Here is a 72,089-nt window from a genome sequence, read left to right as displayed (position 1 = left end):
TTGTTTTCTGGCCGATTTACCACATTAAAAGTGATCAGTAACTGTTTTCCAACAGGTTTGGAGGTGGATCAGGCAAAAAAGAGGCAGTTTTGTGTCGGCTCCCAAAACGGGAATTTCCTTGACCCCGCGGTCATCGTTTTTGTCCAATCCCCCCTCCTCCACTGTTTTGGCTGCCAGTTGTTTTCTGGCCGATTTACCACATTAAAAGTGATCAGTAACTGCTTTCCAACAGGTTTGGAGGTGGATCAGGCAAAAAAGAGGCAGTTTTGTGTCGGCTCCCAAAACGGGAATTTTCTGGACCCCGCGGTCATCGTTTTTGTCCAATCCCACTGTTTTGGCTGCCAGTTGTTTTCTGGCCGATTTACCACATTAAAAGTGATCAGTAACTGTTTTCCAACAGGTTTGGAGGTGGATCAGGCAAAAAAGAGGCAGTTTTGTGTCGGCTCCCAAAACGGGAATTTCCTTGACCCCGCGGTCATCGTTTTTGTCCAATCCCCCCTCCTCCACTGTTTTGGCTGCCAGTTGTTTTCTGGTCGATTTACCACATTAAAAGTGATCAGTAAGTGTTTTCCAACAGGTTTGGAGGTGGATCAGGCAAAAAAGAGGCAGTTTTGTGTCGGCTCCCAAAACGGGAATTTTCTTGACCCCGCGGTCATCGTTTTTGTCCAATCCCACTGTTTTGGCTGCCAGTTGTTTTCTGGCCGATTTACCACATTAAAAGTGATCAGTAACTGCTTTCCAACAGGTTTGGAGGTGGATCAGGCAAAAAAGAGGCAGTTTTGTGTCGGCTCCCAAAACGGGAATTTCCTTGACCGGGGTCATCGTTTTTGTCCAATCCCCCCTCCTCCACTGTTTTGGCTGCCAGTTGTTTTCTGGCCGATTTACCACATTAAAAGTGATCAGTAACTGTTTTCCAACAGGTTTGGAGGTGGATCAGGCAAAAAAGAGGCAGTTTTGTGTCGGCTCCCAAAACGGGAATTTCCTTGACCCCGCGGTCATCGTTTTTGTCCAATCCCCCCTCCTCCACTGTTTTGGCTGCCAGTTGTTTTCTGGCCGATTTACCACATTAAAAGTGATCAGTAACTGTTTTCCAACAGGTTTGGAGGTGGATCAGGCAAAAAAGAGGCAGTTTTGTGTCGGCTCCCAAAACGGGAATTTTCTTGACCCCGCGGTCATCGTTTTTGTCCAATCCCACTGTTTTGGCTGCCAGTTGTTTTCTGGCCGATTTACCACATTAAAAGTGATCAGTAACTGCTTTCCAACAGGTTTGGAGGTGGATCAGGCAAAAAAGAGGCAGTTTTGTGTCGGCTCCCAAAACGGGAATTTCCTTGACCGGGGTCATCGTTTTTGTCCAATCCCCCCTCCTCCACTGTTTTGGCTGCCAGTTGTTTTCTGGCCGATTTACCACATTAAAAGTGATCAGTAACTGTTTTCCAACAGGTTTGGAGGTGGATCAGGCAAAAAAGAGGCAGTTTTGTGTCGGCTCCCAAAACGGGAATTTCCTTGACCCCGCGGTCATCGTTTTTGTCCAATCCCCCCTCCTCCACTGTTTTGGCTGCCAGTTGTTTTCTGGCCGATTTACCACATTAAAAGTGATCAGTAACTGTTTTCCAACAGGTTTGGAGGTGGATCAGGCAAAAAAGAGGCAGTTTTGTGTCGGCTCCCAAAACGGGAATTTTCTTGACCCCGCGGTCATCGTTTTTGTCCAATCCCACTGTTTTGGCTGCCAGTTGTTTTCTGGCCGATTTACCACATTAAAAGTGATCAGTAACTGCTTTCCAACAGGTTTGGAGGTGGATCAGGCAAAAAAGAGGCAGTTTTGTGTCGGCTCCCAAAACGGGAATTTCCTTGACCCCGCGGTCATCGTTTTTGTCCAATCCCCCGTCCTCCACTGTTTTGGCTGCCAGTTGTTTTCTGGCCGATTTACCACATTAAAAGTGATCAGTAACTGTTTTCCAACAGATTTGGAGGTGGATCAGGCAAAAAAGAGGCAGTTTTGTGTCGGCTCCCAAAACGGGAATTTCCTTGACCCCGCGGTCATCGTTTTTGTCCAATCCCCCCTCCTCCACTGTTTTGGCTGCCAGTTGTTTTCTGGCGGATTTACCACATTAAAAGTGATCAGTAACTGTTTTCCAACAGGTTTGGAGGTGGATCAGGCAAAAAAGAGGCAGTTTTGTGTCGGCTCCCAAAACGGGAATTTTCTTGACCCCGCGGTCATCGTTTTTGTCCAATCCCACTGTTTTGGCTGCCAGTTGTTTTCTGGCCGATTTACCACATTAAAAGTGATCAGTAACTGCTTTCCAACAGGTTTGGAGGTGGATCAGGCAAAAAAGAGGCAGTTTTGTGTTGGCTCCCAAAACGGGAATTTCCTTGACCCCGCGGTCATCGTTTTTGTCCAATCCCCCCTCCTCCACTGTTTTGGCTGCCAGTTGTTTTCTGGCCGATTTACCACATTAAAAGTGATCAGTAACTGTTTTCCAACAGGTTTGGAGGTGGATCAGGCAAAAAAGAGGCAGTTTTGTGTCGGCTCCCAAAACGGGAATTTCCTTGACCCCGCGGTCATCGTTTTTGTCCAATCCCCCCTCCTCCACTGTTTTGGCTGCCAGTTGTTTTCTGGCCGATTTACCACATTAAAAGTGATCAGTAACTGTTTTCCAACAGGTTTGGAGGTGGATCAGGCAAAAAAGAGGCAGTTTTGTGTCGGCTCCCAAAACGGGAATTTCCTTGACCCCGCGGTCATCGTTTTTGTCCAATCCCCCCTCCTCCACTGTTTTGGCTGCCAGTTGTTTTCTGGCCAATTTACCACATTAAAAGTGATCAGTAACTGCTTTCCAACAGGTTTGGAGGTGGATCAGGCAAAAAAGAGGCAGTTTTGTGTCGGCTCCCAAAACGGGAATTTCCTTGACCCCGCGGTCATCGTTTTTGTCCAATCCTACTGTTTTGGCTGCCAGTTGTTTTCTGGCCGATTTACCACATTAAAAGTGATCAGAAACTGTTTTCCAACAGGTTTGGAGGTGGATCAGGCAAAAAAGAGGCAGTTTTGTGTCGGCTCCCAAAACGGGAATTTTTTTGACCCCGCGGTCATCGTTTTTGTCCAATTCCCCCTCCTCCACTGTTTTGGCTGCCAGTTGTTTTCTGGCCGATTTACCACATTAAAAGTGATCAGTAACTGTTTTCCAACAGGTTTGGAGGTGGATCAGGCAAAAAAGAGGCAGTTTTGTGTCGGCTCCCAAAACGGGAATTTGACATCGTTTTTGTCCAATCCCCCCTCCTCCACTGTTTTGGCTGCCAGTTGTTTTCTGGCCGATTTACCACATTAAAAGTGATCAGTAACTGCTTTCCAACAGGTTTGGAGGTGGATCAGGCAAAAAAGAGGCAGTTTTGTGTCGGCTCCCAAAACGGGAATTTCCTTGACCCCGCGGTCATCGTTTTTGTCCAATCCTACTGTTTTGGCTGCCAGTTGTTTTCTGGCCGATTTACCACATTAAAAGTGATCAGTAACTGTTTTCCAACAGGTTTGGAGGTGGATCAGGCAAAAAAGAGGCAGTTTTGTGTCGGCTCCCAAAACGGGAATTTTTTTGACCCCGCGGTCATCGTTTTTGTCCAATTCCCCCTCCTCCACTGTTTTGGCTGCCAGTTGTTTTCTGGCCGATTTACCACATTAAAAGTGATCAGTAACTGTTTTCCAACAGGTTTGGAGGTGGATCAGGCAAAAAAGAGGCAGTTTTGTGTCGGCTCCCAAAACGGGAATTTGACATCGTTTTTGTCCAATCCCCCCTCCTCCACTGTTTTGGCTGCCAGTTGTTTTCTGGCCGATTTACCACATTAAAAGTGATCAGTAACTGCTTTCCAACAGGTTTGGAGGTGGATCAGGCAAAAAAGAGGCAGTTTTGTGTCGGCTCCCAAAACGGGAATTTCCTTGACCCCGCGGTCATCGTTTTTGTCCAATCCCCCCTCCTCCACTGTTTTGGCTGCCAGTTGTTTTCTGGCCGATTTACCACATTAAAAGTGATCAGTAACTGTTTTCCAACAGGTTTGGAGGTGGATCAGGCAAAAAAGAGGCAGTTTTGTGTCGGCTCCCAAAACGGGAATTTCCTTGACCCCGCGGTCATCGTTTTTGTCCAATCCCACTGTTTTGGCTGCCAGTTGTTTTCTGGCCGATTTACCACATTAAAAGTGATCAGTAACTGTTTTCCAACAGGTTTGGAGGTGGATCAGGCAAAAAAGAGGCAGTTTTGTGTCGGCTCCCAAAACGGGAATTTCCTTGACCCCGCGGTCATCGTTTTTGTCCAATCCCCCCTCCTCCACTGTTTTGGCTGCCAGTTGTTTTCTGGCCGATTTACCACATTAAAAGTGATCAGTAACTGTTTTCCAACAGGTTTGGAGGTGGATCAGGCAAAAAAGAGGCAGTTTTGTGTCGGCTCCCAAAACGGGAATTTCCTTGACCCCGCGGTCATCGTTTTTGTCCAATCCCCCCTCCTCCACTGTTTTGGCTGCCAGTTGTTTTCTGGCCGATTTACCACATTAAAAGTGATCAGTAACTGTTTTCCAACAGGTTTGGAGGTGGATCAGGCAAAAAAGAGGCAGTTTTGTGTCGGCTCCCAAAACGGGAATTTCCTTGACCCCGCGGTCATCGTTTTTGTCCAATCCCCCCTCCTCCACTGTTTTGGCTGCCAGTTGTTTTCTGGCCGATTTACCACATTAAAAGTGATCAGTAACTGTTTTCCAACAGGTTTGGAGGTGGATCAGGCAAAAAAGAGGCAGTTTTGTGTCGGCTCCCAAAACGGGAATTTCCTTGACCCCGCGGTCATCGTTTTTGTCCAATCCCCCCTCCTCCACTGTTTTGGCTGCCAGTTGTTTTCTGGCCGATTTACCACATTAAAAGTGATCAGTAACTGTTTTCCAACAGGTTTGGAGGTGGATCAGGCAAAAAAGAGGCAGTTTTGTGTCGGCTCCCAAAACGGGAATTTCCTTGACCCCGCGGTCATCGTTTTTGTCCAATCCCCCCTCCTCCACTGTTTTGGCTGCCAGTTGTTTTCTGGCCGATTTACCACATTAAAAGTGATCAGTAACTGTTTTCCAACAGGTTTGGAGGTGGATCAGGCAAAAAAGAGGCAGTTTTGTGTCGGCTCCCAAAACGGGAATTTTCTTGACCCCGCGGTCATCGTTTTTGTCCAATCCCACTGTTTTGGCTGCCAGTTGTTTTCTGGCCGATTTACCACATTAAAAGTGATCAGTAACTGCTTTCCAACAGGTTTGGAGGTGGATCAGGCAAAAAAGAGGCAGTTTTGTGTCGGCTCCCAAAACGGGAATTTCCTTGACCCCGCGGTCATCGTTTTTGTCCAATCCCCCCTCCTCCACTGTTTTGGCTGCCAGTTGTTTTCTGGCCGATTTACCACATTAAAAGTGATCAGTAACTGTTTTCCAACAGGTTTGGAGGTGGATCAGGCAAAAAAGAGGCAGTTTTGTGTCGGCTCCCAAAACGGGAATTTCCTTGACCCCGCGGTCATCGTTTTTGTCCAATCCCACTGTTTTGGCTGCCAGTTGTTTTCTGGCCGATTTACCACATTAAAAGTGATCAGTAACTGTTTTCCAACAGGTTTGGAGGTGGATCAGGCAAAAAAGAGGCAGTTTTGTGTCGGCTCCCAAAACGGGAATTTCCTTGACCCCGCGGTCATCGTTTTTGTCCAATCCCCCCTCCTCCACTGTTTTGGCTGCCAGTTGTTTTCTGGCCGATTTACCACATTAAAAGTGATCAGTAACTGCTTTCCAACAGGTTTGGAGGTGGATCAGGCAAAAAAGAGGCAGTTTTGTGTCGGCTCCCAAAACGGGAATTTCCTTGACCCCGCGGTCATCGTTTTTGTCCAATCCCCCCTCCTCCACTGTTTTGGCTGCCAGTTGTTTTCTGGCCGATTTACCACATTAAAAGTGATCAGTAACTGTTTTCCAACAGGTTTGGAGGTGGATCAGGCAAAAAAGAGGCAGTTTTGTGTCGGCTCCCAAAACGGGAATTTCCTTGACCCCGCGGTCATCGTTTTTGTCCAATCCCCCCTCCTCCACTGTTTTGGCTGCCAGTTGTTTTCTGGCCGATTTACCACATTAAAAGTGATCAGTAACTGTTTTCCAACAGGTTTGGAGGTGGATCAGGCAAAAAAGAGGCAGTTTTGTGTCGGCTCCCAAAACGGGAATTTCCTTGACCCCGCGGTCATCGTTTTTGTCCAATCCCCCCTCCTCCACTGTTTTGGCTGCCAGTTGTTTTCTGGCCGATTTACCACATTAAAAGTGATCAGTAACTGTTTTCCAACAGGTTTGGAGGTGGATCAGGCAAAAAAGAGGCAGTTTTGTGTCGGCTCCCAAAACGGGAATTTCCTTGACCCCGTGGTCATCGTTTTTGTCCAATCCCCCCTCCTCCACTGTTTTGGCTGCCAGTTGTTTTCTGGCCGATTTACCACATTAAAAGTGATCAGTAACTGTTTTCCAACAGGTTTGGAGGTGGATCAGGCAAAAAAGAGGCAGTTTTGTGTCGGCTCCCAAAACGGGAATTTTCTTGACCCCGCGGTCATCGTTTTTGTCCAATCCCCCCTCCTCCACTGTTTTGGCTGCCAGTTGTTTTCTGGCCGATTTACCACATTAAAAGTGATCAGTAACTGTTTTCCAACAGGTTTGGAGGTGGATCAGGCAAAAAAGAGGCAGTTTTGTGTCGGCTCCCAAAACGGGAATTTTCTTGACCCCGCGGTCATCGTTTTTGTCCAATCCCACTGTTTTGGCTGCCAGTTGTTTTCTGGCGGATTTACCACATTAAAAGTGATCAGTAACTGTTTTCCAACAGGTTTGGAGGTGGATCAGGCAAAAAAGAGGCAGTTTTGTGTCGGCTCCCAAAACGGGAATTTTCTTGACCCCGCGGTCATCGTTTTTGTCCAATCCCCCCTCCTCCACTGTTTTGGCTGCCAGTTGTTTTCTGGCCGATTTACCACATTAAAAGTGATCAGTAACTGCTTTCCAACAGGTTTGGAGGTGGATCAGGCAAAAAAGAGGCAGTTTTGTGTCGGCTCCCAAAACGGGAATTTCCTTGACCCCGCGGTCATCGTTTTTGTCCAATCCCCCCTCCTCCACTGTTTTGGCTGCCAGTTGTTTTCTGGCCGATTTACCACATTAAAAGTGATCAGTAACTGTTTTCCAACAGGTTTGGAGGTGGATCAGGCAAAAAAGAGGCAGTTTTGTGTCGGCTCCCAAAACGGGAATTTCCTTGACCCCGCGGTCATCGTTTTTGTCCAATCCCCCCTCCTCCACTGTTTTGGCTGCCAGTTGTTTTCTGGCCGATTTACCACATTAAAAGTGATCAGTAACTGTTTTCCAACAGGTTTGGAGGTGGATCAGGCAAAAAAGAGGCAGTTTTGTGTCGGCTCCCAAAACGGGAATTTCCTTGACCCCGCGGTCATCGTTTTTGTCCAATCCCCCCTCCTCCACTGTTTTGGCTGCCAGTTGTTTTCTGGCCGATTTACCACATTAAAAGTGATCAGTAACTGTTTTCCAACAGGTTTGGAGGTGGATCAGGCAAAAAAGAGGCAGTTTTGTGTCGGCTCCCAAAACGGGAATTTCCTTGACCCCGTGGTCATCGTTTTTGTCCAATCCCCCCTCCTCCACTGTTTTGGCTGCCAGTTGTTTTCTGGCCGATTTACCACATTAAAAGTGATCAGTAACTGTTTTCCAACAGGTTTGGAGGTGGATCAGGCAAAAAAGAGGCAGTTTTGTGTCGGCTCCCAAAACGGGAATTTTCTTGACCCCGCGGTCATCGTTTTTGTCCAATCCCCCCTCCTCCACTGTTTTGGCTGCCAGTTGTTTTCTGGCCGATTTACCACATTAAAAGTGATCAGTAACTGTTTTCCAACAGGTTTGGAGGTGGATCAGGCAAAAAAGAGGCAGTTTTGTGTCGGCTCCCAAAACGGGAATTTTCTTGACCCCGCGGTCATCGTTTTTGTCCAATCCCACTGTTTTGGCTGCCAGTTGTTTTCTGGCGGATTTACCACATTAAAAGTGATCAGTAACTGTTTTCCAACAGGTTTGGAGGTGGATCAGGCAAAAAAGAGGCAGTTTTGTGTCGGCTCCCAAAACGGGAATTTTCTTGACCCCGCGGTCATCGTTTTTGTCCAATCCCACTGTTTTGGCTGCCAGTTGTTTTCTGGCCGATTTACCACATTAAAAGTGATCAGTAACTGCTTTCCAACAGGTTTGGAGGTGGATCAGGCAAAAAAGAGGCAGTTTTGTGTCGGCTCCCAAAACGGGAATTTTCTTGACCCCGCGGTCACCGTTTTTGTCCAATCCCACTGTTTTGGCTGCCAGTTGTTTTCTGGCCGATTTACCACATTAAAAGTGATCAGTAACTGCTTTCCAACAGGTTTGGAGGTGGATCAGGCAAAAAAGAGGCAGTTTTGTGTCGGCTCCCAAAACGGGAATTTCCTTGACCCCGCGGTCATCGTTTTTGTCCAATCCCCCCTCCTCCACTGTTTTGGCTGCCAGTTGTTTTCTGGCCGATTTACCACATTAAAAGTGATCAGTAACTGTTTTCCAACAGGTTTGGAGGTGGATCAGGCAAAAAAGAGGCAGTTTTGTGTCGGCTCCCAAAACGGGAATTTTCTTGACCCCGCGGTCATCGTTTTTGTCCAATCCCACTGTTTTGGCTGCCAGTTGTTTTCTGGCCGATTTACCACATTAAAAGTGATCAGTAACTGTTTTCCAACAGGTTTGGAGGTGGATCAGGCAAAAAAGAGGCAGTTTTGTGTCGGCTCCCAAAACGGGAATTTCCTTGACCCCGCGGTCATCGTTTTTGTCCAATCCCCCCTCCTCCACTGTTTTGGCTGCCAGTTGTTTTCTGGCCGATTTACCACATTAAAAGTGATCAGTAACTGTTTTCCAACAGGTTTGGAGGTGGATCAGGCAAAAAAGAGGCAGTTTTGTGTCGGCTCCCAAAACGGGAATTTTCTTGACCCCGCGGTCATCGTTTTTGTCCAATCCCACTGTTTTGGCTGCCAGTTGTTTTCTGGCCGATTTACCACATTAAAAGTGATCAGTAACTGTTTTCCAACAGGTTTGGAGGTGGATCAGGCAAAAAAGAGGCAGTTTTGTGTCGGCTCCCAAAACGGGAATTTCCTTGACCCCGCGGTCATCGTTTTTGTCCAATCCCCCCTCCTCCACTGTTTTGGCTGCCAGTTGTTTTCTGGCCGATTTACCACATTAAAAGTGATCAGTAACTGCTTTCCAACAGGTTTGGAGGTGGATCAGGCAAAAAAGAGGCAGTTTTGTGTCGGCTCCCAAAACGGGAATTTCCTTGACCCCGCGGTCATCGTTTTTGTCCAATCCCCCCTCCTCCACTGTTTTGGCTGCCAGTTGTTTTCTGGCCGATTTACCACATTAAAAGTGATCAGTAACTGTTTTCCAACAGGTTTGGAGGTGGATCAGGCAAAAAAGAGGCAGTTTTGTGTCGGCTCCCAAAACGGGAATTTCCTTGACCCCGCGGTCATCGTTTTTGTCCAATCCCCCCTCCTCCACTGTTTTGGCTGCCAGTTGTTTTCTGGCCGATTTACCACATTAAAAGTGATCAGTAACTGTTTTCCAACAGGTTTGGAGGTGGATCAGGCAAAAAAGAGGCAGTTTTGTGTCGGCTCCCAAAACGGGAATTTCCTTGACCCCGCGGTCATCGTTTTTGTCCAATCCCCCCTCCTCCACTGTTTTGGCTGCCAGTTGTTTTCTGGCCGATTTACCACATTAAAAGTGATCAGTAACTGTTTTCCAACAGGTTTGGAGGTGGATCAGGCAAAAAAGAGGCAGTTTTGTGTCGGCTCCCAAAACGGGAATTTCCTTGACCCCGCGGTCATCGTTTTTGTCCAATCCCCCCTCCTCCACTGTTTTGGCTGCCAGTTGTTTTCTGGCCGATTTACCACATTAAAAGTGATCAGTAACTGTTTTCCAACAGGTTTGGAGGTGGATCAGGCAAAAAAGAGGCAGTTTTGTGTCGGCTCCCAAAACGGGAATTTCCTTGACCCCGCGGTCATCGTTTTTGTCCAATCCCACTGTTTTGGCTGCCAGTTGTTTTCTGGCCGATTTACCACATTAAAAGTGATCAGTAACTGTTTTCCAACAGGTTTGGAGGTGGATCAGGCAAAAAAGAGGCAGTTTTGTGTCGGCTCCCAAAACGGGAATTTCCTTGACCCCGCGGTCATCGTTTTTGTCCAATCCCCCCTCCTCCACTATTTTGGCTGCCAGTTGTTTTCTGGCCGATTTACCACATTAAAAGTGATCAGTAACTGTTTTCCAACAGGTTTGGAGGTGGATCAGGCAAAAAAGAGGCAGTTTTGTGTCGGCTCCCAAAACGGGAATTTCCTTGACCCCGCGGTCATCGTTTTTGTCCAATCCCACTGTTTTGGCTGCCAGTTGTTTTCTGGCCGATTTACCACATTAAAAGTGATCAGTAACTGTTTTCCAACAGGTTTGGAGGTGGATCAGGCAAAAAAGAGGCAGTTTTGTGTCGGCTCCCAAAACGGGAATTTCCTTGACCCCGCGGTCATCGTTTTTGTCCAATCCCCCCTCCTCCACTGTTTTGGCTGCCAGTTGTTTTCTGGCCGATTTACCACATTAAAAGTGATCAGTAACTGTTTTCCAACAGGTTTGGAGGTGGATCAGGCAAAAAAGAGGCAGTTTTGTGTCGGCTCCCAAAACGGGAATTTCCTTGACCCCGCGGTCATCGTTTTTGTCCAATCCCCCCTCCTCCACTGTTTTGGCTGCCAGTTGTTTTCTGGCCGATTTACCACATTAAAAGTGATCAGTAACTGTTTTCCAACAGGTTTGGAGGTGGATCAGGCAAAAAAGAGGCAGTTTTGTGTCGGCTCCCAAAACGGGAATTTCCTTGACCCCGCGGTCATCGTTTTTGTCCAATCCCACTGTTTTGGCTGCCAGTTGTTTTCTGGCCGATTTACCACATTAAAAGTGATCAGTAACTGTTTTCCAACAGGTTTGGAGGTGGATCAGGCAAAAAAGAGGCAGTTTTGTGTCGGCTCCCAAAACGGGAATTTCCTTGACCCCGCGGTCATCGTTTTTGTCCAATCCCCCCTCCTCCACTGTTTTGGCTGCCAGTTGTTTTCTGGCCGATTTACCACATTAAAAGTGATCAGTAACTGCTTTCCAACAGGTTTGGAGGTGGATCAGGCAAAAAAGAGGCAGTTTTGTGTCGGCTCCCAAAACGGGAATTTCCTTGACCCCGCGGTCATCGTTTTTGTCCAATCCCCCCTCCTCCACTGTTTTGGCTGCCAGTTGTTTTCTGGCCGATTTACCACATTAAAAGTGATCAGTAACTGTTTTCCAACAGGTTTGGAGGTGGATCAGGCAAAAAAGAGGCAGTTTTGTGTCGGCTCCCAAAACGGGAATTTCCTTGACCCCGCGGTCATCGTTTTTGTCCAATCCCCCCTCCTCCACTGTTTTGGCTGCCAGTTGTTTTCTGGCCGATTTACCACATTAAAAGTGATCAGTAACTGTTTTCCAACAGGTTTGGAGGTGGATCAGGCAAAAAAGAGGCAGTTTTGTGTCGGCTCCCAAAACGGGAATTTCCTTGACCCCGCGGTCATCGTTTTTGTCCAATCCCCCCTCCTCCACTGTTTTGGCTGCCAGTTGTTTTCTGGCCGATTTACCACATTAAAAGTGATCAGTAACTGTTTTCCAACAGGTTTGGAGGTGGATCAGGCAAAAAAGAGGCAGTTTTGTGTCGGCTCCCAAAACGGGAATTTCCTTGACCCCGTGGTCATCGTTTTTGTCCAATCCCCCCTCCTCCACTGTTTTGGCTGCCAGTTGTTTTCTGGCCGATTTACCACATTAAAAGTGATCAGTAACTGTTTTCCAACAGGTTTGGAGGTGGATCAGGCAAAAAAGAGGCAGTTTTGTGTCGGCTCCCAAAACGGGAATTTTCTTGACCCCGCGGTCATCGTTTTTGTCCAATCCCCCCTCCTCCACTGTTTTGGCTGCCAGTTGTTTTCTGGCCGATTTACCACATTAAAAGTGATCAGTAACTGTTTTCCAACAGGTTTGGAGGTGGATCAGGCAAAAAAGAGGCAGTTTTGTGTCGGCTCCCAAAACGGGAATTTTCTTGACCCCGCGGTCATCGTTTTTGTCCAATCCCACTGTTTTGGCTGCCAGTTGTTTTCTGGCGGATTTACCACATTAAAAGTGATCAGTAACTGTTTTCCAACAGGTTTGGAGGTGGATCAGGCAAAAAAGAGGCAGTTTTGTGTCGGCTCCCAAAACGGGAATTTTCTTGACCCCGCGGTCATCGTTTTTGTCCAATCCCACTGTTTTGGCTGCCAGTTGTTTTCTGGCCGATTTACCACATTAAAAGTGATCAGTAACTGCTTTCCAACAGGTTTGGAGGTGGATCAGGCAAAAAAGAGGCAGTTTTGTGTCGGCTCCCAAAACGGGAATTTTCTTGACCCCGCGGTCACCGTTTTTGTCCAATCCCACTGTTTTGGCTGCCAGTTGTTTTCTGGCCGATTTACCACATTAAAAGTGATCAGTAACTGCTTTCCAACAGGTTTGGAGGTGGATCAGGCAAAAAAGAGGCAGTTTTGTGTCGGCTCCCAAAACGGGAATTTCCTTGACCCCGCGGTCATCGTTTTTGTCCAATCCCCCCTCCTCCACTGTTTTGGCTGCCAGTTGTTTTCTGGCCGATTTACCACATTAAAAGTGATCAGTAACTGTTTTCCAACAGGTTTGGAGGTGGATCAGGCAAAAAAGAGGCAGTTTTGTGTCGGCTCCCAAAACGGGAATTTTCTTGACCCCGCGGTCATCGTTTTTGTCCAATCCCACTGTTTTGGCTGCCAGTTGTTTTCTGGCCGATTTACCACATTAAAAGTGATCAGTAACTGTTTTCCAACAGGTTTGGAGGTGGATCAGGCAAAAAAGAGGCAGTTTTGTGTCGGCTCCCAAAACGGGAATTTCCTTGACCCCGCGGTCATCGTTTTTGTCCAATCCCCCCTCCTCCACTGTTTTGGCTGCCAGTTGTTTTCTGGCCGATTTACCACATTAAAAGTGATCAGTAACTGTTTTCCAACAGGTTTGGAGGTGGATCAGGCAAAAAAGAGGCAGTTTTGTGTCGGCTCCCAAAACGGGAATTTTCTTGACCCCGCGGTCATCGTTTTTGTCCAATCCCACTGTTTTGGCTGCCAGTTGTTTTCTGGCCGATTTACCACATTAAAAGTGATCAGTAACTGTTTTCCAACAGGTTTGGAGGTGGATCAGGCAAAAAAGAGGCAGTTTTGTGTCGGCTCCCAAAACGGGAATTTCCTTGACCCCGCGGTCATCGTTTTTGTCCAATCCCCCCTCCTCCACTGTTTTGGCTGCCAGTTGTTTTCTGGCCGATTTACCACATTAAAAGTGATCAGTAACTGCTTTCCAACAGGTTTGGAGGTGGATCAGGCAAAAAAGAGGCAGTTTTGTGTCGGCTCCCAAAACGGGAATTTCCTTGACCCCGCGGTCATCGTTTTTGTCCAATCCCCCCTCCTCCACTGTTTTGGCTGCCAGTTGTTTTCTGGCCGATTTACCACATTAAAAGTGATCAGTAACTGTTTTCCAACAGGTTTGGAGGTGGATCAGGCAAAAAAGAGGCAGTTTTGTGTCGGCTCCCAAAACGGGAATTTCCTTGACCCCGCGGTCATCGTTTTTGTCCAATCCCCCCTCCTCCACTGTTTTGGCTGCCAGTTGTTTTCTGGCCGATTTACCACATTAAAAGTGATCAGTAACTGTTTTCCAACAGGTTTGGAGGTGGATCAGGCAAAAAAGAGGCAGTTTTGTGTCGGCTCCCAAAACGGGAATTTCCTTGACCCCGCGGTCATCGTTTTTGTCCAATCCCCCCTCCTCCACTGTTTTGGCTGCCAGTTGTTTTCTGGCCGATTTACCACATTAAAAGTGATCAGTAACTGTTTTCCAACAGGTTTGGAGGTGGATCAGGCAAAAAAGAGGCAGTTTTGTGTCGGCTCCCAAAACGGGAATTTCCTTGACCCCGCGGTCATCGTTTTTGTCCAATCCCCCCTCCTCCACTGTTTTGGCTGCCAGTTGTTTTCTGGCCGATTTACCACATTAAAAGTGATCAGTAACTGTTTTCCAACAGGTTTGGAGGTGGATCAGGCAAAAAAGAGGCAGTTTTGTGTCGGCTCCCAAAACGGGAATTTCCTTGACCCCGCGGTCATCGTTTTTGTCCAATCCCACTGTTTTGGCTGCCAGTTGTTTTCTGGCCGATTTACCACATTAAAAGTGATCAGTAACTGTTTTCCAACAGGTTTGGAGGTGGATCAGGCAAAAAAGAGGCAGTTTTGTGTCGGCTCCCAAAACGGGAATTTCCTTGACCCCGCGGTCATCGTTTTTGTCCAATCCCCCCTCCTCCACTATTTTGGCTGCCAGTTGTTTTCTGGCCGATTTACCACATTAAAAGTGATCAGTAACTGTTTTCCAACAGGTTTGGAGGTGGATCAGGCAAAAAAGAGGCAGTTTTGTGTCGGCTCCCAAAACGGGAATTTCCTTGACCCCGCGGTCATCGTTTTTGTCCAATCCCACTGTTTTGGCTGCCAGTTGTTTTCTGGCCGATTTACCACATTAAAAGTGATCAGTAACTGTTTTCCAACAGGTTTGGAGGTGGATCAGGCAAAAAAGAGGCAGTTTTGTGTCGGCTCCCAAAACGGGAATTTCCTTGACCCCGCGGTCATCGTTTTTGTCCAATCCCCCCTCCTCCACTGTTTTGGCTGCCAGTTGTTTTCTGGCCGATTTACCACATTAAAAGTGATCAGTAACTGCTTTCCAACAGGTTTGGAGGTGGATCAGGCAAAAAAGAGGCAGTTTTGTGTCGGCTCCCAAAACGGGAATTTCCTTGACCCCGCGGTCATCGTTTTTGTCCAATCCCCCCTCCTCCACTGTTTTGGCTGCCAGTTGTTTTCTGGCCGATTTACCACATTAAAAGTGATCAGTAACTGTTTTCCAACAGGTTTGGAGGTGGATCAGGCAAAAAAGAGGCAGTTTTGTGTCGGCTCCCAAAACGGGAATTTCCTTGACCCCGCGGTCATCGTTTTTGTCCAATCCCCCCTCCTCCACTGTTTTGGCTGCCAGTTGTTTTCTGGCCGATTTACCACATTAAAAGTGATCAGTAACTGCTTTCCAACAGGTTTGGAGGTGGATCAGGCAAAAAAGAGGCAGTTTTGTGTCGGCTCCCAAAACGGGAATTTCCTTGACCCCGCGGTCATCGTTTTTGTCCAATCCCCCCTCCTCCACTGTTTTGGCTGCCAGTTGTTTTCTGGCCGATTTACCACATTAAAAGTGATCAGTAACTGCTTTCCAACAGGTTTGGAGGTGGATCAGGCAAAAAAGAGGCAGTTTTGTGTCGGCTCCCAAAACGGGAATTTCCTTGACCCCGCGGTCATCGTTTTTGTCCAATCCCCCCTCCTCCACTGTTTTGGCTGCCAGTTGTTTTCTGGCCGATTTACCACATTAAAAGTGATCAGTAACTGTTTTCCAAAAGGTTTGGAGGTGGATCAGGCAAAAAAGAGGCAGTTTTGTGTCGGCTCCCAAAACGGGAATTTCCTTGACCCCGCGGTCATCGTTTTTGTCCAATCCCACTGTTTTGGCTGCCAGTTGTTTTCTGGCCGATTTACCACATTAAAAGTGATCAGTAACTGTTTTCCAACAGGTTTGGAGGTGGATCAGGCAAAAAAGAGGCAGTTTTGTGTCGGCTCCCAAAACGGGAATTTTCTTGACCCCGCGGTCATCGTTTTTGTCCAATCCCACTGTTTTGGCTGCCAGTTGTTTTCTGGCCGATTTACCACATTAAAAGTGATCAGTAACTGTTTTCCAACAGGTTTGGAGGTGGATCAGGCAAAAAAGAGGCAGTTTTGTGTCGGCTCCCAAAACGGGAATTTCCTTGACCCCGCGGTCATCGTTTTTGTCCAATCCCCCCTCCTCCACTGTTTTGGCTGCCAGTTGTTTTCTGGCCGATTTACCACATTAAAAGTGATCAGTAACTGCTTTCCAACAGGTTTGGAGGTGGATCAGGCAAAAAAGAGGCAGTTTTGTGTCGGCTCCCAAAACGGGAATTTCCTTGACCCCGCGGTCATCGTTTTTGTCCAATCCCCCCTCCTCCACTGTTTTGGCCGCCAGTTGTTTTCTGGCCGATTTACCACATTAAAAGTGATCAGTAACTGTTTTCCAAAAGGTTTGGAGGTGGATCAGGCAAAAAAGAGGCAGTTTTGTGTCGGCTCCCAAAACGGGAATTTTCTTGACCCCGCGGTCATCGTTTTTGTCCAATCCCACTGTTTTGGCTGCCAGTTGTTTTCTGGCCGATTTACCACATTAAAAGTGATCAGTAACTGCTTTCCAACAGGTTTGGAGGTGGATCAGGCAAAAAAGAGGCAGTTTTGTGTCGGCTCCCAAAACGGGAATTTTCTTGACCCCGCGGTCATCGTTTTTGTCCAATCCCACTGTTTTGGCTGCCAGTTGTTTTCTGGCCGATTTACCACATTAAAAGTGATCAGTAACTGTTTTCCAACAGGTTTGGAGGTGGATCAGGCAAAAAAGAGGCAGTTTTGTGTCGGCTCCCAAAACGGGAATTTCCTTGACCCCGCGGTCATCGTTTTTGTCCAATCCCCCCTCCTCCACTGTTTTGGCTGCCAGTTGTTTTCAGGCCGATTTACCACATTAAAAGTGATCAGTAACTGCTTTCCAACAGGTTTGGAGGTGGATCAGGCAAAAAAGAGGCAGTTTTGTGTCGGCTCCCAAAACGGGAATTTCCTTGACCCCGCGGTCATCGTTTTTGTCCAATCCCCCCTCCTCCACTGTTTTGGCTGCCAGTTGTTTTCTGGCCGATTTACCACATTAAAAGTGATCAGTAACTGTTTTCCAACAGGTTTGGAGGTGGATCAGGCAAAAAAGAGGCAGTTTTGTGTCGGCTCCCAAAACGGGAATTTCCTTGACCCCGCGGTCATCGTTTTTGTCCAATCCCCCCTCCTCCACTGTTTTGGCTGCCAGTTGTTTTCTGGCCGATTTACCACATTAAAAGTGATCAGTAACTGTTTTCCAACAGGTTTGGAGGTGGATCAGGCAAAAAAGAGGCAGTTTTGTGTCGGCTCCCAAAACGGGAATTTCCTTGACCCCGCGGTCATCGTTTTTGTCCAATCCCCCCTCCTCCACTGTTTTGGCTGCCAGTTGTTTTCTGGCCGATTTACCACATTAAAAGTGATCAGTAACTGTTTTCCAACAGGTTTGGAGGTGGATCAGGCAAAAAAGAGGCAGTTTTGTGTCGGCTCCCAAAACGGGAATTTCCTTGACCCCGCGGTCATCGTTTTTGTCCAATCCCCCCTCCTCCACTGTTTTGGCTGCCAGTTGTTTTCTGGCCGATTTACCACATTAAAAGTGATCAGTAACTGTTTTCCAACAGGTTTGGAGGTGGATCAGGCAAAAAAGAGGCAGTTTTGTGTCGGCTCCCAAAACGGGAATTTCCTTGACCCCGCGGTCATCGTTTTTGTCCAATCCCACTGTTTTGGCTGCCAGTTGTTTTCTGGCCGATTTACCACATTAAAAGTGATCAGTAACTGTTTTCCAACAGGTTTGGAGGTGGATCAGGCAAAAAAGAGGCAGTTTTGTGTCGGCTCCCAAAACGGGAATTTCCTTGACCCCGCGGTCATCGTTTTTGTCCAATCCCCCCTCCTCCACTGTTTTGGCTGCCAGTTGTTTTCTGGCCGATTTACCACATTAAAAGTGATCAGTAACTGCTTTCCAACAGGTTTGGAGGTGGATCAGGCAAAAAAGAGGCAGTTTTGTGTCGGCTCCCAAAACGGGAATTTCCTTGACCCCGCGGTCATCGTTTTTGTCCAATCCCCCCTCCTCCACTGTTTTGGCTGCCAGTTGTTTTCTGGCCGATTTACCACATTAAAAGTGATCAGTAACTGTTTTCCAACAGGTTTGGAGGTGGATCAGGCAAAAAAGAGGCAGTTTTGTGTCGGCTCCCAAAACGGGAATTTCCTTGACCCCGCGGTCATCGTTTTTGTCCAATCCCCCCTCCTCCACTGTTTTGGCTGCCAGTTGTTTTCTGGCCGATTTACCACATTAAAAGTGATCAGTAACTGTTTTCCAACAGGTTTGGAGGTGGATCAGGCAAAAAAGAGGCAGTTTTGTGTCGGCTCCCAAAACGGGAATTTCCTTGACCCCGCGGTCATCGTTTTTGTCCAATCCCCCCTCCTCCACTGTTTTGGCTGCCAGTTGTTTTCTGGCCGATTTACCACATTAAAAGTGATCAGTAACTGTTTTCCAACAGGTTTGGAGGTGGATCAGGCAAAAAAGAGGCAGTTTTGTGTCGGCTCCCAAAACGGGAATTTCCTTGACCCCGCGGTCATCGTTTTTGTCCAATCCCCCCTCCTCCACTGTTTTGGCTGCCAGTTGTTTTCTGGCCGATTTACCACATTAAAAGTGATCAGTAACTGTTTTCCAACAGGTTTGGAGGTGGATCAGGCAAAAAAGAGGCAGTTTTGTGTCGGCTCCCAAAACGGGAATTTCCTTGACCCCGCGGTCATCGTTTTTGTCCAATCCCACTGTTTTGGCTGCCAGTTGTTTTCTGGCCGATTTACCACATTAAAAGTGATCAGTAACTGTTTTCCAACAGGTTTGGAGGTGGATCAGGCAAAAAAGAGGCAGTTTTGTGTCGGCTCCCAAAACGGGAATTTCCTTGACCCCGCGGTCATCGTTTTTGTCCAATCCCCCCTCCTCCACTGTTTTGGCTGCCAGTTGTTTTCTGGCCGATTTACCACATTAAAAGTGATCAGTAACTGTTTTCCAACAGGTTTGGAGGTGGATCAGGCAAAAAAGAGGCAGTTTTGTGTCGGCTCCCAAAACGGGAATTTCCTTGACCCCGCGGTCATCGTTTTTGTCCAATCCCACTGTTTTGGCTGCCAGTTGTTTTCTGGCCGATTTACCACATTAAAAGTGATCAGTAACTGTTTTCCAACAGGTTTGGAGGTGGATCAGGCAAAAAAGAGGCAGTTTTGTGTCGGCTCCCAAAACGGGAATTTCCTTGACCCCGCGGTCATCGTTTTTGTCCAATCCCCCCTCCTCCACTGTTTTGGCTGCCAGTTGTTTTCTGGCCGATTTACCACATTAAAAGTGATCAGTAACTGCTTTCCAACAGGTTTGGAGGTGGATCAGGCAAAAAAGAGGCAGTTTTGTGTCGGCTCCCAAAACGGGAATTTCCTTGACCCCGCGGTCATCGTTTTTGTCCAATCCCCCCTCCTCCACTGTTTTGGCTGCCAGTTGTTTTCTGGCCGATTTACCACATTAAAAGTGATCAGTAACTGCTTTCCAACAGGTTTGGAGGTGGATCAGGCAAAAAAGAGGCAGTTTTGTGTCGGCTCCCAAAACGGGAATTTCCTTGACCCCGCGGTCATCGTTTTTGTCCAATCCCCCCTCCTCCACTGTTTTGGCTGCCAGTTGTTTTCTGGCCGATTTACCACATTAAAAGTGATCAGTAACTGCTTTCCAACAGGTTTGGAGGTGGATCAGGCAAAAAAGAGGCAGTTTTGTGTCGGCTCCCAAAACGGGAATTTCCTTGACCCCGCGGTCATCGTTTTTGTCCAATCCCCCCTCCTCCACTGTTTTGGCTGCCAGTTGTTTTCTGGCCGATTTACCACATTAAAAGTGATCAGTAACTGTTTTCCAAAAGGTTTGGAGGTGGATCAGGCAAAAAAGAGGCAGTTTTGTGTCGGCTCCCAAAACGGGAATTTTCTTGACCCCGCGGTCATCGTTTTTGTCCAATCCCACTGTTTTGGCTGCCAGTTGTTTTCTGGCCGATTTACCACATTAAAAGTGATCAGTAACTGCTTTCCAACAGGTTTGGAGGTGGATCAGGCAAAAAAGAGGCAGTTTTGTGTCGGCTCCCAAAACGGGAATTTTCTTGACCCCGCGGTCATCGTTTTTGTCCAATCCCACTGTTTTGGCTGCCAGTTGTTTTCTGGCCGATTTACCACATTAAAAGTGATCAGTAACTGTTTTCCAACAGGTTTGGAGGTGGATCAGGCAAAAAAGAGGCAGTTTTGTGTCGGCTCCCAAAACGGGAATTTCCTTGACCCCGCGGTCATCGTTTTTGTCCAATCCCCCCTCCTCCACTGTTTTGGCTGCCAGTTGTTTTCAGGCCGATTTACCACATTAAAAGTGATCAGTAACTGCTTTCCAACAGGTTTGGAGGTGGATCAGGCAAAAAAGAGGCAGTTTTGTGTCGGCTCCCAAAACGGGAATTTCCTTGACCCCGCGGTCATCGTTTTTGTCCAATCCCCCCTCCTCCACTGTTTTGGCTGCCAGTTGTTTTCTGGCCGATTTACCACATTAAAAGTGATCAGTAACTGTTTTCCAACAGGTTTGGAGGTGGATCAGGCAAAAAAGAGGCAGTTTTGTGTCGGCTCCCAAAACGGGAATTTCCTTGACCCCGCGGTCATCGTTTTTGTCCAATCCCCCCTCCTCCACTGTTTTGGCTGCCAGTTGTTTTCTGGCCGATTTACCACATTAAAAGTGATCAGTAACTGTTTTCCAACAGGTTTGGAGGTGGATCAGGCAAAAAAGAGGCAGTTTTGTGTCGGCTCCCAAAACGGGAATTTCCTTGACCCCGCGGTCATCGTTTTTGTCCAATCCCCCCTCCTCCACTGTTTTGGCTGCCAGTTGTTTTCTGGCCGATTTACCACATTAAAAGTGATCAGTAACTGTTTTCCAACAGGTTTGGAGGTGGATCAGGCAAAAAAGAGGCAGTTTTGTGTCGGCTCCCAAAACGGGAATTTCCTTGACCCCGCGGTCATCGTTTTTGTCCAATCCCCCCTCCTCCACTGTTTTGGCTGCCAGTTGTTTTCTGGCCGATTTACCACATTAAAAGTGATCAGTAACTGTTTTCCAAAAGGTTTGGAGGTGGATCAGGCAAAAAAGAGGCAGTTTTGTGTCGGCTCCCAAAACGGGAATTTTCTTGACCCCGCGGTCATCGTTTTTGTCCAATCCCACTGTTTTGGCTGCCAGTTGTTTTCTGGCCGATTTACCACATTAAAAGTGATCAGTAACTGCTTTCCAACAGGTTTGGAGGTGGATCAGGCAAAAAAGAGGCAGTTTTGTGTCGGCTCCCAAAACGGGAATTTTCTTGACCCCGCGGTCATCGTTTTTGTCCAATCCCACTGTTTTGGCTGCCAGTTGTTTTCTGGCCGATTTACCACATTAAAAGTGATCAGTAACTGTTTTCCAACAGGTTTGGAGGTGGATCAGGCAAAAAAGAGGCAGTTTTGTGTCGGCTCCCAAAACGGGAATTTCCTTGACCCCGCGGTCATCGTTTTTGTCCAATCCCCCCTCCTCCACTGTTTTGGCTGCCAGTTGTTTTCTGGCCGATTTACCACATTAAAAGTGATCAGTAACTGCTTTCCAACAGGTTTGGAGGTGGATCAGGCAAAAAAGAGGCAGTTTTGTGTCGGCTCCCAAAACGGGAATTTTCTTGACCCCGCGGTCATCGTTTTTGTCCAATCCCACTGTTTTGGCTGCCAGTTGTTTTCTGGCCGATTTACCACATTAAAAGTGATCAGTAACTGCTTTCCAACAGGTTTGGAGGTGGATCAGGCAAAAAAGAGGCAGTTTTGTGTCGGCTCCCAAAACGGGAATTTTCTTGACCCCGCGGTCATCGTTTTTGTCCAATCCCACTGTTTTGGCTGCCAGTTGTTTTCTGGCCGATTTACCACATTAAAAGTGATCAGTAACTGCTTTCCAACAGGTTTGGAGGTGGATCAGGCAAAAAAGAGGCAGTTTTGTGTCGGCTCCCAAAACGGGAATTTCCTTGACCCCGCGGTCATCGTTTTTGTCCAATCCCCCCCCCTCCACTGTTTTGGCTGCCAGTTGTTTTCTGGCCGATTTACCACATTAAAAGTGATCAGTAACTGTTTTCCAACAGGTTTGGAGGTGGATCAGGCAAAAAAGAGGCAGTTTTGTGTCGGCTCCCAAAACGGGAATTTCCTTGACCCCGCGGTCATCGTTTTTGTCCAATCCCCCCTCCTCCACTGTTTTAGCTGCCAGTTGTTTTCTGGCCGATTTACCACATTAAAAGTGATCAGTAACTGTTTTCCAACAGGTTTGGAGGTGGATCAGGCAAAAAAGAGGCAGTTTTGTGTCTGCTCCCAAAACGGGAATTTCCTTGACCCCGCGGTCATCGTTTTTGTCCAATCCCCCCTCCTCCACTGTTTTGGCTGCCAGTTGTTTTCTGGCCGATTTACCACATTAAAAGTGATCAGTAACTGTTTTCCAACAGGTTTGGAGGTGGATCAGGCAAAAAAGAGGCAGTTTTGTGTCGGCTCCCAAAACGGGAATTTCCTTGACCCCGCGGTCATCGTTTTTGTCCAATCCTACTGTTTTGGCTGCCAGTTGTTTTCTGGCCGATTTACCACATTAAAAGTGATCAGTAACTGTTTTCCAACAGGTTTGGAGGTGGATCAGGCAAAAAAGAGGCAGTTTTGTGTCGGCTCCCAAAACGGGAATTTTTTTGACCCCGCGGTCATCGTTTTTGTCCAATCCCACTGTTTTGGCTGCCAGTTGTTTTCTGGCCGATTTACCACATTAAAAGTGATCAGTAACTGTTTTCCAACAGGTTTGGAGGTGGATCAGGCAAAAAAGAGGCAGTTTTGTGTCGGCTCCCAAAACGGGAATTTGACATCGTTTTTGTCCAATCCCCCCTCCTCCACTGTTTTGGCTGCCAGTTGTTTTCTGGCCGATTTACCACATTAAAAGTGATCAGTAACTGCTTTCCAACAGGTTTGGAGGTGGATCAGGCAAAAAAGAGGCAGTTTTGTGTCGGCTCCCAAAACGGGAATTTCCTTGACCCCGCGGTCATGGTTTTTGTCCAATCCCCCCTCCTCCACTGTTTTGGCTGCCAGTTGTTTTCTGGCCGATTTACCACATTAAAAGTGATCAGTAACTGTTTTCCAACAGGTTTGGAGGTGGATCAGGCAAAAAAGAGGCAGTTTTGTGTCGGCTCCCAAAACGGGAATTTTCTTGACCCCGCGGTCATCGTTTTTGTCCAATCCCACTGTTTTGGCTGCCAGTTGTTTTCTGGCCGATTTACCACATTAAAAGTGACCAGTAACTGTTTTCCAACAGGTTTGGAGGTGGATCAGGCAAAAAAGAGGCAGTTTTGTGTCGGCTCCCAAAACGGGAATTTCCTTGACCCCGCGGTCATCGTTTTTGTCCAATCCCCCCTCCTCCACTGTTTTGGCTGCCAGTTGTTTTCTGGCCGATTTACTGTCATGATCCTGTATTTTGTCAAGTTCCGTTTTTGTCTCGTCTCATGTTGTCTTGTCATTTCCGGTTTTATCTTGTAGTATCATGTGTTTCCTCGTTTCAGTTACATTTACTTCCTGTCGTCTGATTGTCTGGCTCCTCCCTGATTGTTTCCACCTGTTCCCCATTATCCTGTGTATTCATTGTCTGCGTCTCCCTCTGTCCTGTGCCAGTTCGTCATGTCCATTGTCGTGCCTTCGTGTGATTTCTGGTTCATGAATTTGATGTTCGGAGTACCGCTTTGGAAGTTTGGTTATTTTCAGTTGAGTACTTTGTTTCAAGCCTTGTTTTGCTCCTTTTGTTGTTTACTTTGATATTAGTCTACCTAGTCATTTTTAGTTGCTACTTTGTATTGTGTTTTGAGTGCCCTTTCTGGCCTGAGTTTTTCTGTTACGTTTTGATTTTGTTTTGTTAGATCATTCCTGTGTTTTTTCACGGAGTCGCCTTTTGTTAGTTTTAGGGTTTTTTGTCTTGGTTCCTGTTTTGCCTTTTGATTAAAGTTTCTTTGTGACTTTATTTGAGTTGAGCGTGTGGGTTCCTCAGTCTTGTCTGTCCGGTCCTTGTCAGTACGAACTGGCCAAGATATGAACCCAGCCGACTCCACCCAGCTCAATGAACTATTAAGTTCCCACAGTATGCGCATTCAGCAACACGAGGAGCAGGTATCTGCTATTGGACATGGGGTTACTGAACTTGCCAAGCGGCAGGAAGACTTTAAACTCTCCATCAGTTCAAAAGTTGATGTCTTAACTCAGCAAATGCAGGAGATGCTAACGCATTTAAGAGATTCTTCGCAGGCATCAGCTGCTCCTCCGACTGGCGTTACTGCTCCACCCGCTATGCTGCCTCCTGCTCCTCTGCGTTTGGCTCCACCAGAGAAGTTTGCAGGGGATTCTGATCTGTGTCGTCCTTTTTTGGTCCAATGCAAACTACATTTTGAAATGAACCCCGCTGCTTTTCCTTCACCACGCTCCCAGGTTGCCTTCATCACGTCCCATCTCACAGGGAGAGCGGCAGCTTGGGCCACTTCTGAATGGGCCCGGGATTCCCAGATCTGTCAATCCCCTGAGACCTTCATGAAGGCACTTAAGAGCACCTTCGACCACACAACCCCCGGTAGAGAAGCGGCTCGGGCTCTCCAGAGGTTAGTACAGGGGAACAGATCAGTAGCGGATTACGCCATTGAATTTAGGTCTATTGCCGCAGATAGCGGCTGGAACTCTGTAGCCTTGTTCGATGCTTTTTTTGAGGGACTTTCAGACCCTGTTAAAGACCAGCTGGTTCCACGGGACTTACCAGAGGACCTGGACTCCTGCAGACTGATTCTGGGTAAACAGTTTTGAAGTACATGAGAAATGTCAACTGACATTGGAATTTAAAGTTTTTGAATCCCAACACAAAGAAAAAAGGTGTTGTTGGTGTGTGTGTGTTAACAGCTGATTTTATTTCTGCATGGTTGCAGAAATTCTTATTTGTAGGAAAAACACACTACTTCACCTCAATATTGGTTTTTCAGATGAATGTTGGCAATGTTAAAAACAAGCTTAATCAGCTTTGAAATATCAGCAGGGCAGCCTTGAATAGATTTACTTAGAGGGAGTTTGTAATGAGTATTTCATTAACAGCTAAGTTATGTTTGAAAATGTATTTCCATCAAGGACAATAAACAGGTGATAAAGAGAGCAAGGCCAGATTCAGCCCTCATGTTAAGTCATGAGATTAATGAGATTTGTTTGAGATTTGTATTTTTTTTTTCTAATAATGAGACACAAACTGTTACGCCTCACAATGCAGTGGACCAACCAAATAATCTAAGATGCAGTAATAGGGACTTCATAGGGCATCCAATGTAACACTGAATATTTATATTCTCTAGTACACTCATTATACGATGTACAGTTAACAAGATACGTTAAAGCTGGTTTTAACTCTTGAAAACATTTTGGTTTGGTTTGTTTGGAACAGTTAGAGGAGTGTTAGAGCAGTTTGAAATAAAAGCTGTGAGTTTCATGAATCTGCATAATCATCATCTCCTGCAAAATGTTTTTTTCAGTCCAATCACAGTCAGTGAGTCAGAACCCCTGCTGTATTTACTCCAGTACAACACCCCAGCCGCACACCATAATCTGGAAACACAAATAAAAACAAACACGAGCTCCAGTACAACACAGAAGTTCACCGCTGTCTCTCAAATAGCGGAGAGCATAGAAGGCAACAAAGACATTAGCAAACGTTAACACTTCAGGCATCAGGTAGCCAATGGCTCATAACAGCAAGTGAATGTACAGTTTAGTCTAATGACTCATAAAAATGTAGATACTGGTCAGAATGTCTCTATGACAAATGGTGTCCGGTCTTCTTTTATAAAAGTGTTGCAGATACGCAGCAACAGAGCACTTGGAGCGTCTTGGAGGCAGTGTGTCCAGCATTTCAATGCTTTCTGAAGGACAGCCTGGAATTGGCTTTTTGAAAGCAGACATGGGGATTTGTACCAGCCAGCATCAGGTTATATGCATCTACTTGATAGTGGTTCACTGGTTTTTGTGGGGCAGTTCCCTTCAGAATATTGAAAATATTCACATTTTATTTGTTACATATCCACACAGTACATATTTATACACAGTCATTTCTACTTGTGTTGGTGTCATTTGTTTGTGTCCTGCTTGGCTTCTACGGTATTTAAAAAAAACTTTGTTAGATATAATCAGAAAATGTATTTCATAGTAAAAGAGGAACTTGTGCACATAACAGCTTACTCAGTGTCACTATAACATCTTCTCCGACGCCTGAATATGTATGAGCGAAATGCAAAAGCTTCAGCTAAAATAAGTGTCTTTGCATGCATTTCAAGTGTCCTACATCTCCCACTGTTGAAGAATACAGTACATTTGGGTCACTCTACTTAATCTCTTTTGTCCAGTTTGTCCCACAAATTAACTGTGACGAAGGTCCGGAGACTTGGCGGGCCAGGTCATAAGTTTAAATTGTTTCTTTCTTCCCCAGACAGTTCTCACACTGCTTGGGTTTGTACTCTAGAATGAGAGAATGAGAAGCCACTTAAACATATGAATTTTCTCTCAGTTTCTGTGTGGTATAAGTCAAAGCTGCTTCAAGATTTGTACTATCAGTACATATGGGACTTTAAAGGGGAACATATTATACGCACTAATGTCTTTTCAACATCCACATGTGTCCCTGGGTTTTGAGAATCTGTTATACATGACCTCCTTCAACCCTTCAGCAGGCTGCACTGAAAACCTGAATCCACCTTGTTGTCTGCCATTGCTATGTGGCTAACAGTAACTCTGCAAACTATTATGTTGTCTTCAACAGTCTTCATGTTCTCCAGCCATTGGTGGAAGTAAAGATGAAAGAAGTTACTTTATTTTGGATGGAAATGTGAGGGAAATGTCCTCACATCGAGTATAAAACATGTCTGTAGTGTGTATGTATAACTTTCTTACTCTGGACTACTTTCTTAATGAAGGCTGTGCACAATATAACCTCAAGGGTGGATCAACACTGGCGGACCTTCACCCGTTTTCTTAAGGTTTTGCTGCGTTTTATATTATTCTGCTGTTTATTTAGCAAGTTAGTCTATTGAACTTCCTGTTAGCATGTTATTCCGCTAATGTGTTTCCCATTTAGAGACAGCAGAGCTGATGCAGAGGTTGGTGGACGGGGCCTGCTCAGGCCTGTGGGAGCTGACCAATCAGAGCTGACTGGGCTTAAAGAGACAGGCGTTAAAACAAAGCATCCAGGAAGAGGCTGATAACAGCTATACGCAGTTCACACAGTATGAGAAAACTTGTGTGTTTTTTTTAACACTACAGCATGTAAAACCTTTTCGAAGTGCCCCCCAAATACAGTATGTACCTGAAAGTGAACATAATACGCCTCCTTTGAATGTGACCCACCAAGCGAGGGCACCAAGTTGCTTTGGTCTCTCTCTACTGAGGATCCAACACTGCAGCCATTACTGGCGAAGATCAAAATGGATCGGCGCCTTGGGTATTCATTTACATTCCTCAGAACACATTTGCACATCTGAGTGTGCCTTTGCTAATCTTCTCTTGCAACCACAAATCTCAGTTCATATTTGTAAAGATCAGATAAAGTCTCAATTTTATTTCCATAAAACAGATACAAATAGATTTGCATATCACTGGAAAGGTAATACTATGAGTGGGGCAGTGGGCAGGACTGCAGAACATCTGATATCAATGCCTTAAATCAAGAGGTGGGTTCTCGTTAAAAACAACAAAGTGAGCACAGGCAGTTTCATCTGAACATCGGAGGTCAAAAAGCGTAGGGTTTTGCCTGCTTTGGTGAGAGAGAAATCCAAATAATGATATCATCTCTACGTGCCATTCTACAGCTCAAAGCAGCAGCGTGTACTGCCTCTAGCACTGACCTTTCAGGAACCTCTTTTCTGGCACATGTGTTTTACACTTCAAAGTAAGCAGTTAAATTATTCCAATTAGGCCTGCAGCGCCATTCTGGTCGTACCAATCTGCTGATGAAAGAATTTACCAAGCCTATCATCCTGCCTCAAAAACTCATTGCAGTTGTACATTATACATATCCATTGGACTGTTTGGAGAGAGGTCTGGTTGTGTTTGCAGAGCCGCACTCAACAATGATCTACTGTTAGATTTGCTGTTTCAAAGAGAGGCACAACAAGTGGTCACTATGCTTATAGCAGCAATTACAGACATGCATATGCAAAGATACTGCACATGGATTGCAGATATCCATGACGTGGTGAAGATAAAGTTCTGTGATCCAAACAGAGAGAAAAGAATTGGCTTCTCCTGCTCTTGAATGAAAAACACTCATGAATGATGGCTTGTGGAGCATTTCCGGCACCAAACAGCCTGGTAAAGAACACAGCCAGATGGAAGCTTATTGGAAGTGTTTTACCCCTCATGGACTTTTAGACTACTCTATTGATTTTGTATGTATTGCACTAAGGCTGGCTAAAATAAACTGCTGTCCATGCCAGTGCAGTAGGTCTCCTCTCCACAGTACTGACTCTACCCGCATCCGGTAAGCGTTTCATCTGCCTTTGAAGGAGCAGAACCAAGGGAATTATACAGGGGGAAAATTGACAATAAAGGCTATTATGTCCGCTGTAATATCCATTTCGCAAACAATAATGTCGGGGAAGGAGAAGTAATGAGAGCTGAGCAGTATTACCCCACCATCTGCTCTCTTCCAGCACTTGGTCTGTCTTGTCTCTCCAGGCAGCTTCCTATTTACTCTCTCTAGCTCATGAGCTCCATCACTCTCTTTTTCTACACTCCCACATTGAGATTTGTGTCTGTTAACCCTCTAACTTCCTGGATCTCATCTGTGGTCTTCACAGTCTGTACTCTCAAAAGATTCCTTTTATTGTCCAGCTGCCATTCACCACATCTCAGTATCTCACACACACATGAATATGAATACATCTGTGACCTCAATTCGTTAGTTGCTGCGGGAGTGTGGATGCTGCTCTTTTTTTGCCCCCTAACACCGTGTACATACACCTCATACTGTACAGGAAAACGGCGGTTTTCCTTCTCAGATAACAATCAAACAATAAATAAAAATCAAATGAAAGTATGCATGGGAATCTTTGAAGTGGCATGGATAAAGGTTTTGCCAGTTTTGTCAGTTTTTAATTCGTTTTGAAGACAGTAACCTCGATGACCCTCGTTGGATGTATGCATAATATGTGGAATATTAAATCATTACTAAGGCAAGATTGCTTTGATATGGCTTTGCAAAGTAAACCTTGCAAAAGGTTTTTTTTTCCAGACATCCCACAGTAGGGGAGCTACACTTACTGTAAGCGTGTGCCACTTAAAAAACAAACTGCCTGATAGATATTCAGAGACGACCTGAGAGATATTCAGAGCTTTGATTGTCTTTCAAGATAATTGTAATGATATAATATAATAATAATTATTGTAGACTGTAAAAAGTGTTTTTGTAAGAAAAGATTTGTAAGAAAAGAACAGCACCTGTGCCTCAGGAGGGTTGGCGATTTGATTTCCATGTGTTTAGGTGTCCTTCAGCAACACACTGAACTCCCATATTGATGGGCAGTGCCTTCCATGACAGGCCTGCTGCCAACAATGTGTGTGAATAGGTGAGTGAGAGGCAAAAGTTAAAGCGTAGAGGTAGAAAGGGGCTAATACAATAGCAGTCCATTTACTATTTAACTAAGAGTCTACAGCCATGAAGCTCAGTGGTGCTTTGTAATGCTTGTAATGAAGCTGATTTGGCTGATTTGTGGGCATTTAGTAATAGTTGCCAATAGTAAAAGCCAGAAATGTTAACCTGCTGGTGGTGCAAGAGGAAAAGTGGGAAATGAATGTCTGTACCAAAATTAAAAAAGACAACCCTTATAAATAGCTTATGATTAGTATATTAATCAGGTTGTTCACATATTATAAACATTAAGTTGCTATAACATATTAGATAAAAAGGGCAACAGTGACATGAACCCACATGTATCTGTTCTGTTAAGCCTCAGATCTCATTGGTCATTTAGCTTATTTTGTCTTCTCCATCAGCCAGCGGTTATACCCCTCAGCTTCTTCTTCGTTTGTTTCCAGCATATCCATCAGCATATCTTAATAGTCCACATCTTTCATTTGCCGTATTAAATTATGGTAACATCAAATTACCTGTCACACGCAACGGCTTTGGCAATATTGTTTACCTTGACATTTTCAGCATGAACTGAAGCTTGCCAAATGGTGAGCCTGCATCGATGTATGAAAACTGTTTAAAATTGTTTATTAGTGATTGAATAAGTGCTCATAACCTAAAAGATGAGCTAACTATCAACCATATATTAAATTCTTTATGAAAGTAGTCTTATTGTAAAGTGGTGCCCAAAAATTCACATCAATCAATCCAAGAGATATTTCAGTTTGGACCAAAGTGGTGGCCTGTGTTGGAAGGCTAGCTGGACTATAAAGTTAACATTAGAGGGGACGCCTGTGTGAAAAAGACCTGCGTTTAGCTGAGTATTGCTCAGTTCTTTCAAAGGCATGGAAAATATGAGGAATATGAGAAACATAAGACACCTGGTGTCATCATGTTTAGGTAAAATGCTTTTATGGAATATGTCACTTTCCATGTTTCAGATTTTAAACGCTTTAATTCGTATAATTTCAGAGCCAATTCTCTCCTCTAAAAGCATTAAATGTTGGATATTGAGTGGGTACACGAGCACTTAGGGTGCCCCCGCTGTCTCACCTCTGTGGAGAAGAAGGCGCTGTGACATTTAGGCCCCTGTGTTCTGCAGGCCCAGGGCCAGCTGTGACAGCCAGCCAGAGCTCGGTGCTGAGTGTGGGGAAGAAATGCCGGCAATCAGTCAGAGGCTATGTCACAATCTCACCGTTTCATTATCACCGAGAGGAAGCGACTTCTTGAACCCAAAGCTTAAAAACGTTGTCTTGCTCTTGATTTCATAAGAAAGAGAATCTAACTGAAGCTTATCTTCACTCAGCGTTAAAATAGCTTCTTATACGTGACAAATTATTCCTCAAGTATAATGTGGAAATAACGTCGCGTTTAAGTGTAATGGAGTTTTGATGACTGCACCTCTTCTTCCACGCAACCTACGCAGGGAATAAAAGGAAACAGTGACTTGCTCATGTACTATAAGAGCTTTTTCTTCTTCTTTTCCTTTACAGTGGCCAGAGTCCAAGACCAGTCACAGCGGTTTCTGAGCAACCCAGTTTGGCCACAACCAGAGGGGAAACCCACGTTTTACCACAGCTGACCACACACACCCACTCGTCTGAATTCCACCGCTTGACCTCAAACACACATCAAGTCAACACAGACTTGTGACTGCACGCCGATACAAACAGCACCATCCTGCCACCCACACTCCCCCAGATACTCAAGGCTCTCATTAGGCCCCGTAAAAGTCTAAACATACAATCGCTCGTGCAAGAGGTATGTCGACACGCAGACTGACACGCAAAAATGTACGGATTCAAAACATAACATACAGTAGACATAAATAATCTATGTGAAAATGACACTTTATAGACACTTTTTTACAGTACTTATTTTTAAATGTAATATTCTTCTGTCTGTCATTTTACTCCCTCACACAGTAGCACTAAGCCCCCTGACCAGAATAAAAAACAAAAAGGACTGCTTGGAAAAACCAAACTTGAGGTTTCACATACTCACAGACTTGAACCACACGGAGAACAGACACCACACAGTCTATTTTTAGAGCCATTTTTCTCTTTGAATGATCATAGAGCTCAAAGTTCACATGGCACAGTAACTCGTGTCAGCAAGTCTCACTGTGGCCACCATATATTAAGTACATTTACTCAAGCACTGTACTTAGGTACAAATTCTCTGCACTTGTTCTTTTCTGGAGTACTTTGTTTGATGCAACTGTCTGTGTCTTGTCCACAAACTCTTCTCGACAGGTATAGTTAGTTAGGTATAGTAATCTTTTACTCCACTACAGCTTTAGTTACTAGTTACTGCACAGATTACAATTTCTCATGTCCCACTTGCCCAGTAAAAACCATGAATCTCCAAATGTGGTGATTTTTCATTTTAAATTACACGTTCCTTCATGAGATGTGAAAAATAACAGTACATAGAATTCTTCAGAGCTCACTGATGTGGAAAAACTTGTACGCCTGGTCAAACTTCACTCTGATGAGTCAGCAAACACTTAAATTAGTCTCCACTATCTTAAAAAAAATGAGCGTATTTAATAAATTACAAACAATCCCAACAATCTCGTTATACCAGAAAACAAGGTCACTGTCTAGTCTAAACAACAGAATTTAGTCTCCATCCAGTACATCCAGAAATAAAAACAAGGTGTCACAATCTGTCTGACCAGACAGCGTGGAGCCGCTCTCACGAGCCTGTTAGAGGGTCAGTTAAGCATGACAACGCAAAAGTCATACATTAACTTATATCTATAAATGAGATGAGCTGTGATTAAATTAAGTATGAAAATGCTTTAACACTGCAACTGTAATTCTGGTGTCTTGCACATTGAGTGACACAAAAGTTATCAGTAAGTCTGTCATATGTAATGGTAAGCACAGACCTTTTTGTGATTATACATACTTAAAGTAAAGTTTTGAATGTAGGACTTCTACTTTTACTGGCATATTTTCACATTGTGGCACTGCTGCTTTTACTCCAGTAGGATCTGAACACTTCTTCCATCACTGCTTAAAATGAAAAGTTCTGAGGGTTGTAAGTGGAGAGTTACACAAATCCAGCACCTGATTGACAGGTTAATATTTATGCTGTATTGTTTTATATATGCTATATCATAGAATTTGGATGAGTCAACATAATAAGATTGAATTGCGGTTCATTTGTTGTCTCTTTGACACTCAGCTTCTCTGTGACTGACTCAGCCCTGTGTTTTCTGCTCTCTCATCCATGGGCTTCACACCTTCCGCACATGCACACATTTTTTCCACCCTATTGAAGACACTAATGCTTTTATTTATCACGGCTCAAGTGTTTTGTGCTCTTCGACAGTGCCTCTTCACCACCGACACCCAAACTTCATCCCTCTCCAGCTTTTCAGCAGAGCTTTCCCTTGTGCCTTTTTGACAGAGAGCAATTTGCACACACTTCAAGAATGCCATGAACGATGAGAGAAATGTTGTGGGCTGATGCAGACAGGGGCTAATGCGTATTTATTTCATTGAGCAGCGTAGCTTGACAAAGCCGCCCTAGCGCATACCTTGTAATGGCTTGACAAATCAGATCTGTAAGACTATCCACACTTGCCACTTCTCTGTCCCCTGCAGGTAAAGACAGAGCAAAGGAGCAGAGAAGAGGCCTGTAGTACAAGCAGAGGAGAATACTGACAATTTGTTATACAGATTATTACCCGATTTAGAGACAAGTATGTCTTTGTATAGAAGCAATGACATCATGAAGTCGATTAGATGTAACCATGGCGGTTTATTTAAGCACAGGGCATAAAAGTCTCTTATTTTTACACATTAAATCCTCTTGATAGAAGAGTTTCTGTTTCATCTTGTTCAGAGCAAAACTGCTAGAGTTCAATTAAAGAATAAATCTTCAGTGTTTTTTACTCACAGTACAATATGTAAGTGTTCAATAGTTTTAGTTCCAGCATTGCACTCCATTCTTTTATATACTGTATGTTTAGTTATACAGTACATTACAATATGTTTCATTTAGTTTACCATTGATGCTGCATTAGACCAAAACCAAACTTGTAATATGTGTAATGTGCTTCCCTGCAAAAACACATCTTATTTCAGTAGATCATTTTGATATTTAAAAATTCACTTTATACTAGTACCTCTACTACCACAACTACTACCAACAATAATGATAATAGTAATAAAATAACCTTTATTAATAGAGCAATTTTCAAAATCCACATGACAAAGTGGTTTCAAAAGAAAATACATAAATAATTTGTTGTACACAAAACCAGTACAATACTTTAATACCCTCGTGGAATATTTGCCATTGTCTTACAAGATTTCATTTTACACTCAGTGCTCAAGCAAAGTTAAACAGCGATGAAAATGGGATGCACTTCCTTAGCTTTGAAAGAGCATTGTTAGGAGCTGGAAAGGACGGCGCTCCTGTGGAGGGGCTATATTTGTCCACCTCAGCACCTCCCTCGGTGCTGCGGCTCAGCATGGCGGCTCCTCTGACAGCCTAAACACTCTGGGAGGTGTCCATATTTGAATGTAGCTCTTTAGTCATTAAAACAACACACACGGCTCAATGGAAGCTCGTGTTAGGATGGAGATCAGCTACGGACGTTAAACCATGTCCCATGTTTGTCAGTTATTTTCTGCCAAAATGACACTCTGACCCAAATCTTGACCAAACTACCTTTGTTGCCTGAACTGTAACTTAAACCACAGACTGCAGTGGGGACATAAATTCTGCACTTTGTATGCTCACCATACATCAGGTGGACAGGGTACTAAAGTGTAATCCATTTTCCCATCAAGAACTAAAAACCAAAAACCAGAAACATTTTTCATATTTCTAATGTCCATGACCATTTCAGACACCGTAGTCCACTGTGTCAACAGCTGAGCTGAGGCCAAGGTGAATTAAAATGGAGTACATTCAGCCAAGATAAACTGGCAAGTACATTTTTTCATGTAGGACAGATTCTAGCACAACTCTGTCTACCGTGTTGTGCAAGTCAAGAGAAAACACCCTCTGAAAAGGAGATGATGTAATGGTGAACGCTGTCAAGTTGCAGTTTGATGGAAAGAAAGTTTTGTCCATATTTACAGGATGATATCAGGGTTACTGACTTGCAAAAAGGTGGTTTTCTAAGTTGAATTCCTGATGGAACTGTGCTTTGTGTGACAGTACATCGCTTCACACACACGAGAGCTGAAGAGTGAGTGTGCTGCATTAGCTCCACCTACACTCTCTGATGGACCAACTACTGTTGGGCTGCCACTTTTCCTGGGAATGTCACCTCCAACACCCAGTTCAAAACACTGCTAAAACAAGGGCTTTCAATCAGGAGGACATAGGCTCAGTCACAATTGTTCACTTCATAATCCATAAACTGTTTTGGTCATTTGAAGCAAAAATACCAAAATATTCCTGGGTTCCAGCTTCTCACATATGAGAATTTGATTATGTTTATCTTTGTTATATATGGACGTAAACTGAATATGTATGTTTTTCGAGTTCATACAAATATTTGGAGATGCTACTAGAACAGGTTTACATGGCTTAATGTTCAAAAAACACATCATTTTTCTCATAGCAGACATGCAGACATGGCTGCCACAGTTGTTTTAAGCCTCTTTTTGTGTTAGTGAGGAAAAACAATGGAGGACAGCGAGGTGGACTTGAGTGGATGGGGACAGTCGGCCTGCTGAAGGGCTGCAGGAGGTCACATGTTCAGCAGATCCCCTTATGACATCATAAGGGGAGCAAAATCTAAATGGTGTGTTTTCACATACATTTAGTTAAAGATGAAGCAGGAGAAAGAGAGAGAGGACGGTCTTTTCTCATAGTTTGGCCGCCGTTAGGCACTTTGGCGACACATATTTATGTTGAAAAGACACTAAAAGTACATTTTGCCAAATATGGGACCTTTAAAATACTCCTTATAACAGGCATTTTCGACTATTTTCTGGCATTTTATTGGCCAAACAATCAATTGAGAAAACAATTGGTAGATGAATCAATAATGACTATGTGTTAGTTGCAGTTTTACATTAATCAAATGAGGATGAAAAGTAAAAATCAGCGTGGGCCAGGGTTTCTCCCGCCATCCAGTATGTAATAGAGGAGCCTGGCTGTAGTGTGATGGAGGATCTGTACTGGGACCTGGTGTAACTGACAGACCATGGAATCGTTATAACTGAGCGCCATGTCATGTTACATTTTGTTTGTTTTGCTCTGACCAATTTGTAATGTTCTGGTTTCATTATATGAGAACAAAAATGATCATTTGGATCTCTACTGAGGCGTGCAAAACCCAACTGTTGCTGGTGGATGAAAATGTCACCCATAATAAACATCTACATCTCCATATAGTCTAATGCTGTCTTTTTTTTTTCTAATTCTTGGCCAGTAATGAAGTGGTTTCACTTCACAATACGGTACACAGAATTGTGGTAGTCACTAAGGAATGAGAGAGGGAAGAATCTGGAGGGACCCACTAATTAATGAACTCTATATCGAGGATTATATAATAAATAATGATGAGTTACTAGAGAACAGACTGGGGAACACTGCAATAATGAGTCATTGGGTAATGAATTGTTCATAAATATCTGTGAATACTGACCACTGTGTTCAAGAGTATTTCATTCAGATTAACAGCGATACTGAGAAATAATCCCTCATTACTTCATGAATTCTTCTGCCTGCTTACTTTCTTCCACATTACTTAGTAACAGTTCAGTGTGATGCACAAAAATAGCAAATAATGATTAATTAATGAGTAGTTAATGAGTCGTTACTAGATTTTTGCTGCTCCTTTGTAGCTCATCGGGAACTACAGCATGTCTATTCACAGATATTAATGAACTAATCATTACCTAATGATTCGTTAATATAGTATCTCCCAGCCTGTTCTGTAGTAGCTCATCGTTATCTTCTATATGGTGCTTGATTCAGAGTGAATAACAATTTACTAATTATAAGGTGGCTCCCAATCAATTCCTCACTTGTTCCTTAGGAGCTACCACAACTTTCCTGTTGTATTGTAGAGAGTTATTAATAAAGTTATGCTCTGGTGGTTATAAACATAGAATTATATTTGGAAACAGAGTGCAGTGAGGTGATATAATCACGCTCAATTTGTAATTTAGAGTAGCTTGGTGGTGTTTTGTTTCGAAGACATGAAAACTCTCTCAAATTGATGGTTTTATGACGTAAGAAAAAAAACAAGATTCAGGAATGCGAAGGAGCATGCAGATTGGTAGGACACATTCCAACAATCTGAGGTGAGAAGTTCAGCCTCAGACTTAATGTAAAATGTTGTTGTAACACTACGTGGACATGTCACGCATTATCAGTCGTGTATATTGTGTGTCAGGCCAAAGTAAGAGTGTTTATATTCTTTCAGTCACAGTGTGACAGGCAGCGATGTAGCCTTGTAGTATCTTTCACAGAGCTACAGACTTTATAACGCACCTTGATGCAAGAACACAAATCCAGCTTTAACTGAGAGTGAGAAACGGGGAAAATCCCATTTACAAAGAGAGCTGGCGAGAGGACAAGTGAAGGCCTTGTTAACACAATAAAAGGGCAGCGTGAACCACAGCGAGATGCAACCTTTTCAAGCTCTTGTTAAAAAATCTTGTTACGGAAAAAAGTGTGTGTTTTTGTGTGTAATGAGGTCAGCGGATACAGGTAAGAAAAAGGTGTTGTTGTGGATGTGGCATTGCGGCGTTAACAAGATAAAATGACCGGCAGATGAATGTGACTGTGAGTGATTGTGGTTGCGAATTGGAGCGGTCGGTCTGCTGAGCTTCCACAGTGACTGTCCCCCTCCATCAGATTTACTTGTCTTTTTCCTCCCTCTCTGTATTCTCATCTCCCTTCACGAGGCACGAAGGTAATTGATTCATTTGTGCAACACAAGCTAATATTCAATCACCACAAGCCCCTGACCTTTGGAGTGTGAATCACTTAGCTGTGCTAATTCTGTCACCATCTGAGCAGCGCTGGATTCAGATGCCTGCTAGTCCTCTGCCACCAGGCAATAATGGGTTATCTGCTTAGCTTGCTAAATGAGGTGTAAAATGAAATGGCACATGCTTTGTTTTCCATATTTTTTGAGTAAAAGGCTACTGTGCTTGCTTAGTGAATCTCAGTTTCTCTGGCTACTGTCATAACTGCTTGACTCACTATTTATTTCGGGGCATGGTTGAGGGATGCGATCTACAGTTGCTGGTTCAATATTTCAGTTCTTTGAAATGAAATGTTTTCAACATTGTATAAAATATCTTATGTCAGCAATAGGTTTGTGTGGAGTGCATTTTGGTTTTCTTAATAGAGGATGTGTTAGAATTTTGACATAATGTCTCAAGTCTTTGTAGTTAATGGCAATTTGATTATCAGAGCCCAGCATATTTAGGTATCGATTTTCTCACAACACAAAGGTCATTTTGTATTTAAAGAGATTCAATACATGATTTCTAAAGAAATGAAAAGTTCTTTTCGGCCCTCACTATTACAGCAATCAATACGGACAAGTGTGGCAAGGCTGAAGCGAAAGATTGCTGTTATTGAAAAACCATAACTTGGCAAGATGCACTTTCAGAGGCCGATGTATTTGTGATTTGTTTAATACTCGTGTCAGATGGGGGGCCACTGTGGTCAGTGCCCACAAGATGTGATTCTTTCCTTAACATGTCAAATACTGCCTCGAGGCAAAATTGAGAAACACCTCCAGTGCTTTCTGAGGTGAGATTTCCAAGGCATGAGTGAAAGGTTGCAACAAATTGCCAATGTGGGCCTGTGACTTGCTGAAAAGAAATGTTTTTCACCTACAATCATAACCCTGGTCAGGAGATTGTAAATCTCAGCTTGGCTGCTGCAATAGAAATGAGCTTTCTTTTTGGTTCCAGCAAAGAGCCAAATAACCAGTGTGCTGCTAGCTGCTATTCAACTTTTTTTATACATTATTTTGCAATCTTAAAACCGGCCATGTTACATCTAGTCATGAATGATACATGGCCTGGGTCTTAACTGTGGGCCCGTAGTAGAAATAACACTGAGTAGGCAAAGCGTAGCTACCCTGGCTCCTCCGAAATCAGAAACAACTTATTCTGCAGCTTTCCATCTGTAAGATTTATTTTCCTGTGAGTTTTGAGGGCATCGTTACATCATCAGGATGGGATAATCCAGAGGATTATCTGCATCCAACATTAAAAAGTAAATGTCAGTAAGGAGAGACACCTGCAGATTAAATGATTTTTGGTGAAGTCTGCCATCCTAAATACAAAAGCCAAAGAAGATACAAATATGTCACTAAAACCTTTATTATTGTAGCGACACGCTCAACGTCTATAGGATTTCACGTGATTTTCTTTTTTACCGAAATTATTACTGTAGCTTCTTTCCTTCAATAAGGGGCATTTTACCACAGACTAAAAACTGTATAATTCAGACACCAAATGTATTTTTTTTTACATTTGAAATAGTTTTGTCCTGAAAATAAAAAGAATGAAATGATTAAATCTTCCACTCAGTCAATGTCCCCTCAAAGCTGCATGACGGGGAGAATGCTGTTGTTACCATTCATTCCCACAAATTATCTTTTTTAAATTATTTTTTTTTCCAGTCCAGAAAAGAGCAAGTGACCTTAGATCATTAGGACCTTATATTTTGGGAACCTGTTTTTCTTTGGGCTGTCTGCAGCAGGTTACATTGAAACGGTTTAAACTCTGTCAATCAACACTATGTTTGGATGATATTCTGTGATCCAACCCCAGACCTTATATTTCTCTTGGAGTTTTAAGAATAGCTTTTTTAAAGCAGCATGAGTGTTGATTTCAGCTTGTTATAGGCATTACTGCATACTTGATACTGTTTAAATCTGCACAGATTTTGATTCTGAGCTTCCATTTTTTAACCAATAACTGGTGATTTCTTATATTCGTATTTAATTGTTGCTCAGCAGTATCTCTGTTTTTTTTTTTTTTTTTTACAAAACTTTCTTTCAAAACAACATCTATTTGTAAAGAAGCCTTTCTACAACCTAAAAGCATGAAAGACTATCAAATATATAGAGTAGTCCTCTTGGCCGTCTGACTTTACCGAATCAAGCGTTCCAAACAGCTGTAGAAGTATCTTGGGACAACATGATGACATGTACTGTATGAGGCACAACAACCACATTAAGACAGCGTGAGCAGTTTTCAGGGCTGTTTTCACTGTGTGATTGCTCTGATTTGTCCAGATAGAAATAAACTTCCCACATATCTCTCTAATGGAATTCACATCAAATGAAAAAGGAGGCAGTCGAGGGAAATGAGCGCGGCATCACTTACTGAGACAGCACGATTATATTCTTGATGCTAAAAGAGTAAACTTTTTGTGAGAGATTTGGGCTTCAATGGACTTCTTTTTTTTGTATAAGCCTGGTAATGCATTTCAAAAGTTGTTTTTTTTCCCCAGCAAACATGTCACAACCTTTAAAAGGGTATTTTTTTATTAAGTCAGAGAGAATAAAACCTTTCATTGTGTGGTGCGTTTTTATCAATTGATGTCCTTCTTTTGTAATGTCAAGGTCTCAGATGTTTCTCATTTTTGCTGTTTTCCAGTGACAAAGTTATTAAAATATAGCTGGAAATGTTCCCAAAATTAGCATAGCTGGAAAACAACCAAGCTTGATGAGACTGAAGATAATTCTGTATGCTTTTATAGTTCCAATATGAAAAGAAAACTCAAAATAGGGTCCACCATTGTCTTGTCTATTGCCACCTCTGACATAGGCTTGGATTTTGGATTATAAGTAATTGTTTATGAGCCTCTTAAAAAAAAATCAATCATACAATCATCATGTCTTTTGATACAAAGACGTGGTTAGCAACTCAATTCACAGTGGAGAGAAGTCTAAGAAGTTCTATATTTCATTACAAAAGTCCCAAGAGATTAAACGGAACAAACAAAAACAATCAAACAAATAAGATAACAAAGACTGAGCTCTCATTCTCCCCTGAGCCAGTACAGACATAAAGCATTAATAAGGATCTAGAAACATGTTGGGGGGAGTTTACTACCTACCACCCTGAGGACGCCTGGATGAACACACACAAAGTTTGTACCAAGGACTTAAAAGTATCGATGGTATGGTTCCAGCATGCAACATTGTTGGATTCAGCATGAATATTGATATCAGCTGTCTAGCATTGCACGTTAGCTTTATCTGTAACCTTGCTACACTGCCTCTCGGATCTCCAGGTTCACCCCACACTGATTTTATGGATAAAGGGCTTTTTAACAGACAGACTACAGCATGTGTTTTTAAATGGTTTTAAATCCAGTTCAATAGTTTTAAAAACAGGGCTTCCCCAGGGCTGTGTTTTGTCACCTATCCAGTTCTCAACATACACCAACAGCATCACCTGTTGCAGGGAAGGACTCAGACTTTTTAAATATGCAGATGACATGGCCTTGGTGGCACACATCACCGACACTCAGGCCCTGGCAGGGTATCAGCAGGAGGTCCACACCCTGGTCCAAACATTCTCTGAGAGCTCATTAGAGCTCAACATATCAGAGACCAAAGAGCTATGCTGTGGATCCTCAGGGAAAAACCCAGACCTGTTCCAACCCCTGCAGATCTATGGTCTGGGGGTGGAACAGGTGCAGAGCTTCAAATACCTGGGGACGGAAATTGACACCTGTCTTTCCTTTGGACCACATGCAGACTCTATGTACAAGAAGGCTCAATAGCGACTCCACCTGCTCAGGAAGCTCAGGTTTTTTAATATCAGCAAGGACATTTTAACTCTCGTTTACAAATCACTCATTGAATCCATCCTCACCTATAACATCTCAACCTGGTTCAATTTCCTCACCATCAAACACAAAACAAATCACTCCCGAATAATAAACTACTGTATGGACGCTCAGTGATGAGGAAAGCCACCCTCATCACTGAGGACCCCTCCCATCCCCTACACCACTCCTTCATGCTGCTGCAGACGCTACAGAACCCCACTGGCCAGGAAAAACATTTACAAAAAATCCTTCATCCCCTCTGCAATAGCTGCCCTCAATAACACAAAATAGACTGCAATGTGTTTTTAGTTTATTTTATGTGTTTTATTCGTTTTACCTGTTGTGCTGTGTTTTTTTTATGTGTGGGGGTGTTTTTTAATGCCTGAAAGTGGGTTTTTATTAAACCTTGTTTTTATAGCCGTGACAAAAGAAACATTTCTGTTTTTACCTGGAACAGACAATAAAGTTGAATTGAATTGAATTGAATTGAATTGAATTGAATTGAACTGAATTGAATCCTCAAAGTCTTACAGATGCTTCCATTCAGACAGAGTCATCACAGACATCATGTCCTGATCGCTGGATCAGTGTTTGATCACCATCTCTCCACAATCCATTTTACTGACAGTGTCTCCAAATAAAGGAAGTTTGCATTTTGAGGCGAAATGCTTGATCACAACAAAAACATTTGCATGTTGGTTTTGTTATTAATTTTCCATAATATTTTGAGCCTACCAGGTGGGTTAATAAGATTATTATGAGTTTTGGCAGCAAATTAAAACAGCTAATCTAGGATTATTCATAAGTAGAAAATCACGTTGTTAGCCGATAATCCAATGTGTCCCTCAGCTTTACTCAAAATTCCAGACAAGCCACTTGGTTTTTATTTTCAGTGACACAGCAGAGAGCCTGATATTCATCTTAAGACAAGCTGGATTTTGGAGAAATGTGGTCCAACCTTGAAGAGTGATTCAGCATCACGAGAAACTTTTCATTTAAAGCTGTCACAGGGGCATTGTTGATCCAAGGAAAGAAAAAGAAAAAGATTTTCATCAACGATTGCCATCTAAATGCAAAGTAAAAGTCAGAGAGGGTTGATCTGCAGTCAGCATTCACAAGAATCAGCTTTAAGTGGTAATTTCTATAAATTGCTGCAGCGCTTATTTGTTTAATGTAAGACCCCTCATGTAAGACCACCCCCACTATGCTGACATTGTTGAGATACATGCAGTTACACAGTTCCTATTACTGGATGGTTGATGGGATTTATTTTGCCTTGTGTCCTGCCTCTATAGATCACCAGAAAGAATCAAATCCATCCTCCAGTTAAAACCATTTACCAACATCCAATTAGTAGTTTTTTCTTCAATAGCAGCAGGTAAAAATGATTTTGTTACAATATCATGAGCAGATTTGTTGGAATATAAGATATCCAATCCAGAGTTTTTGTATTTAAAATCATACATTTTCTCAACGTGCATATCTTTGTGCAAATGGAATTCGCTTGTAAAGAAATCAGTAATCAATACTGATTGCATTTTGGAGCATTTCAGTCCAATCTACCCATCAAGAATGTGACTCTCTACAGCAACCCACTCAATCACTCTGACAGCATTCCCAATTCCTGTCCAACTTAGGTGCATATTGACACTGACAGCTCAAAACATTGTCTCGAAAAACAAGTGTCAGGCCCTCTGTCAGGGCGATGGAAAAATAACACATCTGCTCTCATTCACTGTCTCTGGACTATGACACAGTCACGACCACTCGCTACTCTCGCAGTGTGTCCTCTTTGGTCTTTACCGCAAACAAGAATCCTGGATGAACACTTTCACTTTTTTTCCACCGTCAAATTGCTGTCACCCCACACCAAGAGAGATGTCACATATTTGACAAAAGCTGGGAGATAAAAAGATGGTCTATCTGTTTTTGGTGCCTTGCGTGCATCCTTATGTCCCCCCCCTAAGTATAGACCACACAACCCAGATTTAGCTTATTTTTGTCCATCTTTCTACCAAGTGCTGTCACTGAGGAAGAAAGCATCCAAACAAAGTACGGTTTAGGGCTATCCAGGCAATCACCTGCTTCCCAGTGCCTATTATCCCCAAGAGGAACCTGCACAACTCCTCTAAATGTCTCCCAGCAGCATTGCTCTCCAACTGGCTCCCATATTTCTGCTTCACTGGACGATAAAATAAAATCCCACCAGCTGGACACACACACACACACACACACACACACACACATACACACACAAACACAAGTGCCTTGCAAGAAGGATTTACAATTAAAGGCACAGTGACTCTTCTTACTGAATGCAAAGCAGGGCTCTTGAGTGATCTATTGCCTTTGAGTGTGACGGGTCCTGTCAATCAGCATGACAGAGGATGCTCAAAATACTTTTCTGTCGGCTGATCACATTTTTACCTCTTTTTTCTTTTTTTTTGTCATCCATAAATATAAATGAGCGTTCACATATAAACACTGACATACAATTCCTCTGCCAGCTGTTCTGGATAGCATGTTATGACTTGTGTTGCTCAAATAATTGGTGGACAGGAAACTGATGATTTAAAGAAAACCATTTTATAAATTGTGTGGATCAATAATGCTGTGAGTGAATAGTATATTGCACCACGGTGCCCACTAGGCGTTAAAAACAATGGTTTTTCTGTCATAACTATGTACCATTGATCTAGCATTGATAACGGAAAAGGTCCTATCATTAGAAAACTGGTCAGCATCACGAGAGCCATATTGATATTGATTTCTTTCTGGCGCATTGGGTGACTCCAAAGTGGTCTACAAAACAGAGCGCAACACGCAAGGAGCATGGGCTCCGCTTAGGTAAGTCTGAGAGTGTAAGTGTGTGTGGGTGTGGACATTTGGGTGTAATGGCCAAACCACCTCAGCTCGTCTTGTTCCTTTTCAAAGGGGTGAACAGTCCAACTTCTAGGAGAAGACTTGTACAGCATACAGCGTATTTGGAGTGATCTACACTCCAACTCCAACTGTTTTTTTTTTTTTTTTGGTCTATTACCTGCATTTATGTCACTCATGTGATGTGAAAAATGCCATTCATTTAATTCAAATATCATTACATGTGCACAGTGATGCCCTTACTACAGCAAACACTGTGAGAAAATGATCTGTTGTTTTTTCACATGATTGAAAAAAGAAAAGCCTGCCTATAAAAACTCAATTTAGAACTGAGAAAATTCCAGTTTGATTACCAGAGAAAATTGTGTTTCACTTCAAATATAAATCAAAAAATAGTAGCGCACTACCATAGAAACCGAGGGCTCCTAAGGGTCCAGCTGTACCGCGCTACAATCAAACTCCAAACGTTCATTGCAACAGGGCCATGAAATTACTAAAGAGACTCAAGTGAATAAACAAAAACAAAACAGAGACCTCTGCTCGACCAAAATGCTCTCTATCTGCTTTTGTCCCTTTGTTCCTTTTGCTCCTGCACAAATATTCAGCCCATTGTTCAGTGGCTATACAGTAGCACTGTTTCACCACTTTGTTTTATGTGACTAGAGACCACAGTCAAATATATACACACACACAGAATCCCATTGTTGTTTAAAATAAGAAAGGAAAGGAAAAATAATAAAAGATACCACCCACAGTGTCTGTTTGGCTTATATAATTTGTTGACTCTAACAGCATGGTGACTGGTTTTCTGCTTTTCAAATGTTTTTTTCATCAACTGGTTCTCTACTGTACATGTCACATCCCCTCTGTTTGCAATCCAAATGTTTTCCACATGTTCTCTCCTCTTGAGCTCCCTCTTCTCCCCGGAGTATGAGCCTCATCTTCTGAGATATTTAAATCAGCATCAGTTAGCTAACTCCTTATCCACAACTCGTGTTTTGCTGTACTTGCAGCCTTAAATAAAATCAAAGCACTCTCCTTTTGTATCCTCGTGAGTGGCACATGAATTCATGAGGTAGATAAAGGCCAAAAGCCCCACTAGCTTTGCAGCTTTCTATGAATGGTTGTGACATGTTTTGCGGTGCGTGTTTACCCATACTGGTTTATACATTTGCAGAGGTACAGCTCCCACTGTGGAATGCATCTGCATATGAATGCACATGAACGAGTCTAAGTTTTGAATAACAGAATAATAACAGGTTGGAAACCTTTTCTCAAGGTCAAAATGGCTCTGCGAGCCCTTGAATCATCTCAGGAATAATTGTGCTGTGTCACGCACTAAGAGACTTTAAGAGATTCTCAAAAAACAAAATTCTGCTTTTTATTTCCTAATACGCCAATCCACTCTCAAGGATTCATGGTGATCTCACCCTGTCAAGGTTTTCACCTGCCTTTTGTTCAGTCGCACAATCAGTATGAAATAAATAAAATAAAGTGTTGAAAAATGTACAATCTGTGCTTAAAAATTGCACTTTATCAGTTTTGTACTACAGTGTTTGAGTATTTTGTCTAAAGAATACTAATGCCATACAGATGTTGTATACGACTACGCAGTAAAACTATAATGTCTTGAAATCTATATATCATGTGAGATTAAATAAAATGCTGTAACTCCATGCACAAACTTTGAGAACTGCATTTCATAAGTAATTCTTGCACTTTAGATAAGAAGCTGTGGTGTAGTTGAGACAGATCTCATATACGCAGTCTTTCTCTTGGTCATGGAGGGAAACGACCAGCTCAATCCGCACAGCACTCTGTCCCCGGTTGCCCACAAGATGAATGCCACTGGTCGAAAGCCTCTCTTGAAGGAGACAACAACCTCCAATGCGACCGCCCACTCAGGAAGATTGCCAGAAGATAGTTTTGCAATCATGTCCACATAGTGCAGCTTGGTTTTGATGTACCATAAAGCCATTATTTCTATGGGGCTGATAGGGACTTAATTAGAAACATAATGAATCCGCTGCACATCAGACAAGCCTAATTAAGCCAGACTGAAATGCCAGGATAATTGGGTTTTCAGTTCAGGGCCCCAGAACATCGACCCAGACCCTCTTCCTGACCCTCTGCGCAGCTCCCCAGGTCCCTTGGCTGCTTACTCCAACCAGACAAGATGGACGGTCAGCACATTGTTACAGGCAGCAGAGAGCTATCTCACCATGTTGACTGTCTCGTTTGGTGCTCACCCCGTGGATCTGTTGTGAGCCTTGTGATCCATGGAAACTCCTCTGATGCCCTTTATAATCCCATTAAACCTATTGTCTCCAGCTTAATATGGCTCACTTGCTGGAGGAGAGGAACAAAAGGAACCGTCGGGCTGCTAGAGCAGAGCAGACATTTGTGGTTCAGGTGTGTTTGCCAAAGGGAGTCTAAGGTTATCAAGCTGCACTGTTACGTAACATGCATTGAACACATCCCTTTTACCTTCATGTCTGCAACCTTGAATTAAAACTGTTTATTGCCACTGTTTCTTATTGCAGCTTTATTGTATTGTAAAGCACTAAATTGTATTGTTTAGTTAATCAATAATGATCAGTTTGTCATATAGTGATGCATCATTTACAGACTTAAGGAATCTAGGCCTGCAATACTTGGTAGAATTATTATTTCTTTATCCTAATGCTAATGTCAAGAGGAATGACATTTTGCACATATTGCTTTGTTGACCTTGACCTTGAGTCTGTTATTTTCACATCATAAACCATGTATTGGAATACTACAGATAAATAAACATCTTTTAATTCAGGTTCGAACACACGCATAGAGAAGTAAAGGAACACATGCTAGAGGAACCAACAGAAGCCAGAATGGTCTGTTTGTGTTTTATTTAACATTATACAAGTTTATTTATTTTACTAGTTTATACTAATTACCCATCCAGGTTGAGGATAGTACATCTGCAGGGGACAGATGTCAACTGAGCCAAAGCCTCCTTCTGATATGTTTTGTAATTTCTACCCTTGACAAAAGTGCGAAAAGTCTGTGGTGTAGAGGTTGCAAAACCGCTAATTTAATGAGGTAGGAAATATGTTTACTTTTATTTCATTCTATGACATTCAGTAACACATTTCTTTTACAGGTCAGATGGTTCAAGAGAGCTACTGCCAATGTGCCAATGTGACCCTCTAACCAGGACTGGATTGGTCTCCTAAGAGCAACACGCTCCCCTTGTTCTATTTTACATCTGCTTTACTTAAGTTATTGTTACAAATACTCTTTGGTAATCTTGTTTACTTGAAGTGTGGCTTGAGCTGTGTAGGCTGTGGTGTATCGCTCGGGCGGTTTTGGTGGACCGGTCTGAGCCATTTTTCATTTTCCGCCCGTCCCCAAAAGTAATTACACGCAGAGAGTATGAACTGACAACTTGACAATGGCAAGTGAGGCTGTGAGCAAGCATCCTCTTGATGGTCTAAAAACAACAAAGACAGCCAGACAGACACAGGTGAAAAGGAGAGATGTCCAGGTACACGGGGGAACAAAAAGAGAGAGAGAGCACTTACAGTGTGAGGAGGACGATGGCAGCAGCAACAATAGAAGTCAGATAATCACAGCCGCCTAGGTGACAGCACGGCATGATTAACACTAATGACCCTACACTTTATGAGCCTCTACAAAGACAATTAGTCCTCCCACTCTCCTCCTCCTCCTCCTCCTCTCCTCTCCTCTCCTCTCTGGGGCACTGTATATGAATTTAACCCACACCTCTCTCCATCTCACTCCTGCTTTCTGATTTTTTTGGTAGGCGTAGCCAACTTTTAGCCTCTGATCATTTCACTTTCCTCTATTAGCACTGGAAAATGACTTATTGTAGGTTTAGGGCATGCACTACATGCAGACATCTACATCGGTGTCTGTAAATACAATCCTTGTTACAAAGACGACTGAAATCCACTGCACATATTTTTGGAATAATACTATAGAGTTTTGTCTTTCTCTGTCACATCTTGGAGGACTTTTAGTGGATAATTCATGGACTGCAGAGCACAAACACAGCACGCAATTATATGTGATAGATGATCCAATAAGGTGATACCCGCTAAGGTGTAGTTGACATGCAATTGATCATATGGTCACTGATTGATGACTTGAGAGAATATGATCGTCAGACTCGCCAACATTTCCAACAGAGGCCCCGTGGGGTGTAACAACATTTCTTTGCAGTCTGTGGCAGAAAGCAAAATGTAATGGTTAAACAAGTTTAGGTCACTGTAAGGTGAAGATGAAGTCCGCTGCAGTGACCTTGAATCTACTAACTTGATCTTTATTTGGTAACAGAACGCGACATGATCAACAAGCATCTTCAGTTTTATGAAGACATCATGCAAAAACATTTTTCGCATTTGTTCTTGTGCTTTTGGTTCTGCTGTTGGAAATCAGCAAACAAACACATATTTAATTTAACAGTCACAAGTCGTATCAAAAGAACCTAAACATTGATAAAGTATTCATAGCGCAGCGCGTCATCAGAGCAGAGCTGATCTGTGACAGGCATAAAGAGGAAATGATCCCACATGAAGTTAGACGTTGCAAAACGTCGCTCTGAAGCAAAGCAGATATGAGCAGCTGTCAAGGGAGTGAAAATCACAAAAATATTAGAGGAGAGAATATTATAATCTACAGAATTTCCCAACAACTACTGAACTGCATTACTGCGCTAAAATATGCCAATAAAATCTGAAAGAAACTCAGTAATTTGGACGCCATCATGACGATGAGTGAAGAGAATATTAATTTTGTGTTAAGTTTGTTTTACTTCTTGATTTGACTTTTTGATTTTGGCATCATATATAAACTCATATTTAATTCAAATTGAAGCATTATAATTCCTAAGTGTTTTTTTCCATGTCTGTGAATGACTCTTGCGACAGGTCTGGACCACTAGAGAATCTAATTTGTACCAAAGAGAAAATTCTTAGTATTAATTACAGAGAATTGATGAATGCTACAAATCACTTGGGCGTGCCACTTAAGAAAAATCTGTTCAAACTTGAGGGAGGGATTCTTGTGGCCCAATAAATGCATGAATATACTTCCTTATAATGATTTATATGGATTCTGTTGATCACCACAAGTGAAAGACTGCTGCAATAACCATGTTGAGCTTTGAGTGCATCTTGAAATAAAGCAACTCCAGAACAGTTGTAGTTGCTTATTTGTTTTGTGGCAATGACGACACACTTTTTGTAAATGACACTTAAAATTGAGATCTTGCTTGGTATATTGTACTTTGTGGTATTTGTTTTCTGTTTCACTATTTCAGTTATTTACTTATAATCTCAGTGGATATTATATTGTGAAAAAAATGATTTAATTTGCATTCAAACAATCATTTGTTTTCCATTTAAATTATGTTTAGCCGTAATAAGATAATAATTTGCAAACCCTTTGACAATTATTTGTAACAGGATCTTCCAAACATCTCTCTATCCCAGTCTGAGTGGATACGAACACTAAGCGAAGGCACCTTGGTGTTCTGTACTGTACCTGTGGTACAGCATGACAGCCTCTCAGCACAATTACATTTTCCCTCCTCACAAACACAGAGTGGAGTGCTTTTGTAACCTACATCTCCCCCGTGTTCACAGGCTCCCTGGCACTCAGAGCTAATCCCCATGTCAGGACCACATGCCAATAGATCTGTGGCGCATGGAGGCTCCAATAATGACTAGAAGCCAAACCCGCAGTGCCAGACCTGGACTTCTAACACCGTGTATTTAGCAGACTATTGACTCCCTCAGACACCTAGTCTGTGCAAGTTGAAGAATGGCTCCAATTTATCTCATGCTCCCAAGACCGCACTGAATTAGAGACCTGACAAGTGCGTGTTTGGTGCAGAGGGGAGAAGGTATACACAGTGTGTGTGTGTGTGTGTGTGTGCGTCTGTGTGTGTTTTCTGCAAAGGCAATACACTATGGCTTCTCAGGCTGACTGTATTTTAAGTATGCATGTTTGTCACCTCTAGCTACGGCTGATAAAGGTAGGACCAGGGAGATGTCTCTGGGGCAGAGGAAAAACCGGCTGGCAAATGAATTCAGGACCAGAGGCAAGTCTGCTAACAGCTTATCAATATCACTTTTCTTTACTGTACCAACGTTGGCCATAAAAACCATCTTTGATGTGTGCATACAGTATATTGATTTTTTGGTTGAGTTTATGGATTTACTTTGGATCACTTATTATATAGAGTTATACTTAATGCTCCTTTGCTTTGAAAGAAGCCCATAAATGACTACATTTCCCCTCTAGCATGGGCTGCTGGTGTGGACAAAGACGCCTGGACTAAAATCTTTAAAATGAGCTTTAGTTGAGATGGCATGCGGAAGTACCTTCTGCTGGCAGAGACCACAGAGTCTGTGATCATGGCTCCTCCACATTACTGACAGGATGGCCCCCACGGATGACAGCCCAATGGAAATGCAATTAGATCACAGGAGATCAATGCCATTATTGAGTGTTTTGACCACATCTGTCAGACTGAGTAGGGTCTTCCATGCCACAGTGGGCTCTATGATGAGCAAAGGAAGGAAGCAATACCGAAACACATCCCTCTCACTGTCACATTCATCCTCACATGTTCCCAACTTCAGCTCCAACAATAACATACATGTCTTTCCTTACATCAGTCACATCTGCAGTGCAGACACGAACATACGAGATGATCTGTTGGATATTCTGTGCATTCTCATTTCTTCTTTCACTCGTGCTCCCAACATGTGCCTGTGTGAACATCTACGCAGGGCACGACACCACCGCTGCTATGGCACATCTTCAGAATACTAAATATTTCATCCCTTATATAACTTCAAGGGTTGCCTGCCATAGTCTCTGGACTCAGCTGAGGAGGAGCTCTAAAGTCAGAAGTCATGATCTTGTGGTATACAATAAGAGTTCAAATTCACCACTGCCCTATAATGTTTCTTGGAAACGATATTAAACGTTTTATTATTTTTTTTCTCTCAGCGCACATTTCAACCGCTCCATTAGCAGCCAACCTCTAGCCTTTGCCTCTACAGCGAATATTCACTTCTGACAATCCAACTTTCGTTTAACTGATTACATGCTGGAAAAAAAAATATTATACCAAGATGCACCCGCAGAAAGAAGATAACAAGATTATGCCTGATTGAATAGCACATTTACTGTTCATGAAACAGCAGGCAGCTCAGCAGGCCACAAACTGCGAACATTTTGTGGAATAACCACACTGAGAACATGAACGGCAATAAAACTGCTTCTAATGTGCACATTTGTGTGTGTGTGTGAGTGCCTGTGTGTTAAAATGAGAAAACGAGAGAGCCTACTGCATGAGATACCCTGACTTATCCTCTGAAGTGGCACCCTCTTCAAGTAGGGCTCAACCGAGATCATGTAAAACAGTCATTTGCCTGATGGCGCTCACTGATTCTTGTTATTCTGGACGATGCTCCTCAGGGAAATTTAAAGATACATGCAAAGATTTTGAATGACTGTTTGTGAGACGGAATCATCTGAGGGTCATATTTACCGCATTTACAGTATAACTCAACCCATTTTTACTGTTCCCTGTTGCTTCACCATGTTAGCTGCCTCCAATAAGACCAAACTCACACACCTCATCCGTAATGTCTCAGAAATAATTGGCCTCCCCACCACCAACCTCCCAGAGCTCAACAGCAACACCGTAACATGCAGAGCACCATTGGTGCAGTCTAATTTATTGTAGTGGGTATATTGTGATGACACCCTATAAGCACCACCGCACTCACTAATGCATGCAGTACATGCAGTCACACATAATAGAGGGCATTCCAAACGACTGGGCATGTGCTGTCAGGATGAAACCTCCTCAAACTATTTATTGTAAACAACACAGGACTTAAAGAGACCGGGAGATTTTTCTTCTGTTTTCACAGTCCTTTACTTGTTTATACTGTTATTCATATCACATGTTCATATCACATTACACCTTCAAGTCAGCATATAAGTCGAGCTAACCTTCAGCTGAGCATCTAAGATCTCTCACATTAAGGCTGTGTCTCATGTAACTGTCTAATTAAAATATTAAATATACCTTTACACTGTGCATTTGCTACACTCTAAGCAGCTGAACAAAGGGGACAAAGCAAGAGAGGAAAATTATGCCTGGGATATATGAGCCATGTGCAAAATTAATTGAATAAGTACTATGATAATGCAATAGTTAATAGTGATAATAAAATGCACACCATAATTCCCAGGTTTTAGTTGGCTGAGATTATTCATCTCTCAACAATACCTATTTTATTATTGCATATTTTAAAAATCATTCTTATGGGATATTGTTTTATATCACGCGCTGTGCCTACCTCCCCATGGAATAAAATATAGGCATCTTCATAATACACATTTGACAGTTGCGCCTTCTCTGTTTCTGCACCGTTCCAGTGCCACTTCTTAACAATAAGAGCCAGATGCTTTAATTCTCCTGCCCAGTGGTAGTCTTGTTTCTGTGTAATCACTGGTGCTCACAGGTTGATAGATGAGCAGCTGTTGCTTTCACACACAAGCACACAGAGAAGCATTGGCACGGCTGCAAACATTTAGTATACATCCCAGTGTGCTTTTGTTATTGTGCATAAACGTAGTGCCGTGTTTCTATGCACACACGCCTGATGGAAAAAGCCCCTTTCAGGCTTGTTTGCATCCGTTAGTCCACAAAGTTTACTGTTTGGGAGCAGGAGGCAATCATTCATTCTGACCACAATCACCCAGATGTGAGACCGACACCCGAGTCAGACCCACTGCCCATAAAGTTTAAACAAAGACTGACATTTATTTCAACAAGTAAATCCACGACCAAGTTACCATATACAGTGTAATTAGCCAGCTGTGACATGTGTTGCTTTTACCCCCGCTATCATTCTTTATGAAGCATTATATTGGCTTTTTTACGACCTCCATTCTGTGTAGAACTAAATAAAAGTTTCTAATCCTCTTTTTTCCTTACAGGGATCACCCGATCCTCTTGAAACACAATGGAGCCAAGACAGATGCAATAAATGAGCTGAGCATGCCTGCTGCTGCCGAATTTGATGCGCTCTTGTGACAGGGAGACTAAATTAATTTCTCCTCTTATTCCTAAACTGTAGGCAGCATGAAAGATAAATGGCCGCTGAGACGCTGGGTGGAATGCACACTGTGAGCTTTTTTTATATTCTCTATACTTATTTAGCAAACAAAAGGGCATTGGTGGGGGTTGGTTATGTGGGATAGTGAAGGGGAGTGACGGATTTGGCAACATGTGAACAAATCTGCCTGCAGGGAGGTGCTACATAATCCTGCAAACTAGGTGCCGAAGCAGGCCCAGTGGAACTCCAAATTATACAGTATATCTAGTGTGTGTGTGTGTGTGTGTGTGTCTGTGGTTCAGAGATGGACAAAGATGGGTTATGATATTTGTGTGTGCGACTGCCCCGTATGTTCATGGGTTGACACGTGCATGATTGTGTTAAACTGTGTGTGTGTGTGTGTGTGTGTGTGTGTGTGTGTGTGTGTGGCCAAACAGGAGTCCCACATGGACGGACTGCTAAGTGGAACAGAAGAGTTAATGGGATATTTATCAAGTGAGGACACTCAGCCAAAGACAAGGAGAAATAAACAAGCTTGTCTGACCTGGGCATCCTTGGCTATTATGATAAACAAGCACATTGTTTGCAAGTCTAATGACCACTGGATGAAATGTACTGCACTATACCCTTCAAGAGTTTCAGTGGCACACTTACTGCTCCATTGTTTAAGTGAAAGATTACTGAGTGTGGCCCCATCCTCCAACGATAGTGGAGATTCAAAAGTAATGGAGAGATTTGTTTTTGTTAAATCATTTCTAGATGTGTGCACATAGTCCCAGCTCTTACGTTAACTGCCCTAAAATCCAAAGAGGAAAAACTTAAAATCTGGAAAAAACTGTTTGAAAGGTATAAAGTATTCAGACCCGTTCACTTTTTATGTTTTGTTACACTGAAGCCGTGCTTAAATTCATCAGTTAAATGAATTTTCCCAGTCCTCACCCAACACATCACAAAGACTTTTTGCAAATGTATTAAAAAGAAAACCGAAATGTTGCATTGACATAAGCATTCAGACCCTTAACTTAGTACTTAGTTGAAGCAACTTTGGCCGAGATTACAGCCTTCCTGGGTTTGGTGTGACAAGCTTTACACACCTGGATTTGGGGATTTTCTGCCATTCTTCTCTGCAGATCCCCTCAAGCTCTGTCAGGTTGGATGGGGGCCATCGGTGGACAGCCATTGTCAGGTCTCTCCGGAGATGTTTGATTGAGTTCAAGTTCGTGCCCTGGCTGGGCCACTCATGGACATTCAAAAAGTTGTCTGTAAGCCACTCCTGCTCTGTCTTGGCTGTGTGCTTGGGGTCATTGTCCTGGTTCTTGGTCACCTCTTACCAAGGTGCTTGTCCCCCGATTGCTCATTTTGGCTGGGCGACCGGCCCCTGAGGAGTCCAGGTTGTGCCAGAGTTCCTTAATTTAAGAATTATGGAAACTACTGTGCTCTGGGAACCTTCAACGCAGCAGATTTTTTTTCTTGTAGCCTTCCACAAATCTGTGCCTCGACACAATCCTGTCTCCAAGCTTTTCTGAAAAGTAATGGCTTGGTTTTTGCTCCGATGTGCATTGTCAGCTGTGAGACCTTATTATATATAGACAGGTGTGTGCCTTTCCAAATCATGTTCAATAAATTGTTGGTGTCCAAACAAGGTGTAGGAAGATCTCAAAGATGACCAATAGAAATTAACTGTCACAGCAAAGGGTCTGAAAACTTACTTCAAAGTGATACAAGGTGACATTTCAGTTGTTTCTTTTAATAAATTGGTAAAAGAAACAACAAAAAACCCATCTTTGTCATTATTGTATAGTGAGTGTAGATTGATGAGGTAAAAAAATGAATTTAAAAGATTTAATATTTGGCCTCAAAATAACTACATGTGAAAAAGTGACTCTGACTGTTTTCTATATAGAAAAAAAGTTTGAAAAAGCACTTTATACAGGAGTATCTTAAACTGCATATAGGTTTTAGTTCATCATTGTCCAATTTTTTTCACCACTTAATGGGCTGCTGGGTTGCCAAGTATTGATCAGCACACAATAAGCACCACCTACTTAAGGATAACTACTTCCCTCCACAGAACAGGAACCATTGACATTTGGATAAAAGACTACATTTCGTATTCAGTCCAATTTCTGCATCTGGCTAATTTCCCTTGACAAGAGCCCCTTTGTGATGTTTGCAGAGGATGAGAGTGCAGCACCTCTGAGACTCACATTTGTTTGTCCAACTGTTTGTTTTCAAATATCAATGTAGAGGCAATCTGAGCCTTTATCCTGAAATGCAAATCAGGTTAACTTTACATTTAAACAACACGAGAACTTTTAGGGCATCAAAATGTTTCCTCAAATGGGAGATGAACAAGGATTTGTGGCTTCATGCAGGTTAAGATGGCAGCAACATAACCGTATGAAAAAATCATCTGTTCATCTGAAATACGAGGCCAACACACGGAGAACCCTGATCAACAAAGTTAAATGATAAATCTCCACCACCTCATCGAGCACAGTGGTCAAACACATTAGCTTAGCTCATTAGGCAGAGAAAATGCTAAATATCATTTCATGGGTCACCAGTAAACCGCCTGTGGACATAATCAGCTGTAAGTGTAATTGATTCGATGCGCGCCATCATGACCTTTGAACCTTTGTCTGTTCACTGAGTGAACAGGGATCCTCTCCATTTCTGCTGCAACTATTAGCCTGCCAGCCACTTATAACAAGGTCACTGGTGCTGACTAAAGTTGACTATCACAGCACTCAGAATGCAGGAAAAATGTTACTTTAATGAAATATTTCATTCACAGGCAAAAGCAGTTGTTTTCTGATGTAACATGGTGGACTGAGCTACAGGGGATACAGACATGCAGGTATGACAGCAACGCCATTCAGGAGGCTGTTTATTACCCCTCACGACCTTGTGTTGATGAAAAATATTAATCACTCTTAATGAGCAGTGCTTAAGGATCTCCCACATCATTTTCTGCTTCAGCATGCTCAGATAAGGTCAAGTAATTCTCTGAGTGCGATGACTGTGTGCCGTAGGTTGGAAGTGGTCTCCGCTCCTTCCCTTTTCTGCCCCCCCTCCTTCACAAACACTTAACATGTACTTCAATTTTTACTGGGTCATTTTCCTCCTCCAAACAGTGGCAATTCATTTCCATTCAGATGTTACATAAGACTCATTGAAAACAGTCAGCTGCTGATTTGTTCCAATTGTATGTTAATGGTGTTTTCTGAGGACTTTGATTCAACTGTAAATCTTCCTTCTCAAAGAAAAGTCAGAGGCCATAAAATAACACATCTGTAAATGTACTGAACATCCTGAGGGACCATGGGCGTGTAGTTATAGTTAAAAGTGTGGATGGATAATTAGTGATGGGCAAGGGGAGGTATAGCAGGAAAATGTTCATCTAATTAACCCCTGAAAATGCCATTTCCTGCAATATAGAGCCTTCAATCATGACCAATAAGCCTGCTCTTTCAGGAAAAGCTCAGTTTATATCGCAGCATAAGAAATGGTTTTTCATCATGTTCTGTTTCAGCAGTGAGCGACCGATTAAATGTTGTCTCAGAGTGAAGATGACACAGGCATTTCATAAAAGTTCTGCACACGACCCATTCAACTGCTGCATTTCTTACCATTTAATGACTTTGTCAGACTTTAACCCACATCACCTGATTGCCTGAAGTCTTTCTTGCAGAGAGCTTTTTCCATACTCAATGATTGTAATCAGACAGCCACACAGATATCCAGGACGCAGTAATGTAGTTAGTTATCGTATCTTATGTACAGTGGTGTAGTTCTGACTGGACCTGGACGCTCCACTGTGAAGGCAGCACTAATGGGGGAGAGAACTTCCTGTGATTTCTCGTAAAATAAAAGCGATTATGTTTCTGGTAAACGCTTAAAAACAAGGAATTACAACTGCAGTGCACTTTTGCACCATGTCCTACCTCCTGCAGCTTTGCCTCCTAAACCAAACTTTTTTGTATTTCAGTAGGTGATGGCAGCCTGACAGACAGTCTCCTGCTGTGCGCATATACTGTGTGGTTGTGTGCTACAGGTGTGAAAGGATCATATTCTGGAGTTCATATGAGAAAACGGCTTCAGTAAGGATAGGAAATAAACATTTTAATTCACATCCTAAACATCATATGACCAGATAGAACTCATTTTGATCCAAACTAGCCCAAATGTTTAAAAATAGCAAAGCTGATCAGAAAGTGGCTGTGCAAAAACACACATTTGCTATCCAAAGTCTGATAGTGTGTGGGGGGGGCAGCTGCTCCATCTGCTCAGGCGCCTATGTGAGGGACAATAATTACACTAACAGGTTGTGTCGACATTGTGTATGAAATAAGGGTTGTATGCATGCACCACTGCAACATATTTTGCAGATGACGATGTCACAACTCATTCCCTCAGACTGACATGGTGACATACAAATTAGGGTCCCTCTGTACTTTGAAATTGAATTTGAGTGGGCCTTTACTCAGCGAACCGATCCCATCCATTTTGCCATCTATTTCTGATAGTATTGGAGGCGACAGCTCATCTGGAGGCTCCTGAGAAAGAAAAGAAATGGGGTGCTCCACGCATGGCCTGCCACATGCACACTAAAGTACTGTATGGAGAGCAGCAGAGGGGCTCAGATAGTAATACCACGCCTGAGGATGAGGCCTGTGAAAATGCCTGTGAATAATAAACGCTGAATGTAGATATGACACCACGAAAGACAAAATAAGGTCATACTTATGCAGTGTAAACCGTATTAAAGGATGTTGTTACCTTGAATATTTTGATTTTAAATGTTTGCATTATTTTTGGCTGCCACATCTGTCTCACCGGCCTCGGCTTAATCAAATCTTCACACAGGTATAGATGGCCCAGGCATCATTCTTGTACACAAGCAGGAGCCCAGTAAGTTGATAACAGATCTGAGGGAGCAGATGTGATGAATCTGCATAGCAAATGTGAAAGTCCCTGTGTCAAAAGAAGCCGCTGCGATGTGCACACATAAAGTTTACTGCGACGATGGCCAGGTTTTATTTATGGATGTCTCTCTGCACTCAATGTGTCATTCACTGTCTGTGGGGACAGCAAGTGGTGTTGACATGTCAATCATAAGTGGTGTAGCATCGAAAGACAAGGTGAGGCACTTTCTCTGGGGACATATAGTTTTGGGACTGATGTGCTAGTTTGACATTTTATTACATTATACTGGGCCAGAGAAACTGTGAGGACAGTTGCTAATAATCTTTCTTTTCCCTTTTTTATATCTTGATCATGATATAAAATGGGTTGCACTTTGTCCTTGTGGTCGTTATTGCACAAAACCTCTGGCACCTACACTTTTCTGGTCTTGTAAAACAAACCCAATCAAAAAAAGCAGATAGAGAAGTCAAACAACAAAAAAAACAGAATGTTAGAAATTAAAAGAGAGCCCAGGAGAAGTGACAGCTGTGAGAGTGAAAGATGGACAAGGATAAAAGGGAGTTGGAGTTCTTGCTAGCAGCACGGTCCTGTTGTTACATGGTCAGTCCATTCCCTCATGTCTGAGTGTTGCCATATTAAGAGGCTGTCAGAACGAGTCAGTTTCCACCAGATCAACTCGCAAGTACACCACTTAGGGACTTATATAAATAACCCACTGCCTCTCTTCTGCATTGTATTCTGTTGGCTGTCATTACTGACATGCAGTAGGCACTGCTCAAAAGGCTCAGGCTGTTGCAGTAATATACAGCAACTGATAATTACTGCAAGGAAACCCAAGTGTGTCTGATCCTCAGCTGCCAACAAGTGTTTCTAATTTTATCAGGACACGAAAACCTCTTTAATAGCAGGAAACCCAGCATGTCAGAGAAAAGAACAAGACTACGAGTCCACGGTGATGCTGATGGCTCTGACCGTGGGACTCACGCTACTAACACCTTTCACACACTTGCCGCACTGACGGACAGCTGTCTGTCTGTTTGCTACAGGCACGCACACAGTTCAGATCTGCACATCAACTCGAGAGTTCAGAGGAGGTATTTCATCCTATTTCATAGATCATATGATTTTCTGTCCATATAATGTGTTACATTTAACTCAACACTTAAACTCCATTGATTTTACGTTTGTATCTTAATGTAAAATATTGATTGTCCAATGTCAGTGTGTTGATAGTCTCTCCATGTACAACTCTCACACTTTAAGGACAAACACGATAACTTGTGTGGATTTGATATACAGTTCTGACAGCTTAACTCTACTTACTAAACTAGCAGCCGTTAAACTAAGAGCTTTGTTGCAGCTCATCATTTACTAGTTAAAGTCCAACAGACAGACCAGGCCATTATCTGATGGATTTGTTATGCTGGCATTTATCTTAGCTCATTGGTTAATAGCTTCACTTAGCTGCTGAGGTGAAGATGAAGATGGCCTTTGCAGTCTTCATCAGGAAATATATGTGAAAGCACCTTGGACATGATCAAAATGAAAAAAACATGACAAACCCAAACAAAATAGTTCAGCTAAGAACTCTTTCCCTAGTTTCATAAAATCTAGGTTGTAAGTTTTCTGGGCAAAATGATTCTGCAAGATGGACTTTCTTTGAACAATGTGTTTTTCTCCTTCATTTACTTTTCATACAATTTGTAGATGGAGCTAGCCCAACCCTTCAGATTCTCCTGAGAGTCCCATTTTTCAGTCCCTCTTTGCTCCCTGTCCTCCCGACTCCACATTTCGGCACCAAAATTAATCCATAAATTCACTCGAACACAGCAAAACTTTCTGAAATCAACAATTTTCTGAGAGAAGAATCACAGACACCCTGGTTAGGTTTGATGTCTGGACTTTGGCAAGTATGCTGGTCAACCATGCTTATTATTACGATTGTCAACCATTCTTGACTTGGTAACTTTATAAGCTGCAGCATATTAGAGTACATGCTCTCAAATGTTTGTGTGTGCATGTGTGTTTGTGTATTGGTTAGTGTAGTCATGGTAGAAGACAGTGTGGGGTGAGCTGGTGGTTGTTTGGTGGCCATTTAAGATTAAACACCCCAGAGCCCGTGGAGGTTTGGATCCAGCTGTGCTTTGGACCCTAAAACTCTGACAGATTCTCAAGTGTTGCGTGTACTGTAAATTATTCATGCCTCAGGGAGATGAATGTGTTATTTTGAGCGGTTTTAGCATTAATTGTGTTACCAACAGTTACATTTTTTAGTGTTTTTGTTGAAAGAGTCAATGTCACATGTTTTGCATTAACCTTGACGTGCTCAGGTCAAAAACATATTTAAATAATTGCACTTTGAAGAGAAAAACATAAAGATGATCTTGACCCACTTCATTAAGTTCCTGTCACCATTTTTTTTTACAGCTTTTGCACATTCTGATTGACTTGTTCTCACTTCTCACCCATATGATTACTTCCTCATGAACAGTCAGACATTGTTAACCTTGAATGTAATCTGTGCAAAACAAGATAATTTGAGCATTCAGTCACTGACATTATCAGCTTCAGTCTGTGTGAGCGAGAGAAAGAGGACAGATGCCGAGACGAGATTCAAAGTGCGGTTTGCTTTATATGCTGTGAAGAGAGCTGGTGGTCAGCAGTACCCTATTAGCTGCGCAGGGTCTCATGTCTGTCATGCTTTCCCTCAGGCTTGTACTCCTAATTGCTGGGAGGTGCTGAGGAAAGAACGGTGAGCAGTGGAGCTTTTGTATTCGGCTGCATTTAAATGTAGGATGTGATCAGTGATGAGACAGAGCCAGTGCACTCTCTGTTGCCGTCGTGGGAATTGGACTGGAAAAGTGCCTCTTTGTGTGTGTGTGTGTGTTTTATGTTTACAAGCCTAAAGGAGAAGCACTCGCCTGTGGCCGAGTACATGTTAGACCCTCATATATAAATACGGTGCATATTTGAACGTTTCATTGCTCAATAAGGCGCACAAAATCCTGAGTTACAGAAAAAAAAAACAAGTGAGGAACAAATAAGGGACTAGAGGGGCTAATAAAGCCTGTAATTCCTGAATAACTCACAGACACATGCAAATGATTAAATATACGTTATGTAGGCTAATAAAGGTGTAATGACTGATTCTGATTCTGTAACATCAAAAATGTACCACACGTAAAAAGGTGCATCAGTATAATGAGCTACACAAAGCTTAACATTTTAAGTAATACTAATTTTCAACAGCAGATACACTTTGAGGAAAAATTAAATGCTGCCCAGGTCACATTTCTTTATCAACATTATAAATATAAGAAATATTTTAAAAGAAAATCCTGGTATATTTCAACCTGCTGTAACTCCAAAACTAGGGCAAGCTCCTACAGCTTTCCAAATGAACATCATTTTTATGCGAATCATTTAAAACAACTGTAAATGCATGTAAATACAAAACATCTGGAGTAGCTATTATGGCCAACTGGAGCAGGATCCTGGTTATGTTTAGGCATTCAAAGCACTTGTTGAAGTTGGGAAAAGATTATAGCCTTTTTTTTCTTTTCCCCAGCCTTCACCAAAGTGATACTGTTTCCTAAAATTTACCACAAGCATCTGAATGTGAGCCCCCGTGTCCCTCTGAAATCTGTAGGACATCCTTTACTGACAAAATGTTGCTGGTGAAGATATTACAGACAGCGATACCTTGACAACATATCCCTTAGAAGACATTAGTACTATATACAGGAAATGCCATTTCTATAAGGCCACATATGTTTGCACGCTCATTTTTTGAGCAGTTTGAGTTGCTCAAGGACAGTGGAGGACCATGTTCTACCACCTGAGCCACAGCACCCTCAAGTAGTAGTATCTGCTGTAGCAGTCTGTTCTCAGGTAAACTTTACATTATCTACTACCACTACTACTTAAACTACTACTACTGTTACCATTACTACCTACTACCTTGAATTCAGAGTTATTTAGAAGCTACTCATTAATTAGATGTCTTATTTTGCCACGGTTTTGAGATGGTTTTAGAGCCCTGATGTATGTGCATTTGAAAGTTTCCCAGTGAGAAGTACTAAAAGAGTTTAAATGAAAAAGTGGCTGTATGTATAACCTTCAAGCAACACGCAGGCCCTCAGAGTTGCTGTCAGTTTACAGCTGTAGCTGAGGTTTGCTCTCCCGTGGCCCAGAAAGCATTTATCTCACAGACAGTCCATACAAAAGACACTGTAAAGCTTTTTTTTTGAAGAGGATGCTTTCAACATCACATCAGTCTCAAAACTACTGAATACTCTTTGAAAAAACTCTAAAGAAAATAAAAGGTTGAGCTGAGTACACGCTGCATCATCACATCTCGTTCTCTGCGCAGTTTACGTAACTCGTCTGCCACAAAAATATGGAAATAAGTGGGAGCATTGTGCATTTCATGCATTAACCTCCAAAGGTTGTGTTAAAGTGGCTGGCGGCCAGGTTACACTGTACTTCTTTCATTCCTATAAGTGTATGTCCTGTAAGTCCTGCAGCCCCACTCCTGCCTTATTCCTTATCAAGACTGCGTGTGCATATGCTACCTTTAATTATTACAAGCATCTGGACTGGAATATGGTAACTCCATTATATAACCTGATTCTTTCTAAAAGTCCATTTGCATGTATGCCAGTTTCCCCCCAGATACATACCGCATACACAGTCTCCTGCTATTTGGTGCAGCTTCTCTCCATTAATATGAAAATGACTTTCCAGAATAAGGAAACTGGGAATCTAAAGACTGATTTAAAAGAGAATATGAGCTTAACAAGCTGAATACCAATGGCACTAACTTCATTCTGGGCTTAGCAGTGATTCTTTTCATATGACATGATAATGTCCATTCATAGTCAGAACAAAGCTTCGGAAGCCAATAAAACATTAATATTAGCCAATACAAGATTATTGTGCTTACACAGAGCCGCCTTTGGAATGCAAATCAAGGAAATGTAATTTGGATGAATTCTCTCAGCCTTTTACAAGGCATGTATTGGCCTATTTCAATAATAAAATACACTGTAATACACTTATCTCCCTTTTCTCAGTGGCAATATCAGATTTGGCATGAATTGGTTGTATGGTGGATCTTTCCTTTCTGAGGTTTTATACTGTAAGAATAAACCAGCGAAGACATCGTTTGAATTCCACTGAGCTGCTTTTAAAGAAAACAAAGTGCGTCTTTATTTCCTCAGATGTAAAAGACATTTGTCATTTTACTATAAATCTTTGCCTCAATCAGATTTGACAGTACCACGGGATCTCGGCTTTCTTGTTGTACTGACAGCATTACAAATTGAAGTTTGCATTCACACCCTCAGAGAGCAGCTTGGTTTATGAGATCACTCAAAACAAAACAACACGCAGACTTTGAATGCTGCAAAGTAAACAGTGAAATATGCCCCAAAACTTGTTTGGATCCGAAGGAAAAACTGCTCACTGTTGATCCAGAAGAGGCATTTTCAGCTCGCATTGGCACTGCTGAATATTTCATAGCCAACACAATTTTCTGCCGAATAGGAGCACTAATGAGGAACAATTGAAATCAAAGCCTTCCAACGATTGAGATGACACACAATGAAGAGCTTCTTTATGCATAAAACCCCAGGGTGTCTTCAGCAGCAGGGAACAGTGACAGGCCTGTCCTGGTTCTTGTATTAAGTGGATTCTGTGGGTCTTCATACTTTATAGGAGGAACACAATGTACAGTATATACAATCGAGATATTATTTGGGTATTAAAACCAGAAGTAACTGAGTTTTCCGGATTGTGTTACTCGTGTTTTCTGATCACCGTAAAACTAAAAACCCAATAAGTAATTAAAGCCAAGAAATGTCAATATTATACAGAAGTGTTTGATTTTATTTGTCTGTAGATATGGATCTTGATAACAGAAGTTCAACAGTATCTAGATACATAACATATGCTGCTTGTCCTGCTGTGCCGAAACTCAGGTCTGCTCACTCTCTTTTTTTCTTTGAGATGAGTCAAACACAGCATATGGCTATAGGGCAGATGCTCTGTGCACAAGAAGTAAAAGAAATGCATTTCTAAGTCAGGATTGCACAGAGGTGACATGATAAAAAGGTATACTGAGATGGAAATAACCGGGTGAAAACTAAAAATGTTGAAGACACGACTGTGGATGCTGATCAGTTTTTTTCCATTAAAGTTTCAAAGGCTGTGTTGAAACCTCAGTTGATGGAGGATGTTTGCACTTCAAAATGCCCCTTCAAATGTGATGGAATTGTGAATGGGATTCTGAATTGATTTTTGTTCATGTAAATGTTAAAGGTTAACCTGACAAGCGCTGGATTGAATATTTCCAGTCTTGCCACGAGGTCCTCGATGTTAAAGGACAATTTAGGCCAGATTGCTCCACGGCGGGAAGACAAAACACATCTGTGCGGGCTGAGAGAGGAAACAGTGAGAAAGAGAGAGAGGCTACAAGGAGCATCTGTCCCCCACAGTGTAAACGGCAGGTATCAGGGATGGCTTTCGGTTAGAAGGCCATTACTGATTCACTTTCACTTCCTGGCAGCTGTCCTCCACAGAGGCTTTTTAAAGTAAATGCTTACGTGCTGCCTGCCTCTAGACACACACTGCGTGGCTTATTTACTCCGATCTTCAATATTCTTTCCCAGACAGGTACTGTATAAATAATGAGACTGTGCTGTGTGAGATAAAGGTATTATGTGGATGTGTGGGCTTCAGGGAGATATGAAATGAAAGTATTGAATGCCAGGTATTTGATTGAGCAAAGGCTGAAGGGAATTCTTATTCTTTTCATTTTTATTTATAATAAGAATAAACATACAGTGGCATATTGGTGTAGTCATTATCTTTGAGTATAATACTAATAATTAAATATTTGATCAAAAACTGTTCAGCCAAACCTGATTTCCCATGTGTGAAAGCACTCCTGACATATGGTATATGTGATTTGCCTACAGTAGATTTGGGTAGCACTAACTCTTTTCATATTTGCCCCTATAAACCGCCATTTATAATATCATTCATAATTTGCGTCATGTCAAACAAAATGTCCAACATTAGCAGTCAATTGAGGTGTGTACAAAACATGTGGAGCAATTTTGACAAATTACAGACAGAATGAAATTGTTTTACAATGATTGCCCCTTTTGAAACCACTTTATTATAAAATGGAAACAATCGGTTATTTCTCAGACAGTCATGCTATGCATCACCACTAATTTGTTTTTTGGCAGGAATTAATAAGGCTGTATTGGACTGTCCGCCTTCAGACATGATGACTGACCAATTTGTTACAAACCTAAACGTGATGAAACAGCATATGTACCTAAAGAAGGCAGCCAATTGTTCTTCTGCTGCAGTGAAACTGTGAATATTCAAACTGATGGAGCCTCAGGGGTGTGAAAGGTGTGGATGTACAATGGGCACATGAAGTGTGAGGGAGAGTCGTGCAACCGCAGGATAATTCACTCGTCGACAAGCACTCCGCGGGAGGCGGCACATCCAACAATAGCTACCTTTGGAATGGTTGCATTTTGCTTTCTGGATAATACAGATCTCTACAGAAATCTGTTAAGACAGGAGAGGGGGGAGCAACTTTGAAGATGGAGTTCAGAGTAATGATGCATTCTGAATGAAAAATGTACCTCTGAGAGCGTAACATGATGCAGAGACAGCATCTCTGAAGAGAAGGTTTCCAACAGAAGTCAGCAGAAGAAATAAAAAAAAATAAAAGAAAGTGCCACGATCTTTGAAGGGGATGATGCAAAGCCAGTTAAAAAGGGGTTTTGAGGCAACTGCTGTAAGGGTGTAAACCACATCTTAGTCTGTCATCATGTCATCACAGGCAATTGCTAAAGTTAGCTGAAAAGTAAACATTTACTGACTCCACCAAGTGTGTAAACTACAGAGGTCTGCAAATTTGATAAAGAAAATGTCATGAAAGAGTGCCCTCTTTTTCCAGCTTCATTATAAAAAAAAAATATACACTACATGAATCTTTTGCTTTTGCTCATTCTATCCAATCATCTTCAAGAGTTTGGGAAAGAGATTTTTTTTATATCTATAGTGGAAGTTTCAAGGCTTCAAGGCTATGCAGGACTTTGGGAAAAGAAAAGGTTCATGGAAAGGACTTGTTACTGCAGCTTGAGTCTGGGTGGGTGTTGCCACAGTCTCTGCAATGTCATACGGCCCCAGAGGACACGACGCAGGTTAAGTGGTCTCCCATGAGATCTAACCACAAGAATACAGAGAGCTTTGGAGGTTAAAGGTTGCAGGAACAGACACTGCGTCCTCTCTGAGTAAAGCCAACAACGTTTACAATAATGTGTATAAAACCTGACTCCAACAGTTGAACAGATGCAGGCATGTTAATCAACTATTTGCATATAAAACCGAGCATAGAAGCATAAAACTGGGCACAGAAAAGAAACTATGTAAAGTGTATACACATACTGTATTATAGATAGGATGACTGCAAGAGTCATGCATGCACCGAGAAGGGAAAAGAATATGGCTGCATATTCGATTCTATCTCTCCGATTTCATTTCTAGTTCACCATATCAGTCCTATTGCTCCAGAAAATTACCTATACATAAGCCAACAAATGCATTTTTTTTTTTTTTTTTTACATCTAGCCTCTGGGCAAGTTGTGGGTACAGTACAGCAGGAATCACCCTAACAGTTTGAGTATGTCCCTGCTGGTTAAAGGTAGAAAAGAGAAGAAAAAAGAAAGGGAAGGTCATTGTCATGTTTGCTAATGTGACACAGAGATAGTTGGATGGACTGTATGCATACGTGTCTGCAGCATGTCATGCAAGCAGAAGTGAGGGCATTTGCAGGTAAGAAGCAGTAACTGAGGAACACACACTGAATGCAGCACGGCTCAGGGGGATACTGAGATGGAGAAGGGCTTACCGTGTTCCCATTTAATGCCTATCTGACGCCGCATTCATTTAGCCCCAGTGTTTACGCTCCTTTGTCTGCGCCGCGTGTTAAGGTCAACACAGTCCCTTCTTCACATGAGCTGCCCTCTGAGTGCCTCTCTTTTCTGCCTCGAGTGGCTGGCAGAGATACACAGTAAGCATCCACGGAGGCTATTTCAAAAGAGCTTTCTGAAATAGAACCTGAGGAAGAACGTAGTAAACTGTCTCATTTCTTTTTAAGAAAGAGCACCTGAGCAATGAAAAGAACAAAATCCATCACGCCACTCAAAGGTGATTCAAGAGTGGCCAGTGAAGTGGTTAAGACATGGAACCATTATAACGTAAGGATATGAATCATTGTCAAACACCATTTCCTGTAAAACTCATGCCTATGTAACTAACCCTGAGCTGCAGAGGTTTTACTGACAGGTGCTTGCTTGTTTGATAGCGTTGGTGTGTCTCAGTGTCAATTTTACGCTTTCTAGGCAATTCAATCACAGACATCACCTTGACAGGCAATTGCTGTGTGTTTAGTCTCTCTCTCCTTCATGCTCTCCATGTAATGTGGTGGTTCAATCCAGCAGCATTAGGGATATTTTTGAACAGGAGACTTTCAGCTGGAAGGAATACATTTTCTTTGCAAGTATTCAACACGCTAACATTTACAAATTCACTTAAAGTTATAGGGCCCGATCTTACACGGGCGGAGAGCAGTGCACAACGTGGTTCAAATGTCATTGCTAGTTTCCAACCAATGCAGCTTTCATGTTCACACTCAGCGTCCAGGTTGTATAAGCAGCAAATCTACCTGCGTCTATCTGTGTGCCCACGGCCATGTTGGTCTTAAAACAAGGTGTGGTCAGGTGCATTGCTGTAGGATTGTTATCTTGAGGCAGCAGAGAGTGGTTGCGCCATTGACCAATAAAAACTGTTCTAAAGTCGATGCACATTGCTTTCATGCTATGTAAAGAGAGCATTATTTAGATTCATTATTAAAATTTGACTACATAGTGCACTCGCTCTGCTTGGAGAGGCGAATGGTTGCTTGCTACACACACAGAAACATGCGGCGGTCCTTGTGAAGTGTAGTTTCGACTTGCCAAATGTGCCATTTAAATAGCAATGCACCAGGTGCGCCGGACTGGCTTTGAAAGGGAATGGGAGATGAAACTCACATTGATTTAATCCATGTTATGCCGAAAACACGGCTATGATTGATTAATCCCTTTGCACTTTGTGTCTTGCTTAAACCCAGATTATGCGCAAAAGTGGAGTTCGACACACCTTAAATGTACTTGTGCCATGCACTTCACACCATAATCTTTACACAGAGCCCTCAATCCTTAAGATTTTCCTGAATTTAAAGAAGCAATAGTCATTCAATGCACCAATATTTACATTCTATAATTACCTCTCGACTGTATCTAATAATTCCATTGGTAGTGGTGGAGTCTGTCATTTCCATGCTGGATTTCAGTGCGTTGCTTCAAAAATAGTACCCATCCTTTGGTGCCTGGTTGAGGCAACCATCAGCATCAGCATCAGCATCAAGCATCAGGCATTTGATATTTTCTGAATGCCCCAGCACATGCTATTTTTATACAAATTTGTTATCTTTAATACCTCCTGGACCGACATCATCACTGACCCCGTGGTTAGTGTTGGTAGATTTTTGTGAAATCAATTTTCCATCCACTAAACCTTTAATGTATTAAAAAAGGATAGATCCATCACATCTGAAAGTTAAAGCTCTTAATAGTGTCATATGAATCCCTGTGTAACCACAAATCCTCTCATTATAACAACCATCAAACATTTCAACCTTTGAAGTGAACTTTCGAAATCCCATCTGCTCAGTTATTCTAAGTGTAAAGGCAGCCACAACAGAGACTGTCTGTAAACTGCAATATGATCCAGAAATTGCAGAAGATTGCACTATCCCACTACAACTGCACTTGAGAGTTTGAGCCAAAGAGGTACTTGAAGTTTCCCTGGGCTGACAGAGAGAAAGGAAGAGATATAGCCAGCGTGTAAGTTCTATCAGGGTGTCGGTATCTCACTCAGAGCTGAAGATCCTTCTATGTCTGCCGTCCCCAGTGATGTGTATTTGTCTTGTCTGTATTTGTCTTCTTCTATACCTACAGGAAGACAAGAGGACCCTTTTTTCTCTTCCATACATTCGTATTCCAACACTTGTTAGTAGATTTTTCTCTCAACAATCATTTCAGAATTCTTGTTAGTCCTCTACACTACAAGAGCCTCCTACAGAGTAAGCACGTGGGGTTCGCCCATTATATTTTTCACCCTGCATGTAGCGGCTAAAAACCATACAAGGTGTCATGTAGGGTACAGTACTCTGCACACACTGTAGATCAAACTGAAGGCTTTGCTCTGTAGAGCTGCCATAGTCTCTGCTTCAATTATCCTCCCAGCGAAGTGGAAAGGTCAAAATCCCACACAGGTCCCAGAGGGGGTCAGTGGAAGCCCAATGGAAGTCAGTGGGAGGTTGGGGATTAGCACTTGTTTTAGGCTCGACGCCTGATATTTTTGTACTCCTAACTTTCATCCCAAGTGCAGAAATATGTAAGAGGACAGTGACAGTGCTGAGAAATGAAATTGTTTATGAAGTTGCAGTTAAATATAACAGTCAACTCAGTCCTTGAGTCATTTTATGCCATTAAAGCGCATCACCGTACCCTGCGTCATCCCACACAAAATGGCCCACTGTAAATAAACTAAGCCATTTCTCCGTCTATTATCGTAAATCAACCTGAACAAACTGTCCTTGCCTGCTGCAGTTTGAAGTGAGTGAAATATTTCAACATGTGATATATGACAGCATCAGTTACAGTATCATTTAGCGCTAACAGCATACGGCCTTTCACCAAGGAAGGTGCCATTAAAGTGAGAACAAACTTTTTCCACAACATTTACGTTTAGAGGAACATAAATCTGCACTAAGAACATTAGACATTAATATACTTACTATGTGGAATGAACTATTATCATCTTGGCATTGAAAAATGCTGTTTCTTTTCTTTAACGTTGAACGAACCTGATGATCTTCAAACTACAGGCAAAAGTAAAAGATTGAAGCAACTTATCCAGATCTTACACATTCAGTCACGGGGCATGCAAGTTTGATGGTTTCAATGCAAATGAGAGCTTTCATGTCTTCATCACAGTTTCTCTGGAATCTCCCTCTGCACAGCGAAAACATCTCGGTGCCACATACCGACGTGCCCTCAAAATGTCCTTGTACACGCGGAGCTTCCTGGTTAGGGCACATCCCGCTGCATTTACACATTCTTTCAGAATACAGTGAAGGTTCTGGAACATTCAGATAAGGATTCTAATTTTGCGAGCCAGTGCACTTTGTGTCGACCACTAATGGCTAATGGAGTAAATAATTATAAAGCTACCCTGCGATAAATCTGATTAGTTTCTCTCTCTCCCTCTCTCACTGCACTGAAGTGGAGGCTAAGGGAATATAGGTCTGTTTTACCATAATTACACAAACTCCAGTTTAATGCTAATCCATATACTAATTTAGAGAATCATTCAGTCCATTGTCACTAGGAGCAAAACCAATACCTGTGTTTGAAATCCAGAGCATACAGTGAATCATTTTCAGAATGCACAGAACCTTGAAAAATACTTTAGGGCCTAAATTAATATAAAAAAACAACTAATCCAAAACATATATCATATCATTTATTTAATACACTGTTGCCCATAAAGTTGGAATAAAATGTTTTTTACCTCTTCTCATGAAATGATTGTGACAATGTGATTTATTCTTGATAAATAAAGTGTATATCTTCTCAACTTCATTGATTAAACGCTTCCAAACATATCACAGTGAAACTTAAACCACAATTAACCTTTGCAAACTGTGTATTCAGGCTTTAACAAAATTGGGGGTATTGAACAATTATTCCAACTTTATGGGCAACAGTGTATATTTTATATTTAAAACTGTAAATTGTTTCTTAGTTGTTAAAAATGATAACGTCTCCAGTTCGCCTCAGCTCAATAGAGAGTATCAGCATTCTTAAGCTAATTGTTTTAGTCGTACAGTCCGCAGCTTTACTCATATGGTTCAGTCTCACCACTTTCATCAGCCTTATTTGTCGCAGCATGAAGAAAATAGTATTCATCAAAAATGCTGAAACCTACTCTACCCACGGTGTGCCCAGCACCAAATGGCAGGTATAGTTAGCGAAGAGCCAGATATTTCCTTCAGGAGTTGGTAGAGACCAAAATCAGAGGTAAAAGAGAGCGAAACTCAAAAGTAACTCACAGTGAATAATAATGCTGGTCTGTGTTGGCTGGGTGTGTAAATGGGCTTTTTTTTGCTGACGTGCTTGGTATATCAAGTGTATAAGGTAAAGATATTGTGTTAACAGCTTGATGTGCTGCCCTGAAATGCTAAAAAAAACACTTGATAAAGGTTTGACATCCAATCATTTGAATCTTTTTGTAGACTGTGTTTTTTGAAGCACAATGCTGTAGAATCTCTAAAACTTAAATAACAGGAGGAGGTCTCGCACTGCAAATTAAAAGGTAATATTTAGGAAAATTACAGCATTCAGAGTATTAAAAGACGGAAGAATAATTTGTGGGGTCAGAAATGCAAAATGGAGTTTAAGGCTAAATACATCTCAATGAATGCTGAGGAAGCGTCGTGTGGGCTTACATGAGTAACATAACTTGTATTTGTATGGTTCCCAGTCATTTAAGTTGTAAAATATCTGTCAGCCTTGAAGTTAGAAAGAGCATGATTGGTATTAATTACATTAATTAAGACATTAAGTTCCATAAGTACTTGAA

Source organism: Pempheris klunzingeri, chromosome 17, assembly GCF_042242105.1.
Source record: "Pempheris klunzingeri isolate RE-2024b chromosome 17, fPemKlu1.hap1, whole genome shotgun sequence".
NCBI classification, from domain to species: Eukaryota; Metazoa; Chordata; class Actinopteri; order Acropomatiformes; family Pempheridae; genus Pempheris; species Pempheris klunzingeri.
The sequence above is the reverse complement of the archived record's forward strand: the minus strand, read 5'-3'. Positions refer to the sequence as shown.